This window comes from Amphiura filiformis, chromosome 19, assembly GCF_039555335.1.
Source record: "Amphiura filiformis chromosome 19, Afil_fr2py, whole genome shotgun sequence".
NCBI lineage: Eukaryota > Metazoa > Echinodermata > Ophiuroidea > Amphilepidida > Amphiuridae > Amphiura > Amphiura filiformis.
In genome coordinates, this window is record NC_092646.1 from 54,887,191 (window position 1) to 54,948,260 (window position 61,070).

General features: G+C 36.3%; 2 protein-coding genes across 3 annotated transcripts in view; one reads left to right on the forward strand and one right to left on the reverse strand.

Annotated features, from left to right (window-relative positions):
* The first annotated feature begins 20,741 nt into the window (after positions 1-20,741).
* Positions 20,742-51,968, forward strand: LOC140141509 (amine sulfotransferase-like). Of its 2 annotated transcripts, none has more exons than XM_072163393.1 (7): positions 20,742-20,903; positions 32,843-33,048; positions 34,942-35,198; positions 43,958-44,087; positions 44,638-44,735; positions 45,637-45,841; positions 46,233-51,968. In XM_072163393.1, exons 1-7 carry the CDS (start codon positions 20,779-20,781, stop codon positions 46,343-46,345), a joined length of 1,134 nt encoding a protein of 377 aa, XP_072019494.1. In that variant the 5' UTR covers positions 20,742-20,778; the 3' UTR covers positions 46,346-51,968. The 2 variants fall into 2 exon arrangements, with proteins under 2 accessions (XP_072019494.1, XP_072019495.1); XM_072163394.1 differs by lacking the exon at positions 20,742-20,903 and adding an exon at positions 25,710-25,816.
* A 4,819-nt stretch (positions 51,969-56,787) lies between these two features.
* The window catches only part of LOC140140657 (organic cation transporter protein-like), a 10,886-nt gene continuing 6,603 nt past the window's right edge, over positions 56,788-61,070 (reverse strand). The window contains exons 9-11 of the mRNA XM_072162413.1: positions 58,414-58,522; positions 57,560-57,769; positions 56,788-56,899 (exon numbers count right to left, since the gene is read on the reverse strand). Of these exons, the coding sequence (XP_072018514.1) occupies positions 56,788-56,899; positions 57,560-57,769; positions 58,414-58,522 (431 nt within the window). The remainder of the gene's footprint in view (positions 56,900-57,559; positions 57,770-58,413; positions 58,523-61,070) is intronic.

Sequence of the window (61,070 nt, forward strand, 5' to 3'; positions counted from 1 at the left end):
GCTACAAAGCACCATTAACCGCGAAATATGGATATCCAACTAGTTCACCTCGCATGGCTACAAAGAACCACTCAGCGCGCAATATTTTTTACCTCAAAAAAGAATTAATATCTACCAAAAACGTTTCAAAACGTAAAAGCGGCCAAAGTTTAAAAATCTTTCCTGTGTGGCTTTTCACCCTTTTTTAAACTTGGTCCCATTTATGAAAGTTTCTAAAGACCCATACGAAGTCATCTATAGGCTACTTGTTGGTTTTCTTAGTTGTCAGTGTTTATTTTGTAGAGCAAATGAATTAATGTTCGTGCGTAATTGAAGTTTTTTTCCGTATAGACGTTATAATGTATTTTGTAGCAAATACTCACTTTGCTTAATTCTTCATCGTCATGTGCGATTCTGCGCCTTATGTACAGATGTAGGGCCTATATGTAGCAGGTTGACACACAGTCAATTTGCTAAGTATATATAATACTCTACTACTCTTTATGATCACGCAATATAATAAAACATAAACCTTGAAATGTTTTTGATAATAGTTGCATGTAAAAATGAGGACTCATTCTTCATGTTATTACTACTTTACTAAATGGGACCAAGTTTAAAAAAGGGTGAAAAGCCACACAGGAAAGATTTTTTAAACTTTGGCCGCTTTTTACGTTTTGAAACGTTTTTTGGTAGATAATTTATACAGTTAATAATATAGTGAGAACTTGTCCATGCACGAATGGCTTTAATAGGTTCATTTCACCAATTTTGGCTTTTTCAAACTCAAATTATACACAATAATAGTACAAAAATAGTCCATAAAATGGTTTCAATTGGGCCTTCATTTTGCAAAAGTTTCTCACTTCTGAGGGGGGCACATCTACACTCAGACAGACACCCCCTGTGTCGCGCAAGCCATTATTTACATTTTTTACCCTGACTCCCCCCCCCCAATCGTTCCGATTGGTTACACGATTAAGACCAAAAAGTAGGACTCGATCAACATTGATCGGGGGAGGGGGAGACTCAATATTGATTGGGAAATGGGGGGGCTTATCTTGGCACTCACATAAAATGATTTGATTTTCCACCACATGATATAAGGGTACGGCCACTTCATGTATTCTACAGTGCGTTATGTGCATTCCTTAAAATCATGATGCAGTCATGTCTACAGTAGAATTCATCTCGACCTTTGCAGGACTTAAACCCCATTAAAAGCTATTAAACCAAGATAACACTCATTGAAGCAGCTCAACTGATTAAATCAGATCTTCTCTGGTTGTGTACAAGTGTCTGTTTTCAATGTGCGACATCGCAATAAAGCTGGTATTACAGCTTCAGTTAGGTAACCGATTATAAAGGAAACGAAAGGAAACAATGGTATGTGTACCATTGTTCACGAAATGAGACAAAGACCTGCTTTTTGTTAACCAGCATTCTTCAAAATGAGCAACATAATGATTGTTGACTTAACACGGTTTGGAAATAATTTCTTCATATTTTTGGTGTTATCTGTCGTTTACATATCCTTCCTAAAACACAAAAGTGCGACCCTCTCCAAACATCTAAATTAGCTAAAAATTTAGGACATGTTACAAAACTTTATTTTCTTGAACCTATTTAGAATAATTTAAATGTAGCTTTTGCCGTTTTTTGTGGCATCCTTCAGAAGTGAGCGGTCCGATACCAATATTTTCGGTCAAATCTCCATTCAATTAACACGGGGAGTTGGCTAGCTATGCCTTGCCCTCACTCATATTTTACAAAAGTGCGACCATTTCTAAACATCTAACCTAGCTGTAATTTTATGTCATGTTAGAGAAATATATTTGCTAGAAGTTTTGGAGAATAAATAAAATATTGGCTGGTTATTTTTCACACAGTGATGTTAACTAGGCAAGTGTCCATTCTCCCAACATATATCATTTGTTGAGGTCACACGTCAATGGTGAGAGCACTGTGTATTGTGTATAGGAAAACGGACAGTAACTGCAGTATGTGACGCTGTATTTCCATAGTGATTTAGTCGTCAGAAGTAGGCCTACATGACAGTTGTTTGAAATGATTTGTTTGAACATATTTACAGCACTAATCCCAAACCTTAACCATAACACGTATACCCTATTTTGTAACCCCAAATCAAATTCTTAATTAGGCCTATACACCGTCAGACTTCTCCTAACGTACCCCCTTTCATCGGCTGCCGAATTTGGCACCTTTCTAGGTCCGGAGACTAAGTCCAGACCCCAGGCTGCTTGGGTAGCAATGTTAACGCTTGCTCTACTAAGTTCCTGCAGAACTGACACCTTAATAGTACAGGTTTGACGATCACGTGACAAATCGAATCTGTGACGTCAATATTAATATCGATATCAATTTAAGGCTGTTCTAGTTAAATTACATACCCATTGGCATTTTGGCTGTTCCATTAATTTACATACTCAACATTTCCCTGTGACGGTACTTATTCCATGAATTGATCCTGATTTGCATTGTCGTATAGAGTTATATTTTTGTACACAACAGGGGTGTTACTATTGTTTTAACTAAATGAAGCATACTTTTGCTTTTATCTTTCTTTGTCCTTTATTAATTATAAATTAGGTGATTTAATTAATATAGTTCTTTGTTTCAGCGACCCAGGGGTAAACAGACAAACAAAAACATAGGTCAAAATCCTTCAATTTCTGTGAAAATTGAACAAAAGGTACCCAAATCCCTACATTTTATATCTCCCTGCATGTTATAGACAAATTTTATACGTCACATTTAAAATCATTTAAAATGACTTATAAATTGCCTTATGTTATGATGGGGGTCTTATACATTTGTATGTGAACTTTGTTTTTAAATGCCTTTGGCTTCCAGGTTAGTTTCTCGGAGCTGGTGAGGTGTATCTGGGTGTAACTTGGTAGGGTGGTGGTAAGTGGCTGCCCTAAGACTTGATGCATTTTTTGGTGCAAAATATGCAAATTAGGTAGCTAATTTGCATATTTAACTTTAAAATTGTTTTTGGGTGTTTTTTTGCCATTTCGAAGATCTGGTGAGGCGTATAGGGATGTAACTTGATGAGGTTGTGGTAAGCGGCAGTCGTAAGATCCGATGCGATTGTTGTTTGCAAGATATGCAAATTAGTCACCACATTTGCCTATTTTTTATTTGTCGAATTGCTTTAGGCCATTTTTCGGAACTGGTGAGGCATATAGAAATGTAATTTGGTGGGGTGATGGTTAAGAGCAGTCTTAAGATCAGATGCTATTTTTGTCACAAAATATGCAAATCAGCCACCTCATTTCCCTTTTTTTCTATTTTTAAAAACGCTTTTTGCCATTATTCGGAACTGGTAGGGGGTATATAGATGTAACTTGGTATGGTGGTGGTAAAGGGGCAGTCTTAAGATCCCACGTGATTTTTGTCGCAAAATATTCAAATTAGCCACCTCATTTGCATATTTGTTTATTTTTAAAATGATTTTTGCCATTTTTTGGAACTGGTGAGGCGTATAGAGATTTAACTTGGTGGGATGGTGGTAAGGGGCAGTCTTAAAATCCCATGTGATTTTTGTCGCAAAATTTGCAAATTAGCTAGGCCTACCTCATTTGCATATCTTTTATTTTAAAAAACGTTTTTAGCTAGAATAGAAGGCTGACGCTGCGCCAAAACACGTGTGTAAGTGTATAATTATTTAATGATAAATGAACTACCACTAAATGTAAGTTCCTGTCAGTGTTGCAGTGCAAAACTTCTAATGCAATTCCATCTTTAAGATTACATTCAAATAATAATTACATTGTAAATTGGAACTGACACCAATTTTTTTCAGGAATATCTTGTTTAAACCATGGAAGAAAGAGATGAGAAGGAACCACAACGACTTCGATCGGCCAAGTTTTAATCCGCTTATCTATTGACGCATGAAAAGAAAAGCTATCAATGGTACTTCCTTTCATGTATAATCCATTTACCGCGATCGATGCTTGGCGAAATCATTACTGTAAAAAATGTATAACAAACCCATCCACGAACAAACAAACGCTACCCAGAAGTAAGATTCTGGAATTTCACTGATGCTCTGAACATGTATAGTAGCTTTGTTTTGGGGTCTACAGTCAAACTGTTTTATTGATCGTGTTGTGTAGAAATTGTCCTATAAAACATCGAAAAGGTAATCAAAATCGGCCGTTTTTTTGCTGAGTTTCATCTTTAGCAAATAAGGTAAGATTTTGGTGACTTTGGATGAAAAATAGATGTAAAATGTTCTTAAATAATGCACAATGTTCCGGTTGAGTCCGGTACATAAAACCTGTTTAATTTAATAGTTTATATGTGTATAATCGTAACTAGCTAACTCGTTTCAGTGCCAAAGACTGCCAACTCTGAGAAAAAAGTCATCAAAGTTCGGAAAAATTGGGCAAAATGGAAGAAAAAGATGTAGGCCATCAATGACCGATGATCACGTCACCAGAGAAAATCCTATAGGGTGCTTGCACGGAAGGTCATTAGTTCAAATCATCCTTCACACACGCTCCAGAAGACATGCAAATACATGGAATACAATACCAATCACCTATTTAACGCGGGGTATTGATCAAAGTAAATCCTCATGAATAACAATGTCAACTAAATGTCGGTAAAGGGAGTGGACAAAGTGAATGCGTTCGTTGTGGTTCCTTCTCATCTCTTTCTTCCATGTTTAAACTAACCATGAGCCACTGGGGGAAGCTTATAATCACAATCGATTTCAGTGTATTTAATGCTCTGTCCATGCTACTGTATTGTGTTAAAACCTATGTTTTTTTCGTATTTTGCTGCATTTATCTCACTTTTTTTTAAATATGCACGGTTTACATTACACATCTTTGTGTCTACGATATGTATATAGGTAATTATTTCTCCATTTAAGCCAAATTAGTACGGTCTACCACGGGTGTAAAATAAATAGATATTACCTTTTGAAGTTATATTATGTTGGTAGACCGTTATTGCGTCATTAATTATTGTTATCCTTATTATAAATAAATTCGCACGACTACAACAGTTCTGCTACAGTGTAGCGGTTAGGTTACTGACTTGCCGATTTTTTTGGGCTTTTAAATTCTACTCTGTATCCCTTTTTTAAATTTCAGATAACACCTAAGACTGCGGAATTTATGGATTCGTATTTTTTTTTTCAGTTATGATCAATCGGTGGGATTAGAAATTACTTTAATGGGCGTTCTCGATAGAATTTCATTTATAAATATACTTAGACTCTGTAGAGCAAGGGTTAACATGGCTACCCACACGTTTTGAGAGGTCTTTAGGTGTATAATTTAGAATTTCTATATGGGGTTACAAAATAGGGTAGGCCTATACGTATTAGGGTTTGGATTTTAGTTAGAAATATGTTTTGGGGTTAGGATTTGAAATAAGAGTTAGACCTACCATGGTTACAGTTCCAAAACGGAGGGATCGTAAGGCCTCCTATAGATATATCTTTACAAGCTGTTGCGGCGACTGAGGGCTATATCACAATTTCATGTATCACCAGAACCGGGGATCAGAAGTGTATCAGAAGATAGGAAAAAATGCTAAGTAGGCCTACGCAAAGACTGAAAAGTTATCGAGATCAACCTGTAATGGAAGGACTTAACGAACATCACCTTACACGAAACGCATTTGGCGGATGATACCAGGACATATAACGAACATTGACGAACAACAACGGATTTACTGCACCCGTTTCTTGTACGGAAGACCGATCCGGTGTAGTGTGACAGGCGCTTTAAGCAACTCGCACTCTTTTAATATGTATCGGACATCATTAACTATGTACTCCAAAACTCATTTTAATTTCCACCATATTGAATAACCATCAACCACGACCATCTGCTGAATAGACAAGTGACTTTTGACTTACTTTTGACTTGATTTGTGATTTTATGACTTGTGACTTGACTTGCAACTTTTTCCAAATGACTTGACTTACTTGTGACTTGGACAAAAGGACTTGTGACTTGGACTTGACTTGCACATAATGACTTGTTACAATCTCTGGACTTGCTGATCAGGGAGAGAAGAACAAGATACGCAGGACATTGTGAAGAGCCAGCATCCAAACTAGTCAGCTGGGTACCAAAGCATTGGAGAAAGAAGCCTGGCGACCAGCTCTTACCTGATTGACATCCTGAAGAAAGACACAGGATTGGAGGTAGAAGATTCCAAGACAGTGATGAAGGACAGAAACCTATAATGGAGAGCAATTGTGATTCAGGAAAGCGACCCGCCAAAAAGAAGAGGAAACACGACATGATTGAAACATTTACTGCAAAACGTATTGGGGGTGGGGGGGTGGGGGTATTGTGTTTGCTTGAATTATGTGACGACGTGACTTGAGGCCCGGATGGAGGGTTGCAATTCGAGTTTTCAACTTCCGTTGATGTTCGTCGCGTACGGTATATAAGTTATGCTAATTATGTTAGGCCTACTAATTTGCATAACTCACTAATGCAGCTACCCAATTTATAGGAACTGGTAAGGCACGTGGTATTGAAACCTGGTGGAACGAAGCACGGCCGGTCACCTCCTAGGTTCCTCACCTGGTGAATTTTTCTAAGGGACACTGTAGGTACCCCAGGGGGACATTCACGGTCCACATTGGGACTCTTTAAAACCGTCACTTTTTCTCCAAGTGAAATCGCCTCGGTAAAATGACACGCGTCAAGGTAGAGGCATTGCTGCCGACACTTTTGGGTTTATCCGAGTGCAGAGGAATAAAGACATCCCCATAACCCAATGGGGTTTCTGACCTTGGTATGTCTGGCTTTTGTACACATGTGGCACAGTTGTCAGTTGACCATACCTTGCATTGGGATTGTGTGCAAATATCTGGTGTTTTCATCCTTTTATTCAACATTCAAAACATTGAGACTTTATGAATAAAATTAATGCAGTGTGACAATATGAATGTTTCCTGTAAGAAAGTCAAATTTAAGTTATATAGTCTCAACTATTAGCTCGTTGGCTGCAGTTTTAAAATTACCATTTTGTGTGTGTGGCAATGAGGACTTTGCCTTTAAAATTAGGTTATATTGATCAAATTTCCCAATTATAGTGCATTGTAGGAAGCATCCTCTGATCTTAAGCGCTCCACAGACTCCGAGTATTGTACGTACAATATTGTATGCAACATAGCTACGTTATTTAATCTATTGCCATTCTATTTCCAGTAATGTTTAAGTTCTAACGAATGTTTGATGACGAAAAATCGATAATATGTTTCATACAATATCTAGTAGAAATATATTATCGATTTTACGTCATCAAACATTCGTTAGAATTTAAACATTACTGGAAATAGAATGGCAATAGATTAAATAACGTACATATTGTACATACAATATTTCACGTACAATAAAAAGTCTGAATACTGCTTTAGTGTATTGAGCACGAAATACTAATCGGATTAGACTTAAGGTTAGGATTAGGGTTAGGATTAGGATAAAGGTTTAGGGTTAGGATTAGAGTTGTGATTTGTTTGGTATTCTCTTACACGAAGGATACACCCGCTTTTGCGTCGAGAATCGCGAAAATTTGCTATTTGTAGTCTGTATCTTGCAAGCCAATTACTTATCTTCCTTTCTCAAACAGCGCGGCGTGACTTGACAGGGTCTTGGGAATACGAATAAGATAAAAGATAATTCAAACTTTCTTCCGAAACTATCTTATCTCTAGCGCAACTACTAGTATTTACATGATACATCAGCCTATATCTTGTAATTGTGTAGCCTATATACAAACGTTATTATGTGCAATCTTACGTACAAATTGCCGAGTCACCATGACTCAAAAAGAAGAGTCTAATAATTATTAGTAGGCCTATAGCTGTAAATGAGCCATTTCAAATTAAACATATTATAAATAATTTATGATTAGTTCAGGCGCTAGCAGCTTCTAAATTTTCGTGACGTTAGATGACGCAGAATCGGGACAGGAAATTTTAGACATAAAGGGTGAAATTATTTTTACTCCTGGCTATGAAAGATGTGTTACAATAACTTTTTCTACAATATACAATAAATAATTTGTAATTCCAGGTGTTTTTTACTATGCTGAAGTTGTCCATTAAAAGATATCAGAATCAAAAGTGTTGATGACCAATCGCAACATAGGGTTTAGGGGGTTGTGGCACCCTGTACAAACAAGTTTCTCAAAAATAAGAACTTCTTTTATATTTTGATGTTTTAAGATATAAAAGGAACGTCAATACTATCTGCTAAAAACAATTCGAAATCCTGTTTCGCATTATAGTTATGACTCCCGAAAGTGGCGGGACTGCAATTAGGCACCTTACCGAAGAATGACCCTAGCCGCGAGGTATATATATGGCCATCAGGCTTTCTCCATCGCTGCCCCAACACTCTGGAATCAAGACAAACTACTCAAATTTGATAAGTTGGGTTATTTCGGACAAGAATCTATTCATTTTATTTTAATGACAAGGTATAATCTTATCAGTGACGTGTTTGGGGCTCGAGCAAACTGACATATGAAAATACTGAGAATTCAGTTATAACTTTATAGTTTCTTGTCATTTTGATGACTGTGATGAAAATAAACACAATTTTTCACCAGGTAGAAAAAGTGATCCTGCCCGGGAATCGAGCCCACGACCTCGGGTTTACAAGATATGCCTTAACCACTCGGCCACGGGAGCTTTTTAAGCGGTCACTTAAACTTATCTCCTCCGCCCGCAAATAGCCCATACGACCGTAAATGTGAAAATAATAATAAACATGGAAAAACAGTGGCATGATCAACAGGAAAAAAAAGTAGACATAATTTGTCACCATCAGGTACGCCGATAAGTTTAAGTGGCCGCTTATGGGTTCGAATTTCAGCCAGCCTAACCATGAAGCTCGTGCGGCCAAGTGGTTAAGGCACATCTCATAAACGTGAGGACCTGGGTTCGATTCCCACACGGGATCACATTTTTTTCCCATCTCATCCGATTCATTTTAAAGAAAAACCTGTGATATCCTCCTCGGAATAGTTTCCCTTGTCAAATTTGACATGTTTCTATTACAAAAATGAGTAGACCACGTGTTAAGGGTATACGAAGTATTGTTGGTCGAAGCAGCCAAAAAAAATAGATTTTCATTATCTGAATCAATATATTATTAAAAAATAACACTTTGGTGTTTTGCAAAAGTTCATTCTACAAATCATATACTTTGAAAACTTCCTTAATTTATTGTTGTTAATGAGTTATGTATACGTACAAAAGTGTTGTTGTTTCAACCCTCTTTAACTCAAGAACCACATTATAAAAAAATACGGGGTCTTTGGGTGACAAAGATGTTGAATAATGTAGTAACAGCCCATCCAACTAAGCTGAACGAGTTTCGTTCATCGGACCCTGGTCCTATCAGGCTCTGCCAATGTAAAAGTAGGCCCTACAGGATCGCACTCGGAACTTGATTTCTAGCTATAACCCTAACCCTAAACCTAACACTAACCCTAACCCTCGTCAATATAGGCAAAAATGGGACCAGGGTCCTTGAACGAGTTTCGTGTCTCTTATATATATACCTGGCCCATCATCATGATCATCTGAAATGAGTGACCCCCGCGGGTTAAAACCGTGAGTTTAACGGGGTTTAACGCGAACCATTCTGTTTAATAGGTCAGCCGTTTAATATAGTTCATACGACATGCAGTGTGCAGCTTTCAAAATGGGTAATGAACCACACAAAACATTATTTCAGCACACTGGAATATTTAATATATTTAATGATTCTCAATAGCATGCTGTTATGCATGATAGAAACGTGATCGATGTCGGGGTACAAAATAAGCCCGAGAAATGAAGCGAAATACGAGGCAATTATATTTCGACTGATCTATTTTCAAAACAAAAAAAATAATAATACTGAACCTTTCTTTTGTGCAAATTTTAGTATGTGTATGGTTTGAAGAGTGGCTGGATCATGACAAAGATCTTTTATATCACATTCACAGCCATGTCAAACATTAATTAAATGTATTTGGGACCAAGAAACATTTCGTGGCTATAAAATAGTCATCATCAAGGCCAAGGGGGTGTATTTAGCCGAGTGTTGCTAATCTTCGAGTATCGAGTTTCGAGTTGCAATTTCGAGTTTCGAGTTGCAATTTTCGAGTATCGAGTTGAAATTTTCGAGTTTCGAGTTGAAATTTTCGAGTATCGAGTTGCAATTTTCGAGTATCGAGTTGAAATTTTCGAGTATCGAGTTGGAATTTTCGAGTATCGAGTTGAAATTTTCGAGTTTCGAGTTGAAATTTTCGAGTATCGAGTTGAAATTTTCGAGTTTCGAGTTGAAATTTTCGAGTATCGAGTTGAAATTTTCGAGTTTCGAGTTGAAATTTTCGAGTATCGAGTTGAAATTTTCGAGTTTCGAGTTGAAATTTTCGAGTATCGAGTTGAAATTTTCGAGTTTCGAGTTGAAATTTTCGAGTTTCGAGTTGAAATTTTCGAGTATCGAGTTGCAATTTTCGAGTATCGAGTTGAAATTTTCGAGTATCGAGTTGGAATTTTCGAGTATCGAGTTGAAATTTTCGAGTTTCGAGTTGAAATTTTCGAGTATCGAGTTGAAATTTTCGAGTTTCGAGTTGAAATTTTCGAGTATCGAGTTGAAATTTTCGAGTTTCGAGTTGAAATTTTCGAGTATCGAGTTGAAATTTTCGAGTTTCGAGTTGAAATTTTCGAGTATCGAGTTGAAATTTTCGAGTTTCGAGTTGAAATTTTCGAGTATCGAGTTGAAATTTTCGAGTATCGAGTTGAAATTTTCGAGTATCGAGTTGAAATTTTCGAGTTTCGAGTTGAAATTTTCGAGTATCGAGTTGAAATTTTCGAGTATCGAGTTGAAATTTTCGAGTATCGAGTTGAAATTTTCGAGTTTCGAGTTGAAATTTTCGAGTATCGAGTTGAAATTTTCGAGTATCGAGTTGAAATTTTCGAGTATCGAGTTGCAATTTTCGAGTATCGAGTTGAAATTTTCGAGTATCGAGTTGAAATTTTCGAGTTTCGAGTTGAAATCGAGTTCGAGTTGAAATTTTCGAGTATCGAGTTGAAATTTTCGAGTATCGAGTTGCAATTTTCGAGTATCGAGTTGAAATTTTCGAGTATCGAGTTGAAATTTTCGAGTATCGAGTTGAAATCTTCGAGTATCGAGTTGAAATTTTCGAGTATCGAGTTGAAATTTTCGAGTATCGAGTTGAAATTTTCGAGTATCGAGTTGAAACTTTCGAGTATCGAGTTGAAATTTTCGAGTATCGAGTTGAAATCTTCGAGTATCGAGTTCAATTTTCGAGTATCGAGTTGCAATTTTAATTTTCAATCTGCTTTTGAAGTAGGCTATAGGATGTCCCTCTCCGACATGAAGAGAAAGCACAAATGTTTAACCCTTCTCTATCCAATTTGTTATTACGTTCTCCACGGAATTCGTAAAAGCCCCGGTAAAAGCACACTAGTTGTTCATAAAAAGGGTAGGCCTACTAGTGGATAGGTATTAACCTCGGGGTATATTTACTATATATGAAAGGCAAAATACTTCAGATCAATTTAGATTAACCTTTGGCCTAATAATATGTGTTTACCACTTTGATTAAGGGCCGCATGTGCGACAAATGCATCATTTGCAACAGAAAAGTTTAACTCGAACTTCGTTCATTTGAGCGCATTTCGAGTAACAAACTCGAAAACTTGCAAAATGAGCGTACTTCGAGTAACAAACTCGAAAACCTGCAAAATGATCAATATTCGAGTGAAATCCATATTTACTATATATGAAAGGCAAAATACTTCAGATCAATCTAGATTAACCTTTGGCCTAATAATATGTGTTTACCACTTTGATTAAGGGCCGCATGTGCGACAAATGCATCATTTGCAACAGAAAAGTTTAACTCGAACTTCGTTCATTTGAGCGCATTTCGAGTAACAAACTCGAAAACCTGCAAAATGAGCGTACTTCGAGTAACAAACTCGAAAACCTGCAAAATGATCAATATTCGAGTGAAATCCATATTTACTATATATGAAAGGCAAAATACTTCAGATCAATCTAGATCAACCTTTGGCCTAATAAAATGTGTTTACCACTTTGATTAAGGGCCGCATGTGCGACAAATGCATCATTTGCAACAGAAAAGTTTAACTCGAACTTCGTTCATTTGAGCGCATTTCGAGTAACAAACTCGAAAACTTGCAAAATGAGCGTACTTCGAGTAACAAACTCGAAAACCTGCAAAATGATCAATATTCGAGTGAAATCCATATTTACTATATATGAAAGGCAAAATACTTCAGATCAATCTAGATTAACCTTTGGCCTAATAATATGTGTTTACCACTTTGATTAAGGGCCGCATGTGCGACAAATGCATCATTTGCAACAGAAAAGTTTAACTCGAACTTCGTTCATTTGAGCGCATTTCGAGTAACAAACTCGAAAACCTGCAAAAGAGCGTAGTTCGAGTTAGAAACTCGAAAACCTACAAAATGATCAATATTCGAGTGAAATCCATATTTACTATATATGAAAGGCAAAATACTTCAGATCAATTTAACTTAACCTTTGGCCTAAATAATATGTGTTTACCACTTTGATTAAGGGCCGCATGTTGCGACAATTGCATCATTTGCAACAGAAACGTTTAACTCGAACTTCGTTCATTTGAGCGCATTTCGAGTAACAAACTCGAAAACCTACGAAATAAGCGCTGATATGAGCCTACTCGAGTTTCAAACTGAAACATGCAAAATGATTAATATTCGAGTCTCATCCATATTTACTATATATGAAAGGCAACATAGGCCTACTTCAGACCAATTTAGATTAATTTGCCTAAATATGCGCGACAAATGTACTATTCCGAAAACATATATAGGCCTACTTAGACACTAACAACACAACCATGATCATATCATCGTATTCTAAATTTAGTACTTGTATACAGTTCCTATATTTTGGAGTCATTTGTCGAATTTTTTTTCTCGTCAAGCATTTTTATTTTGATATCGTCAAGCAGGCGGCTGCCGCAATCTTTTTACTTTTTTCGACGACTGGGATTTAGACTACAGTACTTCGCGATCTGATCGTTGAAAACGTATAGTCTGGTGCGAAAATGGAAAAATCGTTCAGCTAGACGCAAATTTGCGTAAAGGCTGGCAACCACCTTTATTTTGTCCTTTTGGGTATAGAGATTCCGAATCTATTGTCTGCCAAAATGTTTCTTTCCCACATGACCTTGATATAAGGGGTAAAGTTTGTACACGGGTAAATAGGGTGAAAAATTAAAAGAGTCAAAATGTCAGTATGCAGCATATCAAATTACTTCGGTACTCCAAGGTTTTCAGAAATGCATTTCTTTTCTCAATGCGACCTATGGTTCTCAAGATAGGGTCCTTTAAAGGTCAGAGGTCTTGTACAGGGGTCAGAAATTAAAGTTGCTCGGATTTTCTTCAAAATGGTCGCAAAATGTTCCTCTTGTCATTTGGTATAAGAAAAAGAATAGTTTAGGACACCTTGGATGCCTCCTTCATGGTGTATCGATCACGATTCCACTTGTCACCATCATAACAACTGAGGCTAATAGCAATGGTGGTGGGACTCGATCGTGCCTAAACACATCGTCATAAAATCCCTCAGAATTTCCGCATTGACTTCCGCATTGGGTCGACTGAAAAACGGGCTGAAAAAACCTACTTAGACTGGAGTCCAAAGTTGAACTCCTGCAGATTATGAATCGCAATATTTTTTGGGGGTTGGATACCACGATACCACCCCCTGCTTTGGACTAGGGTTAATCTAAAAATGATCTGAAGTAGTTTGCCTTACATTATGATGGGTATAATGATACTCGAACATTGAACATTTTGCAGGTTTTCGAGTTTGAAACTCAAAATGCGCTCAAATGAACGAAGTTCGAGTTTAACTTTCCTTTTGCAAATGATACATTTTTCGCACATGCCGTCCTTAATCAAAGTGGTAAACACATATTATTAGGCCAAAGGTTAATCTAGATTGATCTGAAGTATTTTGCCTTTCATATACTGTATACAGTAAATATGGATTTCACTCGAATATTGATCATTTTGCAGGTTTTCGAGTTTTTAACTCGATGTACGCTCATTTTGCAGGTTTTCGAGTTTGTTACTCGAAATGCGTTCAAATGAACGAAGTTCGAGTTTAACTTTCCTGTTGCAAATGATACATTTTTCGCACACGCGGCCCTTAATCAAAGTGGTAAACACATATTATTAGGCCAAAGGTTAATCTAGATTGATCTGAAGTATTTTGCCTTTCATATATAGTAAATATGGATTTCACTCGAATATTGATCATTTTGTAGGTTTTCGAGTTTCTAACTCGAACTACGCTCTTTTTGCAGGTTTTCGAGTTTGTTACTCGAAATGCGCTCAAATGAACGAAGTTCGAGTTAAACTTTTCTGTTGCAAATGATGCATTTGTCGCACATGCGGCCCTTAATCAAAGTGGTAAACACATATTATTAGGCCAAAGGTTAATCTAGATTGATCTGAAGTATTTTGCCTTTCATATAGTAAATATGGATTTCACTCGAATATTGATCATTTTGCAGGTTTTCGAGTTTGTTACTCGAACTACGCTCATTTTGCAAGTTTTCGAGTTTGTTACTCGAAATGCGCTCAAATGAACGAAGTTCGAGTTAAACTTTTCTGTTGCAAATGATGCATTTGTCGCACATGCGGCCCTTAATCAAAGTGGTAAACACATATTATTAGGCCAAAGGTTAATCTAAATTGATCTGAAGTATTTTGCCTTTCATATACTGTATACAGTAAATATGGATTTCACTCGAATATTGATCATTTTGCAGGTTTTCGAGTTTTTAACTCGATGTACGCTCATTTTGCAGGTTTTCGAGTTTGTTACTCGAAATGCGTTCAAATGAACGAAGTTCGAGTTTAACTTTCCTGTTGCAAATGATGCATTTGTCGCACATGCGACCCTTAATCAAAGTGGTAAACACATATTATTAGGCCAAAGGTTAATCTAGATTGATCTGAAGTATTTTGCCTTTCATATATAGTAAATATGGATTTCACTCGAATATTGATCATTTTGTAGGTTTTCGAGTTTCTAACTCGAACTACGCTCTTTTGCAGGTTTTCGAGTTTGTTACTCGAAATGCGCTCAAATGAACGAAGTTCGAGTTAAACTTTTCTGTTGCAAATGATGCATTTGTCGCACATGCGGCCCTTAATCAAAGTGGTAAACACATATTATTAGGCCAAAGGTTAATCTAGATTGATCTGAAGTATTTTGCCTTTCATATATAGTAAATATGGATTTCACTCGAATATTGATCATTTTGCAGGTTTTCGAGTTTGTTACTCGAAGTACGCTCATTTTGCAAGTTTTCGAGTTTGTTACTCGAAATGCGCTCAAATGAACGAAGTTCGAGTTAAACTTTTCTGTTGCAAATGATGCATTTGTCGCACATGCGACCCTTAATCAAAGTGGTAAACACATTTTATTAGGCCAAAGGTTGATCTAGATTGATGTGAAGTATTTTGCCTTTCATATATAGTAAATATGGATTTCACTCGAATATTGATCATTTTGCAGGTTTTCGAGTTTGTTACTCGAACTACGCTCATTTTGCAAGTTTTCGAGTTTGTTACTCGAAATGCGCTCAAATGAACGAAGTTCGAGTTAAACTTTTCTGTTGCAAATGATGCATTTGTCGCACATGCGGCCCTTAATCAAAGTGGTAAACACATATTATTAGGCCAAAGGTTAATCTAAATTGATCTGAAGTATTTTGCCTTTAATATATAGTAAATATACCCCCGAGGTTAATACCTATCCACTAGTAGGCCTACCCTTTTTATGAACAACTAGTGTGCTTTTACCGGGGCTTTTACGAATTCCGTGGAGAACGTAATAACAAATTGGATAGAGAAGGGTTAAACATTTGTGCTTTCTCTTCATGTCGGAGAGGGGACATCCTATAGCCTACTTCAAAAGCAGATTGAAAATTAAAATTGCAACTCGATTTCACTCGAACTCGAATTTCAACTCGATACTCGAAAATTGCAACTCGATACTCGAAAATTGCAACTCGAAACTCGAAAATTTCAACTCGATACTCGAAAATTTCAACTCGATACTCGAAAATTTCAACTCGATACTCGAAAATTTCAACTCGATACTCGAAAATTTCAACTCGATATTCGAAAATTTCAACTCGATACTCGAAAATTTCAACTCGAAACTCGAAAATTTCAACTCGATACTCGCAAATTTCAACTCGATACTCGAAAATTTCAACTCGATACTCGAAAATTTCAACTCGAAACTCGAAAATTTCAACTCGATACTCGAAAATTTCAACTCGATACTCGAAAATTTCAACTCGAAACTCGAAAATTTCAACTCGATACTCGAAAATTTCAACTCGATACTCGAAAATTTCAACTCGATACTCGAAAATTGCAACTCGATACTCGAAAATTGCAACTCGAAACTCGAAAATTTCAACTCGATACTCGAAAATTTCAACTCGATACTCGAAAATTTCAACTCGATACTCGAAAATTTCAACTCGATACTCGAAAATTTCAACTCGATACTCGAAAATTTCAACTCGAAACTCGAAAATTTCAACTCGATACTCGAAAATTTCAACTCGATACTCGAAAATTTCAACTCGATACTCGAAAATTGCAACTCGATACTCGAAAATTTCAACTCGAAACTCGAAAATTTCAACTCGATACTCGAAAATTTCAACTCGATACTCGAAAATTGCAACTCGATACTCGAAAATTGCAACTCGATACTCGAAAATTTCAACTCGAAACTCGAAAATTTCAACTCGATACTCGAAAATTTCAACTCGATACTCGAAAATTTCAACTCGATACTCGAAAATTTCAACTCGATACTCGAAAATTTCAACTCGAAACTCGAAAATTTCAACTCGATACTCGAAAATTGCAACTCGAAACTCGATACTCGAACTCGAAACTCGATACTCGAAGATTAGCAACACTCTATTTAGCCGGGGTGCAATCGACTTTGGAAGTGACGGGGATGAGCCCGGGGGATGTGCAGACAGCAGTTCGAAACTAGGGGTCTTTCGGTGATTGAGAGCCTAGCCTCCAAAAAAAGGTGAGAGGGCCCTCAAAAAGGTGGTCTTCCAGCGAGACTGGGGAAAATCTCACCAAAAAAGGGGGGTATTTCTGTGAGACTGGGAAAAATGTTGGGTCAAAATATAAAAGTTGATACAAAATTTTCAGAAAGTCATCAAAATTTGATGACAATTTTTGAAAAATACGCAGAAAAATGATTAAAAACGGGGGCATTCAGTGAGAGATTATTAGAAATCTCAGTGTCAAAAATTCTTGAAAGTGAACAGGAAAACCAAAAAGGGGGTCATTGGGTGAGAGCAGGTGAGAGGGAGTTCAGTCAAAAAAAAAAAAAAAAGGGGGCATGATTGGGTGAGAGGGAGTTGAATGGGAGTCAATGTCACGGTGGCCGCACATCCCCGTCACCCATTTTTAGTGAGTGCCCTCCCCGGGGTATTTCGGTTTATGTTTTACCATTTCTTGAATTTAATCTGTTGATTTATATCTATCTAATTATCAATTAAAAAACAGGTCATTCAGTGAGAGATTATCAGAAATCTGTCAAAAATTCTTGAAGAAAGGGAGTCTTTTGGTGACAGGAAAACAAAAAAAGGAGGTCATTGGGTGGGAGTTCAGTCAAACAAAAAAGGGGGTCATTAGGTATAAAGAGGGAGTTGAAAAATGGGGGACATCCCCGTCTCCCATTTTTAGTGAGTGCCCTCCCCGAGGTATTTAGGTTTATGTTTACCATTTCTCGTATTTATCAGTTGATTATCATTTATCAATCTATTTTGATCAATTAACTACATATTATAGTTTAAGTGGGACTTAAAGGGCAGGGGCCAGGGACGTAGACATGATTTATGGGCAGTAAACAAGTAGTGGCTGCGTAGGTTTGAAAAATGATCAATAATAAAGTCCAAGAGAAATCTTCTTCTTCTTCCTTATTTTAGTGCCTCCCTCATATGTAGGCCTATGAGTATTGTCGCGCTGCGTACAGACAAGCTGTACTTATTTTGTTACTCTGGAACCTAGAGTAGATGAGTGTATTTTTGAAGTACAGTCAACAGTACCGGGATGATCCTCTGCTCTTTTCGAATAGCCTGTGACGTTCGTTAACGTGCATACTACATTAATGAGAGAAAATGTGCATGTGTACACGGGACCGACAGCTTAAAGTGCCCTCCGAAGCAAGTAGAGTAAAGTGCCTTGCTCAAGGACACAAAGAGCCAGCCGAGCTCAGGCGGACCTGGGATTCGAACCCTTGACCCTTGGATTCACAGTCCAACGCCTTAACCGCTAGGCCATTATTTGCTAAAAATAAAACACGAATTTTCGGTCATAGACCTTTGTGTCAAGTGTCACTTGACAAAAGTCTAGACTATGACCGAAAATTCGTGTTTTATTTTTGCTATGCAAATAAATTAATATTATATGATTTGATACCAACTATTTCTCTTGGACTTTATTATTATTCAGAATTTATGGGGGTGGATTTTGAAAAAGTTTCCCCCAAAGTGGACCTTTTCCCAGGGTTTTTTTTTGACAAAGAAAGCATCTAAAACCTTTTTTTTTTTATTAATGGGCAAATGTGATCCTTTTGGGCGTGCCAGGGCAATCGAGCCGGGTGGCAAAATTTCCAAACTGTTCCGCTGATCCGGTTCTTTTTAAGCGCGCGTAAATTTACAATTTGAATGCAACTTGGACCAAATGTACCCTAATACAGTGGCGTAGCCAGTGGGGACCAGCCCCGTTCGTCATGGCCGTCGGTTCATGTAAGGCTGAAGACGGAAGGCGTTGGTGAAAAAACAAATGGGTTAACTTAACAATAGACTATTTTTTACTCACGGTTACAGAAAAAAGGGGAGAATTGTAAGAAAATGATGAAAAATTGTGAATTAAATTGAATTATACAGTCATAATATTTTTGCTATAAGTATATTATTGATATTTTTATAAGATATTTTACAAGATATTCAGATTTTGCAATTTGATATATAGGGCCTACCAAATGAATAATTGCTTGATTATTTTTAGAAATTAAATCGACAAAGCAAAGAAATAGTCGGCATTAAACGAACGTCTGATGGGATTGAAATTGCAATACGGTACCGGTATTGCCGTGCTAAAATTTTCAATAACAGTGTTCAGGTGTTATTGTAAATTACTTGATAATATCATCGTTTGACACGTTTTACTATCATCCTTTTCTTAAAAATAGCAATTCTTAAGTTAAATTATAAAGTAGGAAGTGTTTAGAAGCTTTTAGAGCACATTTGTCCAAATTTCAAGAACAACCAAACCACTGAATCCGAATAAGCTACCGGGAACTATTACAACTCATTTAATTTTATTCTCTGTTATTTTTATTTGCAAATTTTTAGGAGTCAAATCCCGGTCACCCAATGGAAAAACCCAATGAAATTCGTTAAAGGCGAACCAGCGAACAACGGCACATTCATTTCAAATTCAATAGTTTGAGTCTCGTTCATGTGTGATGTTCACCATAGCCGGCTCACGCTTGTGCTCACCATGCTCTCAGCTGATTGTGCCGGGTGTGGAGAGATAATTATGTCCCACAATGCATTGGTTTACAGTCTCTTAAACAGACTTGCATTTTTAATTTTTTTAATTTTTTTATTTATTTATTTTTTAAATTTAGTTCTTTTAGTTTTCATCAGGCCCGTAGCCCCTCCCCTATAAAATCTTCGCTTTGGGGAGAGGCGGTCGCGGATTCGCCAAAATGTGACATTTCAAATTTCCCAAAACAAATTTATTATACAAAAATTGGACTTTATATACAAAAAATATTTTGAGATAATGATATGATATGCTACCAATATCTTTTGAGAATACAATGTAACAGCAAAAGTTCTTCAGATATTTGTGTCGACTGCTTTTGAGGGAAAGACTCTTTACCGGAAAAGTTACTCTCTTAATCATGTTAATGTAAAAGAGAAACGGTGAAAATCTCAGGCTCCAAGAGTGAAAATATCTACGACTACAAATCAGTAAAAATAACTCCTAAAAGTAAAAACCACTGACTCCTAAAAGAGTGAAAACCACTCAGTCTTTCATGGTATTATTAATTATACTGCCGCCGAAAAAAGTAATGTCCCTTATGCCATATCTTGGCAGAGTATAGCATTGAATAAAAACAAGTAATAAGTTCGTAAATTCCTCAAAAGCTTTCTGTTTTAGTTTTGGTTTTGAAGTTGTTGTTGGTCAAATTGTTTTAATAATATTTAGTTGTTGTGTTATTTAAAGGTTATATTAACGTTTTTGAAAATTAAAAAACACTATACAACAACAATTAAAATATGTTATTGCTAAACGTTTTGCTCAATATTCTATCGACACTTAAATATTAAACATATATGTTACTAGTAGATGTTTTGAAGCAAATTTTCAACAACAAAATTGAATGTTAGTAAAACGTTTTATTATACCCTTGATGTAATTCGACAATTAATCGTTTTCTGTAACTGTATTGTGTTTGCTGGGCTCTTTGTTTGAACTATTTTCCATCGTATAACAATCATTGCTGGAATTTGCTGCGTTTTGTAACTTTATTTGCATTCGTCAAATACAAATACATCAAGCGTCAAAATGAGGAGTTTGTGTAAGAGGCGACCATCGACCCGTCCCTTCCGTCCATGACTGCAGTGATAAGCACAAAGACTCTGCTGAGGAAATTTAGTGCACCAAACTCATCAATGAAGACTCCAGCTACCACAGTGATATATGCAGAAGGAGATATCAAAAGGCTGAAAAGGGAAAGGTAAAAATTATCTAAATTTATTTTTATTTAAAGATAAAAATAATGATTTAAAAATTGCGTGATAGCATTTTTACGAAGAAGATATTTTTCGCATAATTTATACCTTTTTAAAATTTATCAGCCCGATTAAAGCCAGACATCATGCTCCTCTCACGTGCACGGTGGCATAGACTTCATCTGAACGATTTAGCGATTTTCGTTTAAATAAGATTTTTTTTCATTGTAATGTTTTCAATAATATCAGCGAGAATAACAATTTTTAAAACTATTTGTACAAAGTAGATGTGTAAATTTGCAAACATTATTGTGGTTTTGATGCAAAGATAAAAAGCCTTTTCCTCTGGAATTTTACTCGGTTGATGCAGACGGTCAATGACACAAAAAGGTTTTTTTAGATTTACTTTTATTAGCACATACAACGTAACAGCGACACACGCATGGTGCGATCATTAACATTCATTCAAGTCCACTCGCTAATTATATATACATAGTAATTAATAATATTAAGACGTAGACGTAAAATCTGGAAGATATTTGTCTTTAATGCATGCTATAAAATCACATAAGCTTAATTTTCTGTTACTATATTTTTTGTTTTTGTTTCGGTGGAACGTATTATTTACAGATTACATTGAGTCATATTTAATTTGATTTTTTTTGTTATGTGAATGTATTATTTTGTTAATGTATGATATCGTGTCATCGATCTAAAGAACAAAAATGTCGATCTTTAGCTTTTCTTTATACATTCTGTAAACTTTATTAGTAGTGACATCGTAAATGAAAATTGATAAGTATCGGATATAATTCGTCCTAAACATGCTATTAAAACGAGTCAGGTTTTTTTTTCATTTATATTAATTATTCATAAATATTTCGCATACGCGCGTTAATGAACCGGTCCTCTAATTGTTTATGCAAGTGGTTGTATTTTCAGCTGCAGTGTTTTTTGAATGTATGGTTTCCTGCAGTATTTTCTTTCTTTGGTTTGGCACCACAGGACTATCCCTTGTCAATGCAATATAGCTTTAAAAGGTCACATGAAATTAAAATTTCGTTTCACGTCCCCACGTTTTTGGAAAAGTGAGAAGGGAGAAGGTGTTTTTTTTTGTGTGTGTGTTTTGTTGTTGTTGATACCCGTTTGTTACAGTAGTTTTCACATAAAATTGACATTGCTATATGTAGTTTTCTTCGAGGAAAATCTGAACACACTCATATATAAATAAATAAATATCTACCATACTCAACTCGTAGATATTTCGTAAACAGGGTGTTTACTCTCACAGCAAATGTGTATATATTTTTAATATCTAAATAGTGTTCGGAACTTCGGAGGATTATTTATGTGTTTAAATGAGTGTTTGCCTCCTATAACTTAACTGTGGTAAACACTTAGATATGTTTAAAAAGTGTTACAAAGTTCATTCATTGTAGTGTTTAAAGTACTTAGGGAACAACCCAAAAGTTCGATGAAGCCCTATAAACGAAAGTCCTTTCGTTAGAAGGCTAACCCCCCCCCCTCCCTTCTAACGTAAGTTTTCAAATATCGAAAATTCCAACCCGGATTCACAGGATACAGGACCGTCGCTATGATGGATGGGGATGTGGAGGAGTACAACAATGCAATGATATTGATCACGTTTATGGAAGAAACCAATATTATATTTTATTTTAAAATATTTTTCTTCATACCTTTTTATGGGCACGAAAAAATTATGACTTGCTGGATTTTCAAATAAAAAAGAATCAAGGTGCGGTACAGCTGATTAAAAATTAACTTACAAATTGCAGGTTGCGAGTACTGCACTCTATATTGATTTGAAATTATTTCAAGTAACCACTGTAAAATGTCAATATCGTACTTCAGAAAATACTAAAATTTATATATTAAATCCTTAAAAAAGATCAACTTTGACCGATGTTTTAACTACTTTTTTACAAACGTAATCGGACTTTTTGACCCCTTTCCTCCCTAACAAAAGGACTTTCGTTTATAGGGCTTCATCGCACTTTTGGGTTGTTCCCTTAGGCATGTAGCATTTTGGCACTGGTTGGTAATGTCTGTGGTTATAATTAAGATATAACACATTAAGACATTTAAAGTCCTGCATGTGGGGGTGGTGGTGTATGTTTATTTGAATGCGTTATATTACAGACAATTGACTTCCAATAGGTGAGATAAAGGGTTCACAAAAATAACTCCCCCCCTAAAATTACAAGACATTTCTTTGCATAACTTGACATAGATTTCGTTGTTTTGAAAAATCTAAAAACCTGTGAATAAAGGAATCATTTTCCTACCCTCCCAAAGTTCTTTCATTAAAAAATCTTTTTGTTTTGGCCAAAAATAATCACATTTTCCAAAAATGATGCTTTCAGAAAAATTTGCACTTTTCCACATCCTATACATTTAATGTACAAAAACATTCTCGATATCAATGTTTAGATTTATTTAATGGTGTTTTTGTTTTCTTTAATTTTTATGTATACGATTACCCAGTCACCCATGCAATCATCTTGCAGTATAAAACAATGACTAATTAACATCTACGGGGTTTTTCTAGAAGATTTTATTGAGCCAGTGTTTCAAAAATGGTAAAATCAATTTAGGAGTTACAAAACATTTCTTTGCATAACTTAACATTCATTTTGTTGATTTGAAAAATTTAAAAACCTGTGAATGGCCTAGAGGCATCTTTTTGCTACTCTACCAAAGTTATCCCTTCTCAAAATCGTTTTTGTTTTGGTCAAAAATAATCACATTTTTCCAAAATGATGCTTTAAAAAAAAATTGCGCTTTTCAACATTTTGTAACGTACAAAACTTTCTGGGTATCAATGTTACGATTGATTTAATAGGTTTTTTTCCTTCACCTTTTTGTCTCTGAACCCTTAGTCACCCATACAACCATCACGTAGTGCAAAATAATGATTTGTTGAAGCTAATTTTGACATAAATGAGGATGTTGAAAAGTGCAACTTTTTCTGAAAGCATCATTTTTAGAAAACGTGATTATTTTTGGCCTAAACAAAAAGATTTTCAGACGAAAGAACGTTGGGAGGGTAGAAAAACAATTCTTTTATTCACAGGTTTTTAAATTTTTCAAATCCACGAAATGTATGTCAAGTTATGCAAAAAAATGTTTTGTAATTTTAGGGGGAGTTATTTTTTGTGAACCCTTTAGTGGGGAAGGGGTGGCAATTGACTTGCAAAAGTGAGATACATGTAGTGGGGAAGGGGTGGTAATTGACTTCTAATAGGTGAGATAGTGAGGAAGGGGTGGTAAATGACTTGCTGAGATAGTGGGGAAGGGATGACTATTACCTTCCAAAATTGAGATAGTGGGGAAGGGGTGGCAATTGACTGGCAAAAGTGAGATAGTGGGGAAGGGGCCTATAGTGGAGAAGGGGTGGTAGTTGACTTCAAAAGTGAAATGAAGGGTGGTAAATGACTTCCAAAAGTGAGATAGTGGGGAAGGGGTGGCAAATAACTTGCAAAAGTGAGATAGTGGGGAAGGGCTGGCAATTGACTTGCAAAAGTGAGATAGTGGGTAAGAGGCCTATAGTGGGGAAGGGGTGGTAGGCCTAGTTGACTTCCAAAAGTGAGATGAAGGGTGGTAAATGACTTCCAAAAGTGAGATAGTGGGGAAGGTGGTAAATGACTTCCAAAAGTGAGATAATGGGGAAGGGGTGGTAATTGACTCAAAATTGAGATAGTGGGGAAGGGGTGGCAATTGACATCAAAAAGTGAGATAGTGGGGAATGGGTGGTAAATGACTTCCAAAAGTGAGATAGTGAGAAGGGGTGGTAAATGACTTCCAAAGTGGCAATTGACATCAAAAAGTGAGATAGTGGGGAAGGGGTGGTAAATGACTTCCAAAATTGAGATAGTGGGGGGAGGGGTGGCAATTGACATCAAAAAGTGAGATAGCGGGAAGGGGTGGCAATTGACATCAAAAAGTGAGATAGTGGGGAAGGGGTGGTAAATGACTTCCAAAAGTGAGATGGCAATTGACATCAAAAAGTAAGATAGTGAGGGAGGGGTGGCAATTAACATCAAAAAGTGAGATAGCGGGGAAGGGATGTTAAATGACTTCCAAAAGTGAGATAGTGGGGAAGGGGTGGTAAATGACTTGCAAAAATGAGATAGTAGGGAAGGGGTGGCAATTGACATCAAAAAGTGAGATAATGGGGAAGGGGTGTTAAATGACTTCCAAAAGTGAGATAGTGGGGAAGGGGTTGCAATTGACATCCAAAAGTGAGATAGTGGGGAAGGGGTGGCAAATGACTTTTAAAAGTGAGATAGTGGGGAAGAGGTGGCAAATGACTTCCAATAGGTGAGATAGTGGGAAAAGGGTAGTAAATGACTACCAAAAGTAGTCATTTACTACCCCTTCCCGTAGTGAGATAGTGGGGAAAGGATGACAATTGAGTCAATTGTCATGACTTCCAAATTTGAGATAGTGGAGTGGGGGAAGGGGTGGTAATTGACTTCCAAAAGTGAGATATTGGGGAAGGGGTGGTAATATACACAGGTGATGGGTGCAACCTGCTTGTAGTGCAGCACGATATATTAAAAATTGTGTGTGACTTTGGACACAAAAGTTTTTTGTTATTCTCCAGCTGCATTAAATATTTTGCAACTCCTGTGACACCATATGCATTCACTGGGGCATGAAAACTATTAGTGCAGCTCTGTTGATTTTTCTAAGTAAATGCTAATGCTATTACCATGATTACTTCAATACATGGAAATACCATGGAAGAAAGAGATAAATACCGTCAAGTGGTGTAGAGGGTATTCAGTCCCGGTTCAATACGACGTCACTCTGATGAGGTGTCACTGGAGTTCAGCTGCTGATGAAGAGAACATCCAACTAAAACTTGCTTTGCTTTTGTTTCACTGTTACACAGGTGGGCCTATATGTAAATTTATTTAGCTTCTATGTTATAGTTAAAGGAGTATTTCGTGATCCTAGTATCCTCTTTTTATGACATTTTTCAGTGGATATATCCACGAAAAAGCTTATTCCAAAAAATTATATAGTTGATTCCAATTTTGCGTTTGCGAGTTATGCATGATTATTATGTATTTTACGCTGCTCCATAGATAATGTGTTGTAATTTCGTTACAGGGCACTACAAATATTACTGTATCCAAATGCTTGTTAAATTACTCGCGCATGCTCCAGCCGCTTGACCAATCACAGTCGACTCAGCGAGTTTCTGCCGATGTTTGCCGAATGCCCAGCCGAAATTTTAATCTTCGTGTGTTCGGCACGGGGATTTTAGAAAGGTCTTTGGGGGTTGAATAATGTTTTGAATCTGACAACTTTCTACTCCCATTTAGACAAAATGGCAATCTACACGAAGTTTTTTAAACCTTGAAAATCGGTGAAGAGATAAGGAAAATAATGACATTTTCAGGGCACATGTTTTTGATCAACGGAATTTTTAGGCAAGTTGACAATTCTGAAACATTTTGATGTATAAATTTCATCGCAAGATTCACAATTTCTTGGATTTTTTCGATGAATACTTTGATTTTTTGCATCATCGGAAAACTACACAGTATAACACTGTGCTAGTTTTAACGTGTTACATTTTCGATTTTTGTGTTACATTTAGGCCAAAGTTGGACCAAATTTGAGTAATATTTCGGATTTTCCTGTTTCTACTGCACGGAAGATCATAAGGCCGAATAAAAATAAAACATGTTTCTCGTCCCCTTCCGCTTCCTTTTTGAGGCCGCTTCAAATTTATTTTCAGTTTTTTAAATTCAGTCAAAACTTTTGAAGAAAGATGTCTTGGAAGTTGAGATGTTTTCTATAGCCTTGCTAATATGCAAGAAACAATTCTGGATGGTTCTGTGATCACTAGCGGGGCGTACCTACCAGAACAATAAAATAAAAAAAGGGCCTCAAGCCCCTCTTCCTCCTTTTTTAAACCCGGACGAGAAACATGTTTTTATTTTACTCGGCCAAATCATCCTCGTCACCCGTGTTCACTCATGCTGCCCTGCACTTCCCGCCGTGAATCAAATCATCCTCCAGACACGCTCCATAAGATAATATGCAAATGCATGGAGTACAATACCAATCACCTGTTTAACTGGTATTGATCAAAGTAATTCTTTGTACTCCATGCATTAGCATATCTTATGGTGCGTGCAGGGCTATGACACTCACCTCATTTGCATGGCAAAATTACCCGTCTCCTCTGCAGCCAATTTGGTTTCGCTCCATCGAAATCAAGCTGGTCACGGAGGAGACTACCCTCCTTTGTGTTTGTTCATTTGTGTATGGAGAGCCCTTTTTGGAGTCTATAATGACTTAGGCTACGCTCTCAGCTAGAATCCGACGCTGCATTGTACTAGAAATACCTTTTTTGTGAAATCGCTATAGAGCCAATCGGGAACATGTAAGTTCGTTTTGAAAATATAGCATTAAAATTAGTATCACCCTTGTGGCCCCCGTGCAGTAGAAAACCTTAATTCTTTCATTAAAAGGAAATGAAAATTAAAAAAACACGGATCTACCTGTGCACCTATCAAATGGGCACAGCAATTTGTCTCAAATATGAATGAATTTTAAGAAACATACGGGATATGATGAACATTGACCTGACGCCATGATAGTAGGATCTATTAGTCGTTTTATATACAATGTATATACCCTATTGTCATAATACCAATATTTGTCATTATGTATGATGAGTAATATTTAGCAACGTAAATGTGCAGTTCATATGCACAAACAAAATACTGATCTTTATGATATTCAGGTTTTTGTACATCACATATAACATGTCACATAGGAGGTCATTCATGTTGACCTTCATCTATTGTATTTGTTCATCTGTGTATGGAGAGGATTAACGCCATTAAAACTCCATCAGTATTAGGGCGTAGTTCAGTGAACTCACCGGATTGCTGTTCCAAGTACTTTGATAATACAGATAATATGTATTAATGGGTCGAGGCGATTGCATTGAAAACCTAATAAATTATTCATAACAGTTACGTAATCAATCGATAGTGCGGACACTTTTCATTTGCAAACCACCAAAATTCGTGATCTTTTAGCGTTGGAAAAGAAACCACGTGAATAGAGTGCCCTCTCAAGAATATCAACTCTCTGGTGCGTGTCTGGAGGATGATTTGATTCACGGCGGGAAGTGCAGGGCAGCATGAGTGAACACGTTTTTAGAGTTGTCCTTCATTTAACTCCTTGAAAGAGTTGAAATTCACTCTTAAAGAGTGGTTTTCACTCTTTTTTGAGTGGTTCTAAAGTAAAAAAAACACATTTCACTCCTTTTTGAGTGGTCTTATAAGTGAATCACTCTTTTTGGGAGTGTGTTTTTCACTCTTTTACATTTAGAGAGTAGGCCTATAAGAAAGCCACACTTTGGGCTCAATAAGCATGATAAGTGTTATGTAAGCAATATGAAAAACACCAAAGTATGCGCGTGAACATGGTGATGAGACCTTCACTTTTAACTATTCAAACTCATTTCTTGGAAAGAGCATGAAGGGTATAGATAATCTATAAATATCTGCTATTTCCATGCTCATTTGGCCATGCTTAATTCAATAAGATTTGCATTTTTTTAAACATCTCTTTATCAGTGTTTGTGGCAGGGAAATAAGCATCTCAAAAAAAAGTAATTAGCCCCCTTAAATAATGACCATTATAGAGGGTATGCAATACGACGTCACTCATGACAGAGTCATCCTCATTTAAATAAAATTCTGTCCTCCATAAGGTGCCACGGGGCAAATCGCATGATAATACATTAAAACAGGTGATAGGTATGAATGGATGTGGAATCGATCTAGAGACCTGTCCCTCTGTCATCTTAAGCTATTTTAGAACTGTCCTCCAACATGGCTGCCATCTCAATTGTTATACCGTTCCGGTTGGTTTATTGCATACACTCTATTGAAATACGGGCGATTGTATTACAAATCTGTAACATGCATCGGAAGCAGAATTTATTTCCGCACATTTTGACACCTCATTTGTAGCAATTGACTAAAATATTGACGTCACAGCCCCGCGGATCACAGCGTGCAACTTTCAAATCTGGACCTCACTACATTAAATTGACCGGTGTTTTATTGATTTCTGGGCTATCGTATCAAATGAGGTGTCAAAATGCGCATTTTACAGGTTTGTAATACAATAGCCCATTTTTGAAATAATGGCCATTATTTAAGGGGGTTAGTTACTTTTTTTTAGATGTTTATATAAGAAATGTTGTAAATAAGAAATCCAATGATAGAATATTATTTTGATATTAAAATATCATAGTAACAGAGGTCAGCCTGCTACGCTAATTGCCTAAAGTCATTTCTTCACCAATCTTTGCACAAGAAAAAATGATAATGATACTAATAAAAGGGAATAATCCTAAATAATTAGGGTGATTATATAATTGATGTATGCTTGAACCATATTTTGTTCTTTGTTCTCCAATTAAATTACTAGGCAATTAGCGTAGCAGGCTGACTATATTATTCAGATACGGTACAATTAAGTCCCTAGTTTATGCTGGATTAAATATTATGTCTAGATAGAATTATAACTTTATATCTTAGTAATAAGAATCATTATATAAGCAAATAAGAAGCATAACTATTTAGTAGTTATATTTCAAAGATTAAGATACTTAAATTTACCAATTCTTTAGATAAATGATCAATCATGAATAAGATTTCGTTTAGCTTTATAATTATGTTTGGATTATAGCATCATTGTCATTAATTAATGGCAATTTCATGTTGAAGTTTATTGTTTGGCTATGGACCACAATCATGACAATGGCCTCATCCCAATGGCATAGTTCAATAACCTCAATTAAACAATCATAGTGCAAAATTTGACCTCACGTTGCAGGGTATGAGTTTTTGTACCCAAATTTTCAAAGGTCATTCAATGAATGTACAAATGTATTGGGGTTAAAGAACTGTTATCCTGATAGATGAGTATGTTGTTGATCCTAGTGTTTGATTTAGAAACTCTATTATCATAATTCGAAATTAGTTGACTTGGCATGCATATATGAACAATTAGTTGATGATCGATACTTTTGTCATATTTAATGATATAATTTGAAATTAATTACACTTCAGTGTGACTGATTTTTTTTATTAAAGAAAGTTGGATTTTTTTGGATTTAAATCGGATTGTTTTGATTTAAATCGATTAAATGAAATCCATGGACTACTACACCCCATGATAAAGTCAAAATTGACCAGTGGAATACTAGACATGCTAGACATAATGATAATGCGCGAACCTATCAGGTATTATTATTTACACACAAAAAATCAAAACATAGGCCTATAGTATTAATTTGTGTCGTTGTTTAACGTTTCTAAGAATATTTTACCCGATTGTCACACAATTATGAATATTGCAAATAATAAACATGTTAAGGTGGTACTACACCCCTTGATAAATTTGTGACTATTTTTGCATTTTTGTCAAAAACTAATAACACACTGGTAACAAAAGTTCAGTATATTATAGGGGCAAGGAATCCAGTTACTACACTGGAATTTCAGTGACTGAAGACAAGTAGTTATTGATTTATTGATCAAATATTCCCTCATTTTTGACTGTATCTCCGCAACTGTTGTCTGTGCTGAAATAAAGTTTCCAGTGCAGTAGTTGTAGTCCTTGCCCCTATAATATACATATCTTACTTGTCACCAATGCGCTATAATTTTCGAGAAAAATGCAAAAATAGGCACAAAATTGGCCAAGGGTGTAGTACCACCTTAAAAGAACCATCAAGCGGCTCGTTAGACCCCCATTCTCATTATTTTGTGATGTGACTTTTTCTGCCATAACCATGATAACTCTTACTGGTACATAAAGTACAGACTTGGAGACTTCGAAAGTGCATTTTAATGACTCGAATTTTGTTGTCATCTTTTAAACCTAGGTACTGAACTCTCGATCTCGTTTAACCCATATATTGGGTATGTTTATGCCTTTTTTATGCAAACACTGCCCTGCAAAAACAGCAGAGCAACACTTAATAAACACCTGAACATTTAATAAACACCTGTTTGTACAGTGTTAATTCATAAACACTAAAATAACACTAAAACACGTAAAAACATAAAGATGTTTATGTTTTTAACACAATAACACTCTTAGAAATATTTTACTGAACTTGAGTAATTAAAGGTCACAACTCAACAAAATGAGTAAAAAATCACTCAAATTGAGTAAATAATGCCCATCATTGAGCTCATTTTAATAGACATTACCCTCAATGTTGGGTAATATTTATCTATATGAGCTCAATGTTGAGTAATTTTTACTTTACTCATTTGTTGAGTTGTGACCTTTTTACTCAATGTTGAGTAAAATATTTTTGCAGTGTCGTGTTTAAAGTGTGCTTTTTAACAGTATCTTATGATAAAAAACAAACATCTTCATATATTTCACTGTACAAACCTTAGCCATTAAAGTTTTAAGTTTTGCTCTACTACTGAACTCTCGTTTAACCCATAGGTATTTTATGCTATTTTTTATGTAGTTGGTATTTTATTGTCACTCTTCTGTAAAACGCATCGAGGCGTTTGCAGTATCATGATATGTACTATTGCTTGTTATTTTTTTATTATTATTTTGCATTGTGATAAACAATTTATGATACCGTTTAATATATGATCCGTTTATATCAGTAAACCAGAGAAGATGATAATAATATTACTTGCATGATTGCATCATTTCTGAGTAACCACCTGTGTAGGCCTATACTCTCATCAAGCTTCAGCTCGGTGAACGAAATGACAATTCAGTTAAGGGATCTGGAATGAGCGTTTTGAGCGTTTCGACAGTATTTTTTGTGGGAAATGAGAGCACATCAGACATATCGAATTGCATTCTGAATACGGAGAATGTCTTTCTGATATCAAATAATTTCCATTTTTTGGATTGCTATTTTAAAATGAATCCTACCCTTCAAAATAAAGTCAAACATTTCCTTTGTGCAATTTATATTATGTAACTTTGCAGAGTTTGTATGCGTTATTAGCTATAGGTTGAAGAACTCGAGAAGGAACAACACACTCCTCGAGCTCCACCCTTCAAAGTGCTCACGCACAGCCTGCTTAAGGGATGGGGTATGAGGGTTTGAACAGTATTTTTTGTGGGAGATGAGAGCACACCAGAGATATCGAATTGCATTCTGAATACGAAGAATGTCTTTCTGATATCAAATAATTTTTATTTTTTGAAATTTGTAATGTAATATAAATTATACATTTTATGGTAAATAATCAAAAATTGATATTTTTGATATTTAACAGTCCTCGAAGTAAATTTTATAAATCTGATGATATGTACTTAAAGTGTATGTAGCTGGGATGAAAAGCCGACGATCAATTGAAAATTTTGACCTTTTGTATCATTTGAAGATATGGATTTTTCCCCAAAAACACCAAACAAAGATTAGGTCTTTTTGGGAAAAAATGTATATCTGAGTGAAAGGTCAAAATTTTCAATTGATCGTCGGCGTTTCCTCCCAGCTACATACGCTTTAAGTACATATCATTAGATTTTTAAAGTTTACTTCGAGAACTGTTATATATCAAAAATTTTAAAAATATCAAATTTTAATAATTTGTCATAAAATTATCGCGAATTTAAAAAAGAAGAAAATTATTTGATATCATCAGGACTTTCTTCGTATTCAGAATGCGGTTCGATATGTCTGATATGCTCTCATGTCCCACAAAAAAAAACCTGTCGAAACGCTCATTCCACATCCCTTAACCATTGAGGCAAAGTAACTAAAAATCATCCATTTTCCAGCGTACAGTGTACCCCCCTTAAAATAGCATCCCCTTTCCATTTTTTTATCTGAATATATTAATGATGTTATTATTCTTTCTTCTCGTATAAAACCTTGTTCTTTCAGATTCAAGATGCCTCACTCATTCGGCCAAGTTAAATTTAATTTCAAAGGAAAACCAACAGAAGTAAAATGTTTAGATATGTCAGGTGGTCATACAGCAGTTGGTGATATACAACTACCATGGATGGTATCACAAAGAGCCTTGGTAGCACTCAAAGACTATGACATCAGGCAAGACGATATATGGGTCACAACATACCCCAAAGCAGGTGAGTCTTTCGCCCGGGAAGGGGAACTTAACACAAATGACCATACGGGTATGTTCCCCGAAAGACCTCCCTTTTGGATTTCGCAGCTCAAAAGACTGGCGCCATAAATCTTACCAAAATAGTGCTTCGAAAGACCATTGATTTTGATCATTTCAGCTCTAATAAAAATTCCCTTTAAAAGGGAAAGCCAGCCTCAATGTAGAAGAGGTCTTGTAATTAGTTTTGGTCAATGTGAAAGGCATTTTTAGGATCACGCTTACATCTACATGACAGTCCACCAAACCATCAACGATGAGAACATGCACACTGAAACAGCAGAAAACATTAATTCCTAATCTCATGTCAACTCTTTTAATTCATTACATGTACTCCAAATTGTTCTGGTCTGTTTGTTTTGTTGTTGTTGTTGTTGTTGTTGTTGTTGTCGTTGGTTTTTTGTCTTTTCAGCTTTTTACCCACGATATCTCAATTTCCAATTTTGTAATACCAGAACTTACGAACTCAATATCTTCGCTTAGGAATGTCCGATTTCACTGCTTTCGATATATACACTGCCGGTTTGAGTTAACTTACATGTACATTTTATTTTAAAATAACTTAATTAATTCGCAATGTATAGTTTAAGCCTACTATATTATAATAGATAGTGGCCAGCACATTTATAAAGGACTGGTTACTCACTACAATCTTCACTCTTAAACTGTGTTTTTCTGAATGTGCTGATCATGTTGATTGCTAGTCGGAAACTCCTGCGAAGCTATGGACATGGCATCTTACATACTCCATTCTATAACAGTCTGCCTAGTGCCTTGTGTGTTTTCTCTTCAATCATTTTGTTGAATGTAATTTTATGAATCAAATAGTTATGTGTCATTTTATTTATAATAAAGAAGTTATTAAATTAATAAAGTAAGACAATTTATTTATCTATAAGTGCATGTCAAATGGGGTACATTGTTCAATACTATATGCATAAATTATGCCCATATTATAGCTAGGCCCTAAAAACTTTATTTTGCATCGGATTTTTCCCGTTGAAAAGACAAAACTGATGTTTATGATAGCAACCATTTCATCAATAACATTTTGAGTCATTTTTATCCATAAAACGACACAGGATATGATAGATAACTACTTTCACATCAATATGGTCCATATGATCACAGATTGTTGAGAATCTGTGATATGATCCGGGATATGATGAAGATTTTGATTCTATAGATCTGTTATCAACATGATATCACGCTGTTCAGTGGTCAAGGAGTAAGGACCCCGGTCAAGGACACTGATATGACATCATAGGTGATGTCAGATTTTCTTCTGCTGACCATATGATGCTATATATATTAACTATTATTGTTACATTTAGGCCTTTAAACTTTTAAAGTCATAATTAATTAGTTCAAACATAACTTTGGTAATACTCACTCGTTTTCGTTCGTTGAAACGGCAAAACATACTTACTTTTCCTAACAAATCGAATTAAAATATCTAAAAAAAAATTTAACCACAAAAAGTAAAAAAAAAAATCATTCCAATACCACTAAAATATAATCTCTTGAGTAAACTGACCCCAAACCTGAAACAGGTACCAGCCCCGAATGGGCTGGCGAAAAGACAGTGCATTTGGCGTAGCTAGGGGTTATGGCGCCCATGCAGGGCTCATGATACATAATGCCCCCCCCCCATTCTTGAAACAACTGCGCGAACATTTGGACAAATAGGACCTACCACTATTATAATACTTAATTTTGGTTATAATGAAGTTGAATCGGTTTCCTCTTGTGTGTCAGCTTTATTTGTCTCAATGTGTGCAAACACCGCTAGGTCACGTTCCCCTCCTCATCTTCATAAACTATCATGAAGCTCATTTTGTTGTGTTTTCCCCGTCAGGAACTCACTGGACATCTGAAATTGTACAACTTATCCTATCAGAAGGCCATGTGGACAGAATAGACCGCACAAGACAACCACACCCTGTCGAATTCGACATCTACAGACCAGGGGGAGTGACTCCACCCAAAGATATGCCTATAGAAAAGCTGGTCCCTATGTACGAGCGATGCAAGAATTGGCCATCTCCGAGGGTGTTTATGACTCATCTTGCGGAGCATCTAATGCCTAAACAAATTTATGAGGGAAAAGGAAAGGTAGGTTCAAAATGGCCGATGGTGTTCTCTCTTTGTTGTTTCCTTGGTTTTGAGTTGCTTAGTTGCACGATTTTGTAGAAAGCCCAAATATTTTAGATAGGCCCATGAGACGGTCATTGAGATAGGTCTTATGTAGGCTACTCTTTATTATCAGTCGGTGCAGAGGATAACAATGTAATAATTTCATTTTTGTTACGATTCCTGATAGGTTTAATCTATGTTCCATTAAGATCCAACTTGTTATACAAATTATAAATGCAATTAAGGGTGATTAGATTTTTTGAAGTATGGCGTACACACAAAAGGAGGACAGTCTTCAATCTGGGTAAAACCCGGCAAATTCAAATGACTTTACCCACTTCGTGTATACATGGTGTAGCGCCATCCTATTTTGTCCGTCATATCTCGAAAAGGCTAATTGGGCTCAGACGACGGTGAGTTCTGAAAAGCGGAAAACTAGCAGCCCTGGAAGATATCCGGGTGAGAAACTAGCTAATTTCTGTATTGTTATAGCTTGTTACCACATTGTGAATTTATGACGATTCTTATATCATGCAGTACGAGACCACGTCCAGATTTGCGGCTTTGATTCATCATTCAACTATACCATTGAAATAAATGAAGAATGTTGTCCCGAGGAAACTGGCAGATAAGGGGAATGGCCCCAAAATGATACTGCTTCACGTATGCTTCGATGTTTTGAAATGTTGTATAATTTTTCTTTTAGTTGCAGACCACGTTGCTTTGCCCTTTCCCATGTCTGTAAACCTCTGATCACATGCACCCAGACTCTCCCAAACTTATTGCTTTTTTAGCCGCCGATCTCATCCACATAAGGCCCGGGGCCCAAGTCGACAATTTTGAATTTCAATAGGCAAAATATGCAAAGAAATAGAAAACAGTAATTCCGGATTATCATAACCAATTTGATTTGTTTGGCCAAAATGGGTGATCCACTTTTTCTTTATTTTGGTATTTCGAAACGTAAATTTGCAAGTCAAATGCTGATGATTATAAAGACCACGTTATCACATATATATCAAGTTAAACCTTTATCTCCTCTTTCTTTATCGTGCAAATGAATGACTCGACATTTTGATTCGGTTCCGAGTAAAATTAAAACTTACACGGTTGCGAGTTAATTAAACATTTGATCTGTTTTGCGTCATAATCTTATTTCTCAATGAACACTTTTTGGCACGGAAGGTATTACACTTTGATAAAGAAGCTTAAAGGATCGTATAATCGTGTATCTTATTTGCTTTGGAACCGGGTCAAAGAGTACCATACATTTGCAAATTTTCTTTCTCATCATCCAGTTTCCTTTAGCCATTAATTTCAATTTCAATTATAGCCTACCTTGCCATGATTGTGTGTTATCCTGTTTTGTTTTAAGAAAGTCATTAGGCGGAGGCGCCCTATTTAGCGTTAGCTTTGGATATTTAATTACTTTCTTTATTTTCCACATGTCTTACTAGAGGTGAAAATCAATCAAACAATTAAATTTCCAAAGCTAACGTTAAATAGGGCGTCTCCGCCTAATGATTCCAGTAATCCCGTATATTTTTGTTTTCCAAGTCTTTATTTATGTTTATTGGTATTTTCATAATGCTTTTTTTTTTCGGCTACAAGAAATACTGTGATACCAGTCAGTGCTATCGAGTCATTTGCTCCATATAATCATGATAATTGCATGTCCGTCAGTAGCCTCAACATTTTGTACCCCCGGATGCCAAATATTTAATTTTGTTACTTTCAAAGAACGATGCATACAACGCCTATGTATTGGATATCAAAATGATATGAGCAATTTATTTCTTTGCCATAAAGCAATATTTGCATTTTAATATTTCATTTTTGAATTTTCTAATTAGTTTTTGTTTAGACACTTGCTGTTCAGCTAATTACATAAAATAATGAGGTATGCGTGATATAAATTAAAATACTATACCCCTGTCAGCCTCAGCAAACACAAAAATGTTCTTAAAACGTTTATTCAAAACATTAATGACATTTAAATGTCGGCGTTATTGTAAAATATTTTGGGCAAACATTTTTGCAAAATATTTAGTCAACAGTTAAATAACATTTTGTTACCATGTTTTGCATCACGTTTAAAAAAAATGTTTATGAATGTTATTAAAACGTGTTTATACCCTTTATATAACTCGGCATTTAAACCTTTTCTGTGAAACGTTGTTAGTTTGCTGGGTCAGCCAATGACAAGCCTTGATTGTGTCCCGGGATTGTGTCCCTTTTTGTATGCAATGCGCATGCGTCACGTCGCTCAGCGACAAGTGGTATGACCATGATGACGGTATAAAAACGGCATTACGATTTGCAGTCGAGTGACTCGGTAGCACCAAACAAAACTATTGTTTGAAACTATAGGCTAACTGCATGTGTACAAGTTTGATAAGGGTTATGCCATTTATCCAAAGCTTAATTACTGAAACGAACAATTCTGTTTGTAATTTGACTAACTTATTTTTATTGTTCTTTAAAATGATTGTTTCGTGAATATTGAGCATTGATATAGTGTTTTGAAACATAATCATTGATAATCATGATATTTCAGAGATGAAATTATATGTTGCATGACCATCATGGTCAAAGGCTGTTTTAGGACCGAAATGTACACTTGGAAATGTTTGCCAAGGTCTCCTCTATCAGCAACATTTGTTAAAGTTATATAATATAATTTAGTGAACATAGTGAAGGGATTTTATAAATGCAAAAAAAAAAAATCAAATATTTGTGAATATCACAAACGTTTTATGATTCTGTTTCAAAAAACTCACAAATCTGTTTGTTTGTTCGTTTTTATTTTAAACTAACTATAATCAGATATAGGAAACATAATACTAAAGTATGTGGTATACAAAACAACGGATTTATAAAAGCTGAAAAATAGTGATGACAGGACCAATTGTACTTATTGCATTTGTTTGTTTGTTTTTCACATGCGACCAATGTTTTTTTTAATGAATGGGTGCCAAATGATCTGCAATCAATAAGTAGTTAACAATAACATTTTGATGGTCATTCGGAACAACGTCACCATTTCTTCTACCGACAACTGTTAAAATCTTTGAAATTTTGAATGTAGATGCCGGTGTATGAAGATGAAATAACGACATTATATACTTTGTAATTCAGCAAAATGCTAACAATATATTATACTGTGTAACAGTCATCATTTTCAGATGGTTATTTTGAGACAAAACTGGTATAACTTTATCTCTAGCAGCCAGTTGCATCGTGTTTTATCATTACCAGGTCGCTAACCCTTTATGTTAATTCTATTTTAATTGTGTCTTGGAAGTAGGCCTATATACTTCATCTGCAGCTTTAAGACCAAAGTGGACGGACATATTTGTATTAACTCCATTTAGAACAATATTTACTTTTCATCCCAAAATAATTATAAAATTTACATCATAGGGATTGCATGGAAATGCTATTCAGATGCACACACGTGATCTATTTCATCATATGTTGCATGATCATCATGGTCAAAGGCTGTTTTAGGACCGAAATGTACACTTGGAAATAATTGCCAAGATCTGTCTATCAGCAACAATAATTATTGTTAAAGTTATATGATATCATTTAGTGAACACAGTGATGGAGATTTGTTGTGAGGAGCTTTATAAATCTGTTTTATCATTATTATTCATCTAATTTCTTTAATTCATCACCCTTTAATTGCATGATACTTCTTTTTCAATTTCCACAGCACGAAGATGTGGATGCAGCTTTGTTTCCCATGCAGCTTGATAATATTGGTCGTAATTATTACTAACATGCAGTGAAATTATTATTAGTAGTCAACATTTTGTCGTTGTAATCTAACAACATACATTTGTACTAACTGATTGATTTGAAACCAGCAGGTACTATGATTTAAACATGAAGGCAACCTGTTATTAAGGATTTATAGATTCCAAGATTTCGTTTTACATAGAACTCCTTACTTACCACATTTACTCCATAAACTTATACCGTACAATCCAGAGAAAAAGAAACACGATTTTGGCCTTTGCAGTTTGAAAAACAAACTTTGTCCTATCAGTGTTTAGCAACCATTAGACAACGCTTTTGCCTCAATGTATTGATGATTTAGAATACATATAGCTGAATTTTACATGATATATTGAATAATATTAAGAACTAACTGTATTCATACATGGAGCATTTGAAAAGTATACTGCGAGTTTTACACAGGATTTTGAGCAGAGAAGAAGCTGAATGTTAAAGTTGTCAAACTTATCAAAATCGACCAAAGCTTAAAATTTGAGCATGTATGCAGTTACTAACTTCGTATAACCTTATATATAGCTAGGATTCAAATTTATTCCTTTTTTGCTTAACATTTTTCTCTCTATTGGCCCATTTTAGCACTGTCTCTTTCATATATAGAAAATATATTAATATATTTGTTAATGAAGCCATTATAGTGTAACCAAATCACCACCATATATACTTATGTAATAAATAAATCACATTTTGTGACGTTATAATCATAACAATCCAAAATTGTGACACTTTTCATCACTATAATATATGGCCATGTGTTTTAACCTCGCCGACTTTTCGTCACACACTGATTTTTGAAATTCGCGACAATCTTTCACCTTCAAATGCCCATATTTTTCAAACCATACCCCCCTAGCATGATAAAAGTATACATTTTCTGAAAGAAAATTGAACAAGGAATCCAACAAGAGACCCAGAAATAGAGTCAAATGTAAGGTTCTAATCCTACATTTATGTGAATGAGACAAAACATCAACTGAGAGTGGTACAGGGGTATAATGTCACTAACATTTCTCTGTGTTACCCCTGCATCTTATTTTATGTCATTTTCTAATAGACCAGAGTAAGGGCTTTCCTGCAATATATAAATGTATGGGGGTTATCACTTCCGTAAAATGATACAACCTTTCAAAAAGTGCCCGAAATAGAATTATTTTTTCTTATTGTCCTGGAGAACATTGGCGTGATTGGCCTATCATATACCCTAAAGCAGCTAACTATTTTAACTTCAAAAGTGTAGCTAATAATGTCAGCTTTCTTTTGAAACCAAATGTATTGATAAACACTCATTTTTAAGGAAAATAGCAACACATTTGCACACAGACTACGAGGCTCGCAAAATGAAAACTTGGCTTACAGTTTTGTGCAGAGTGCCCCGCTACTTCCACCACCCCTGCCTTGGCCAATTGGATTGAGCCCCATTCTATATCTATGTTCAAGATATCTTATTGACACCTTTCTATAATTAATAATTGGTGTTTTAGCTGTCATTTGATACCAAATTTACTATCAAATCTTTTTTATTCCAATTTACGAATACATTAAAAAAAACTAATGACCACAATGAAAAAATCGTGACGCCACTCACCCATTTTATATGTCGAGTTCAAAGCACATGCCCCTATCATTAGCTCAAATTTATTGATATACACTAGTTTTTAAAGAAAATTTTTGCACTGCGAGGCACCAAATATGAAATTTCCCATTGAGTTTATACATAGTGAGCCGCTGCCACATGAGACGCTGCCGCCACCACCCCTGACTTGGGTCATTGGATTGAATGCCATTCTGCTTCTGTTCAAGATATCTTCATGTAACTTTCCATAGTTCATAATTAATAAATTATTGCCATAGCTTCTTTACTTTCAAAGATATGCTCAAAAACAAAACGATCATGGTGAAAAGTGTGACACCACCACCCTTTTTGGGTGTTCAGTTCAAAACGCATGGCCATTTTGAACACTTTCAAATCTTTAGTTTACACTATAATATAGTTTCAAAGTTATAAACTCATTCAAGTAATTATTGCATGAAGTGACAATCAATATCGTTATGATTCGTTTGAATTCTTTTGTATTATCATTATTATCATTTCATTATTATTGCACGTGTTTTTGTGTTTTCCGCCATTTTTCTTCTGCACTAGTCTAACTTAACATGTCACATTTTCGTACATTAAAAGTTATCAATTCGGTTTATATAACAATGATCAATAATGAACTTTAATATTTGACTTTAAGCCAAATACATTTCGACCATACACTAAATTCTTTAGTATCTATTTTATTTTCCTTTAGACCTATTTTTCTTTTAAACCTACTTATCAAACATTCCATTCGTCCATACTCTTTTTTAGTTATCGCGAGAATTTATTTCTTAAGACCAGACTCTTAAACAGACTAGTCCCGGAGAATTCTAATTCTGGGTGTATTTGATTTTAGGTATGAGTGAATTGTGTTGGGTTGTTAATGAGATTCTTACGTACTGGTTTTTCTACACATTGTTCCCTTCAGGTGGATATGTGATGTGTTTGCTGTGCCATTCAAGAGTATACCTCCCTATGCATCAATATCATGCATCCATCATCATGATCATCATCGACGATACGGAGGCCCAGTTGAGATGAAATCAGCAGGAGTGACGGAACTTGATGGAAAAGCGAGGCACAGTCAATAACTGTGATTTGCACAATATGATTGAGAAACAGTCGAAAAGTGAATATTTCTACTTTCATTCATGCCCATGTTCGATATATTCATATAGACAAAAACACTAATATCAATTGTTTCCGCAATTAACAAAGGTGGCAGGGTTTTCGCGAGAGAAAATTGGGACAAAAACATCATTTAACTTTAGTCAGCTACCGTTTAGATAATACAATAAATTAAACATAATTATTTTGTTTTTAACACTGAATACAAAGAATTAACATAAACTAAGATCACTTTCACATTGACATATAATTGTATCATTAAAAAACACATCTAACATTGGTTTATGGTTTTCAAATATAAGAAGGTAGCATTAGATTTAATTAGACTTATACCATTTAATGTTAGCTTTGGGAATAGGGTTGGTTAATTTTTAATTTTCATAATTTTTAAAGAACATATCGCGTTAGATCGAGAGTGCGTTATGAGCCATCTTCATTTCAGTCTGTTATACACAATGTCTTTGTATTTTACCTGTTTCCTTTAATATTCTGGAACACTTAACAAATATTTTAATGACTAAAAATTTTCTTTTAGAGTTTAATTTTTATAGTGTTGGCCAGAAATGAAGATGTGTTTCATGACCTGCACTTTCGTGGGGAGTGGGCGCAATTAGGAGAACAGCAATATGGGCATGTTTGATTTTTTTCTACGTTGTTTGACCTGAACTAATCAATGTAAGCTGTGTTTCAGCCATGGCGATTCCAATTATAACAGTGATTTCGAATCGGCAATCGATGTTGACGCGTTGTATAGCCTATATACGGTGGTGCGGTCCAAATCCTGAAGATTACGGTATAAGTTGTGTTACATATTGCGTTTGCGTCAGAGCTGGCCTTTTCGTAGTCCTATCTTTTCGTCTTATGCCTTTCCGAAGGCATACTCATAAAAGTACTATTTTGAGCGTATTTAGGCCTACTAATTATTGATTTTTATAGCAATATTTAATTGTTTCGTTCATTGCAATGTTTATTTTGTTGTGATATTGTCTTGCACTGCTTTGAGAGTAATATTGCAAATAAAAGTACAATAAAACAATGTTTTTGGTCATTGTTGTTTCTTGATATTTTATTACCAATAATCGAGAATGCATATTAAGTTCGATTTGTATTATTATGTTATATATGGTTTATAATACCACTTTACAATACCACTTTTATAATATCACTTTGAAATTATGTAAGGAATGTTTAAATAAAATTTAAAATGTAAAATCAGCACTTGTAGTAGCGTAGTTACATTAAAGTATTCTTAAGATTTTAGGTCTTTCTATTGTTTTATTACACGAACGTTAATATTTTAAAGTGTGATGTATGTTATACGATTGTAGAAAAGCGTTATCGTTACAAAAGTCAGAAGAGTTCGTCCAAACGTGTTGTACGTGTGTTGTGACGATATCACTGATCAGAAGTGGGTACTTATGGAACTCTTCCATTTGCTGTCGAATTTCAAGCATCTGATCCTCTGATAAACTGGTCATGCTGGTAGGGAGTGGTTTCTTCCAGGTATGGACTTCTTCAATCTCCAATAACAAATGGGTTATTAATTGTACCCATAAAGTCGCTTAATATCGTTAGGGAGTGGTTTCTTACAAGTCGCTCTAATATCGTTAGGGAATGGTCTTCTTCCAGGTAACAGCCAAGTTCGCCAACTCCAATCCTGGGACTCCGGTCTGAAGACTTGAAGCGCGCTGCAGCTTCTTCAAAAACATAACAGACTTGTTATGTAGATAGGGAATGGTTTCTTCCTGATACAGCTTGTTGAGATTATCCTAGAAGCAGCTATAACCACGACTATTTTGTTCTGATCATGCATGCATGCTGTCGGTATATATGGTGTCTTTGACTCTACTTCGATCCAACGGATCCGAACGTATATTCGGGCGCAATTCTCACTTCATCTATAGTCGGGTAGCAATGGTTCAAATGTTCATAGAAATCACTTTATGTATTGGAATCCTAAATAGCCATGGCTTGATTCTACGCATACATAGTTTACTTCAGGTTGTATTTGAAGATCACCTGAGACTAACATACTCTATATAGTCTCAGAAAAACCGACTGTGTAATGCAAGGATGGATGGTGTGCGTGGAGCTGAGGCCGGGAAGAGACTCTTTCTACCTCAGTGTTATAGCGTTCCAAAGTGTTTATACGTATTCGTACCGTCACGTTGATAATATCATCATTATTTTGTTTTCTAATGCCTGATACTGGTTTGCTTACTTATAGGTAATATTCGTCATGAGAAATCCAAAAGATTTGGCTGTGTCGTTCTTCCATTTCTTGCATATGGGAGAAAGACCAGACCCAAGATTTGAGAATTGGGATAATTTCTTCGAGATCTACTGTACGGATGATAGTAAGTATCACTACAAAATTCTTATTGTGGCAGCCTGCACAGTGCACACGTACACCCCTGCCCAGGTACCTGACTGGTACACACACGAGTACCTAATTCTTATTGTGGCAGCCTGCACAGTGCACACGTACACCCCTGCCCAGGTACCTGACTGGTACACACACGAGTACCTAGACAGTACCAATGCTGTTGCTGCACAGGACCCACCAGCAGTGATACTGCACTGGTTATACACTGGTACTGCACAGTACCAGACAAGTACCTTTGGCGAGTGGCGACGGTGTACCTGTGCAGGCGGCCACAAATAGGAATCTGGTACTGTAACTCATAGCCCATAGATATTTTATTTGTTTAAGGGTTATCTAACAGTGTTTTGAAACACTCTATCTTGAAAAAAAAAAAGAAGAGATTCATCACTCACAAATAATTATGCTCGCAAGTATTAGGCCCTATTATATTGTAGCAAATGCGGTATTAGTGTAGGTGACTGGTGACGCATGCAAAAATCACGGCTTGTACAAAACTGATCTAATTTTTATCTCTTTTACAGTCCCATACAGCTCCTGGTTCACATACGTTCTCAGCTTCTGGAAGAAACATCGTTATGACGAGAATTTCCTGTTTCTAAAATTTGAAGAAATGAAAAAGGTTTGTATTATTTAAAAAAGCTCTTCGTGGCAGAAAAAAAAACCTAAAATGTGCTTAATTTGTTAGATCTTAAAGCCATAATGTACGATCTTGTAATAGTCTTTTTTCAAATCGGACTTTTTGGCATATATGCAATCACTGGTAAGGGGCTGTGCAATGATTATGAGCCCTGGGGGAGGGTAAAATGGGGGGGGGGGGGAAGAAATTTTTGGGGGGCCGAAAGGGGGGGGGGCAAGAAATTTTGGCAAGCCGAGAGGGGGGCAAGCGATTTTTGGCACGCATTCACGGGGCGCCTTTTTAATAAAACGCTCTAAAAAGGCTTAGGAAAACAGTATACCTACTAACATATAGTTTAGTTCAGTCCAGCCGTATTAGTTACAGGTTAGTCGTACTTGACATTGTTTTAACTAACTTTTCCTTAGTTAGTCACCCCAAGTTTCGTTTTCAGTGTACGGAAACGCTTAAATATGCAAATTTTCCTGCTCGCTACGCTCGCAACATACATATAGACCATTTAAAGTTTGGAATTTGGGATCCCAAAATTTGGCATGTTCAAGGGGGGCAAAGAATTTTTGGCGGGCCGAGAGGGGGGGCAAGCGATTTTTGGCGGGCCGAGAGGGGGGCAAGCGATTTTGGCGAGCCGTTCAGAAATTTTACCCCCCCGGGGGGGCTGATAATTATTGCACAGCCCCTAATGTATACACATGTCATAAATTACACCTAATTGGAATCGGCCAAAATTGTTGTGTTTGTAGGTCAACAGAACAATTTTGACATAAAGTCATTAATATGACTTTATGTCCGCCTTCATATATAGTGGAACTCCAAAATACAGTTGGGGTTCTTTCACTTTCCCTTGTTATTTAAGATTAAAATTGACATTTGCATTGTTTTCTCTTAGGATCCACGTAACGCTGTACTTCAAGTGGCCCACTTCCTTGGCAAGGATCTTGATGACGAGACCATTGACAGGGTTGTACGGTACTCATCAGTAGACAGTATGAAGGAGAGGTTTAAAACATCAGAGAAGCATTCAGATAAACCTAGTGAAGATCATCATGAAGCGGAGAAATCCAAACTTGGAGCTCCGGGAATCATCAGGAAAGGTAGGTATACATCAGGGAACCAAGCCATTAATAGCTCGGTCATAGACCATTCTTGTGTGTCAACTTTATTTGTCTCAACAATGACACTGCTACAGTGATTAAGGTAGTTGTGGATATTGTTCATTTCAACCATTCCTATATGTAACTAAAATGATGATGTTGTACTCACATTTTAGTGACGTTTCACCACTAACGCTATGGTTTCATCAGATTGGCAACTCATCACATCTGACTGTTTCCTTTTATGGGCAACAGCAAGCAATGTATGTGATGAGTTGGTCAAAGATGTTTGAGTGCATAGGCCCCATCGTCAGAGTTTCATGTCCTTTTCTGCGGATCCAAACGAAGGTAGTGTTTTCAATCTTTGTTTCTAATTTATTTTACTCTATAGGTATTGTTGGCGATTGGAAACAACATTTTACAGAAGAACAAAGTAAAAAATTCGATGAGTTGTTCCGTGAGAAAATGGAAGGTTCTGGATTGGATATCGATTTCGAGATCTAGTTAACAGGGTTACACCGACATTGGCCTATCATTGTAAAGTTAGTGTATACGGTAATAGATTGATTTTGGAAAAGTCGTAGCCTATGAAACAATTCCTATTAACCTCCAATATTCAATTATTGTATTAGCTTTAAAAGTTCACATGTCTTGTAATTCAAGTGGTAACAGTGCAATGACAAAGTTAGTAGAAAATTTATGCAGAATCCGTGAGGTAATAGCGGACATGAATAAATTATCTAATATCACCGACGTGTTTGGGCTATAGAGGACCTATATAGTGCTTTTCGCTTTCGATGTGACAGAAGTTCATTTGTCATGGGATTCCCGCGTGAAATTGAACTTGTTGAGCTTTATCATGTTTAGCATGTTTTTGTACACGCGCGCACGGAGACGGCACATTGTTATATGTGTCACTACATGGTAGAAACAACTCAAACAAGAATTATAATCAGAGAAAGAATTAAAAAGGCTAGTTTGCGTCTGACTTCACTGTCAGTCAAACTCCTCGTGGCCCTTGATTGGTTAGTATAGCGCATAGGAAGGTTGATTCATCCGGTGCCGATCGAAAAATAGGAATCGCAGAAAATGTCGACAAATTACGGTACTGTTACAAAGCAAACAGCAAATTTTCCAGGCATTGTGGACATTGCGCCTTCAGGAAAAAAGGAATAAGAAAGTGTCCTATTGCTAATAATACCTAACTTTCGAGATGGTTTGTATATTTGAACGTGCAAAATGAACCATAAAGTATACACAGTTTAATGCCGCGTTCAGAAACCAAATTAACCTTTTCGGTAAATCCCTTAAGCCTTTGATGCGCACATCGTTCAGCGAACGTCGTTACTGCGCATTGCAAGCTCGGCGTGACGTCAAATGACGACATCTCAGGTGTACTCGCAAATGCTTATGGGATTTACCGAAAAAGTCAACCAACACGACATTCGTAAACAAATTGCGCCCGAGTTTGATTGACAGATGACGTCAGACGCAAACTTATATATTACTGTGATTTTCATGTGTACGTATACCAATGGCACCTGAAATTGGGTATTAATCGATGTAGGCCTACATTTATGAATCATTGTACCCATCTTACAGTACTAAATAAATTGAATTAATACGTGTTTGGCGTTCCTGATTAATTGGCATTGAGTAAATCATGAAATAGCGCGTAATTTAAATGCATTGCTTATAGATGAGGTGGTATTACACATGGTGTTAAATTGCCGGCAACTTGTGCGACTCGCGTCATAATGAAAAGGCGATTGAACAGGGACGTGGTGCTGCACTGTTATACGGTAGCTTAATAACCGTAGACAGAAGCCTATGTGTACCAGGCAAACGCAAACTGCTTTTGAAAACATTCGCAAAACGTGGCTAGAAAGCGGTTAAATGTCAGGTTATGTAAAGGGTATGTTCCCGGGTATAGCCTACCGTAAAATCTCGTCTACAAGCATATAGAGTGCTTCTGATGAAAGCTAAATTACAGATCCAAGCATAGGCCTATGCAAACAAGTATTATTGTAATACCAATCTATTGTATTGGCATATTCACGCTTGTTTCATATTAATTGAGCTTTCATCAAAAACGCTATATATGCTTGTAGACGAGGTATTACGGTACTATGTTGCGTATGTATTAACATTACAATAACATTCGAAAACATTTGTGAAAAGTTGCTGCAAATCATTAAGTGTTGAAAAAATGTATGCAGCAAATATTTTACGATAACATTTTGAGAAAAATGTTAAAATGTTGTTCTAGTGTTTTTCTTTTAAAACGTTTTCATAACCCGACAGCTAATGTTATTAAAACAAAAACATTTCTAAAGACGTTTTTGTGTTTGCTGGGTATATGAATACAGCGATCGCCTCATCCATACGAGCTATCAGATATATTATGCTGCAGTAAATTAGTGGGGAGGCAATTTCTTTTAAAAATATGTACCTATTGAAAATGATGTGCATTGTTTAATATGTAGGCCCTATTTGGTACGGATACAGTGTATTGGGTAGCTAGGCCATACCGTATTATTACAAAATTACAATGCATTATAATGTATAAATTGAAATATAATGTAATCGATTCAATGCATTCTTTAAAAAAGCATGCATTGCGATTTTTATCTTTATAAGTGTATAAATTGTTTCGTTTAGATTGTTATTTTTAGATATGATTTATAGTAACTATAGTATAGTACGCAAACATGTTATGTTAAAAACATTTCTCATAAAGTTATAGATAGTTAAAATATTAGTTACATCATTATTGACCAAATAGGCCGAAATGAGAAAACAGTATTGTTGTAAGACTTTTTTGCCAAATATTGCACATACCAAAGAGTAAACGCAATTTAGGGCAACGTTTTATGTCTATGTTAAAAACAGCAGCTTTGAGAAGTAATTTTTTAATCCAAAGAGTAAAATATTGTAAGTTATGATGTCATCACAGGTGACACCTATCCATCCATTGATTAGCCTGATCTTGCTTATTTCATGACAATCAACATGATATTGGACGAATATTCAACTTATAGTTTGCTGAATTCTTCTTTTTCAGCAATGTTGCAATACTTCTGACCAGTGTGTGCATGTAGTATAGGCATAATGTAAGGCACAACATCCATTTTGGTCCTATAGCACTATCGGAGCCCGACGAAGTACCGATGGCACTTTTTATCGTACCCTGAACAGTGCATTCGTTTTTTATTTAAATGAAAAACAATAACAATATGCAACTATTAATTATTATGCTTGATACAATTTATTACATCTCCAGGGAGTGATTTTCAGAGTCATCGGTGCCTAACCGGGCACCAATAGTACTATATAGGACCAAATTCGGTGTGGTGCATAGACAGGTCAAATTTCTTTACACATACCAAAGACCAAACGTATTTTAGACTAAAGGGCCAGTATTGTACTTTTTAAAGATACACTGCTTATTTATGTTCATTTTTTTATGTATTATTATTACCCGGTAGGTCGACCGGAGGAAAAGACCTTATGGCATCACGAGTCGTGTGGGTGGGGTGTCCGTCAACAATTAGGCCCTATGTAAGCTTGGTTTAAAAAAATTGGGTCTTGTAATGAACAATTCAAATGCTATTAAAACCCAACTTGGGCCATAGCTGTGCTATGAGTCTTTACTTCGTGTATTCGCCAGCGAAGTGGTTACATACATAACTCCTTGCCTTGGTAACTGGATCACGCACCTTTTGGAATTGGTAGTACATGCCATAGACTTTGTGTTGCGATCATTTCGATCATGGTCCAGAACTCGAAAGCGTGAACCAGTTGACATAGTGATAATCCGAATACACGTACCGGTAACACTTCGCTGGCGAATGATATCCCAGGTCACATACTGAGTTCAATGGTCATTTGAGGTCAACTTGTAAAATAGCATGAAAATTAAAAAAATTATTGTCTCATATCTTCGAACGACTTATCTGGGACCGCCGTCCCAATATTTTTATTATTATGTTTAATATACTTAATCAAATCAAATTTGAACCAGAATGGTATGAGGGTCCTATATATAACAGTGAGAAACACTCTATCTGCATTAATTTTGACGAAGTTAGGCAATCACGAAGAGTTTTCAAAAATGCCTTCGCGTTTTTGTGTATTCCAAAACACTTTGTTCTCTCAAGAATATTTCAAAGTAGTAGCGTATTACGTTGGCAAGGTCTTAAACAATTTTGCTATTTTTATACTTAACCATTTTAACAGTAACGTTTTTAATTGGTAAAAAGTGAAAAATTGTAGCATTTTTAATGACTTGTCAAAAGCACAAATTTTATTGCAGCATTGCATTAACAGTTAACTTGTCGAAAGCACAAATTATTCAAACATGTGTGCCTCCAAATATACAACGCTGTATTTCATATGTTGTTTACTTGCATATGCATTTGTCTTTGTAAAAAGACACCTGGCTTTGTAAAAAGACTGAATGCGATGTTGTCTACTCACATACTGTGTCTTTATAAGTACAAATTACGATGAAAAGGAATATTATGAACATTTGGAGATGACAGAGTGTACGGATACTTTTGTGCGCAATATAATACTTAATAGAATTTTTCCGATTGATAAGGCTGAAATATTAATAACCACTCATGTGTGATACTATCGTATCGACATTTGCCAAAAACTATAGTTAAACAGTATATGACGTTAAACATTATTATAGATATAAGGAATTAATCCGTAGGTTTGTATAATGTTGTGTGTGATATATACCATTTAGTCCCGGCCATTAGTGTTATTATAACATATCCCCACCCATTCATATTATTATTAGGTATACGGCTGGTCAAGGAACACGCGTATCAGGAAACTTACCGGTACCACAAATTTGGGCAGTAATCCATGAGCAAGTCCCGGAGTAAGTGGCTTATGTGCTATGCCATTGTTTTAAACACGATCATGGACACACCACACATTTGGGCTGTAAACCTGGATAATAATGTGGCATGTGTGCTATTAAATCAGTTGCTAAAAAGCCTGTATATTACACCGCCGTAATTTTCGGATGTTTTGGAGAAAGTTTTTCACGTAAAATGAGAGAAAATTGATGGACTTCGTCGTCCATATTGTAGTGGTCCTTATTGTGAAGTTAAGATCGAGTGCTAAATTGTGGCATGTTCCTTGTTCTCATTTTGTGTGCAAATTTATTCCAGTCCTTTAACCTGCCTAACAGGGGTGAAAATAAGGAGTGATCAGTGATGGACCAGGGGCTACTTTTACATACAAATGGCACCTGGTTCAACAACTTTAACTATATAGGAACCAGAGACAATTTCCAATCACGAAAGGGCCAATAAAGTTGTGCCGAATGAGTTACATTATAGTTGCTTTGAATTTGATATTTTGGTTCAATATCCAGGGGGTCAGTTTCGTGAGAAAAGTGTCCCCTGGTCAACTAAAATTGAGATGGAACCAGGGGCCACTTCAGAGTTTCTGGGGGCCAAACGGCTCCCGTCTCCACTTATTTTCACCCTTGCTGCCTAACAATTATGTAGATATTATTATTGTTAAATGTACAGTAAGATATAGCGCTGTATTATAATGCAAATCTAAATGTGATCAAAATATATGTGTGATTTTAGGGTAAGGAATATGAAATGACTTAAATATTTCACGGAAAATTAAAAGTGACAAAAGTCGCACATATGTGGTAGTTATTGTACATAATAACATTTTTATTATTTGTTTTTTACACCTTGAAATACCATAATAACAATGATAATTGCACATATTTGTTATTAGTAAACAGACAAAAACAATATGATATTAAGTCCTTCAGTATATAACAGAAAATATCTTTATCCAAATAAAGTGAGAAAAGGTTACTCACTAAAAATTATGAAAGTATTGAAATAATCTAAGTCATTTTGGATATTTTAAGATTGGTATTTGGACAAATTTTAATCGTATAGGTTTTGATTTTAAATATTTTCAAAAAGTCACACATGTTGTGCTATTAACGTATAATTATAAACGACAAGTTGGAAGCTGTATAATTGTTAATGTGTTGAAACTGTTGATACAAATTCTGTTCTTGCCGCTATGCAGCTGGCGTACATTATTAAGTAAATAAACTTTCTGTTGTCTAAAATGTTTACGAGTATCGCCATTTTTTGTAACAATGTGGGTTTGTGGTAAGGGTGAAGATGTTGGCAGGCGAAAATCTAACTTTGCTTTGTTAGGATATTCAGAGACATGAAAGTATATACCTTGATTTCATTATTATATTAAAAGTATAGTATAGTCTAGCCAAGTTATCATTGGTTATGGGAAAACTTGGGTTAATAACACTCCCTCCCATTTCAACCATTCCATTTTACGTGCTAAAGCTCACACAAAAACATCAAAATTCTATAATGAAACAGTACCAACTTTTCATGCATATAAAATCCAAAATGGCCAGTAATGCAGGGATGGAATTTTCGAAGTTGGTCAAATTTATATTTAGTTTAAAAGAAAAACAATGTATTCCTCTTACCTTAACTATAGATGTATCCGTTTCACAACATAAGGATAGGCGGGGATGTTTGTGGCAGGGTATGAGTGGGGTACGTGTGTGCATGCGTGGTGAAGTAAAATAAAGTGAATTTTATTTTGTGTGGACATCCAGCGACAGGAAAGTCAACGCTGATGCCATCCTTGTTAACAGTCGAGTACAATAGCAAGAGCACAATCAGCATTATTGCTTACTTTGTCCCCCGGCTTTGTCCAGCTGTGCAGTGATGTAGCATGAGCCATTCGGGGGGTGCACCAGGCCTGATGGGTGGATTGTCTACATCATAACTGGAATTTTAGGACAAACTAAAAGTGTCCACCCGTAAAAATCCCATCAGCAAATAAGGAGGGAGCTCTATTTGTATCTAGGCCAATACATTTACACTTTATAAGGCAAAGGAGCCCATTTCTGCGCCAATCTATACGCAACGTTATATAATATCCAGTGTGTGTAAACAGAAGTGGGCGCCACAACCATGACAACCAAGTATTACTCACTAATTAATAATTGCCCCTTAGGCCAAAAAAAATTGTTTGTTTGTCCACGTCCGACCGACCGTGTACCCTGGTCCCGACCGTGTCTTTTTTTTTTTTTTTTTTTTTTTTTTTTTAATTTTTTTTGATTTTATTTTTGTATGGCATCGATGGGACACCGTATAAAACAGTGGTTAGTATAAATTAAAGAAAGAAAATGCAAAGAAAATGAACAGTATAACATGCAGAACCATCTCAAGAGTTAAACCAGTAAAGTCCTGTGTGTTTTGACTTATTTACCAGTCTTCAAATTGTCAGTTTCAAGTGCAATGTCTAAAAAATAAAATTTAAAAAAATCCGACCTACCGACCCAACTGTTTCATAAGCCTCTATGGACAAACAAACAATTTTTTTTTTGCCTTATGGCCAGATTCACTGCTCGAGTAGGGCCTACTTTACGTAACTTAGTGATAAATTAAATATTTTGCAAAGCTATATTGCTGTGTAGGGGCTGTCATCGGATTTATGTTTGGGCATTTGAAGATGGAAAATAATGGCTGTCTATAATAATGCGATCAAGCAAAATGAGTCTGATGTCGATCAAAATTCAGTTTTCAATTTCATTATGATTATGATTATGATCCATACTCAGAGCTTTATTTTGCTGAAAATCCCATCATAATTAGACTTCTGGTTCCAGAGATATGGCCATTTTAGTTTTGCTCAGAACAATAAAATATAAAAGGAAGTTGAATACTATTATTGATTATATCTCAAAATCAATATTCCCGACATCCGACTCATTTTGCTTCGTTGCATCACTTAATTATAGCCGACCAGGCCTACATGTGCATGTGTGCGTGATGATAACGTAATTAGTTTGTTAGGACATCCAGAGACAGGAAAATCAACGTTGATGCCATGCTTGTTAACAGTTGGTTAGAGTATATATACAATGGCAAGAGCACACTCAGCAATTCAGCATGTTTTAAATGTTTATTTTGTCCATCTCAGTGCTATATACGAGCACCCAACCAAATTATTTCGATCTAATTGACTTTGGATCGACAGTCGATGCTGCTTCGATATGATTGTTAATAAATGAACTAACAACTATTAATTAATGGCACACACATTCAGCTCAACCACATTCCCGGCAATCAGTAAGGTCATTATACTCTATTGTCTTCATATGCGGGATTATCAGTTCCTTCAAGGGAAGATGACCGGTCCTTGTCGTTCTCATTATACTCTATTGTCTTCATATGCGGGATTATCAGTTCCTTCAAGGGAAGATGACCGGTCCTTGTCGTTCTCATTATACTCTATTGTCTTCATATGCGGGATTATCAGTTCCTTCAAGGAAGATGACCGGTCCTTGTCGTTCTCATTATACTCTATTGTCTTCATATGCGGGATTATCAGTTCCTTCAAGGGAAGATGACCGATCCTTGTCGTTCTCATTATACTCTATTGTCTTCATATGCGGGATTATCAGTTCCTTCAAGGGAAGATGACCGGTCCTTGTCGTTCTCATTATACTCTATTGTCTTCATATGCGGGATTATCAGTTCCTTCAAGGGAAGATGACCGGTCCTTGTCGTTCTCATTATACTCTATTGTCTTCATATGCGGGATTATCAGTTCCTTCAAGGGAAGATGACCGGTCCTTGTCGTTCTCATTATACTATTGTCTTCATATGCGGGATTATCAGTTCCTTCAAGGGAAGATGACCAGTCCTTGTCGTTCTCATTATACTCTATTGTCTTCATATGCGGGATTATCAGTTCCTTCAAGGGAAGATGACCGGTCCTTGTCGTTCTCATTATACTCTATTGTCTTCATATGCGGGATTATCAGTTCCTTCAAGGGAAGATGACCGGTCCTTGTCGTTCTCATTATACTCTATTGTCTTCATATGCGGGATTATCAGTTCCTTCAAGGGAAGATGACCGGTCCTTGTCGTTCTCATTATATACTCTATTGTCTTCATATGCGGGATTATCAGTTCCTTCAAGGAAGATGACCAGTCCTTGTCGTTCTCATTATACTCTATTGTCTTCATATGCGGGATTATCAGTTCCTTCAAGGAAGATGACCGGTCCTTGTCGTTCTCATTATACTCTATTGTCTTCATATGCGGGATTATCAGTTCCTTCAACGGAAGATGACCGGTCCTTGTCGTTCTCATTATACTCTATTGTCTTCATATGCGGGATTATCAGTTCCTTCAAGGGAAGATGACCGGTCCTTGTCGTTCTCATTATACTCTATTGTCTTCATATGCGGGATTATCAGTTCCTTCAAGGGAAGATGACCGGTCCTTGTCGTTCTCATTATACTCTATTGTCTTCATATGCGGGATTATCAGTTCCTTCAAGGGAAGATGACCGGTCCTTGTCGTTCTCATTATACTCTATTGTCTTCATATGCGGGATTATCAGTTCCTTCAAGGGAAGATGACCGGTCCTTGTCGTTCTCATTATACTCTATTGTCTTCATATGCGGGATTATCAGATCCTTCAAGGGAAGATGACCGATCCTTGTCGTTCTCATTATACTCTATTGTCTTCATATGCGGGATTATCAGTTCCTTCAAGGGAAGATGACCGGTCCTTGTCGTTCTCATTATACTCTATTGTCTTCATATGCGGGATTATCAGTTCCTTCAAGGAAGATGACCGGTCCTTGTCGTTCTCATTATACTCTATTGTCTTCATATGCGGGATTATCAGTTCCTTCAAGGGAAGATGACCGGTCCTTGTCGTTCTCATTATACTCTATTGTCTTCATATGCGGGATTATCAGTTCCTTCAAGGGAAGATGACCAGTCCTTGTCGTTCTCATTATACTCTATTGTCTTCATATGCGGGATTATCAGTTCCTTCAAGGGAAGATGACCGGTCCTTGTCGTTCTCATTATACTCTATTGTCTTCATATGCGGGATTATCAGTTCCTTCAAGGGAAGATGACCGGTCCTTGTCGTTCTCATTATACTCTATTGTCTTCATATGCGGGATTATCAGTTCCTTCAAGGGAAGATGACCGGTCCTTGTCGTTCTCATTATACTCTATTGTCTTCATATGCGGGATTATCAGTTCCTTCAAGGGAAGATGACCAGTCCTTGTCGTTCTCATTATACTCTATTGTCTTCATATGCGGGATTATCAGTTCCTTCAAGGGAAGATGACCGGTCCTTGTCGTTCTCATTATACTCTATTGTCTTCATATGCGGGATTATCAGTTCCTTCAAGGGAAGATGACCGGTCCTTGTCGTTCTCATTATACTCTATTGTCTTCATATGCGGGATTATCAGTTCCTTCGAGGAAGATGACCGGTCCTTGTCGTTCTCATTATACTCTATTGTCTTCATATGCGGGATTATCAGTTCCTTCAAGGGAAGATGACCGGTCCTTGTCGTTCTCATTATACTCTATTGTCTTCATATGCGGGATTATCAGTTCCTTCAAGGGAAGATGACCGGCCCTTGGCGTTCTCATTATACTCTATTGTCTTCATATGCGGGATTATCAGTTCCTTCAAGGGAAGATGACCGGCCCTTGGCGTTCTCATTATACTCTATTGTCTTCATATGCGGGATTATCAGTTCCTTCAAGGGAAGATGACCAGTCCTTGTCGTTCTCATTATACTCTATTGTCTTCATATGCGGGATTATCGGTTCCTTCAAGGGAAGATGACCGGTCCTTGTCGTTCTCATTATACTCTATTGTCTTCATATGCGGGATTATCAGTTCCTTCAAGGGAAGATGACCGGTCCTTGTCGTTCTCATTATACTCTATTGTCTTCATATGCGGGATTATCGGTTCCTTCAAGGGAAGATGACCGGCCCTTGGCGTTCTCATTATACTCTATTGTCTTCATATGCGGGGTTATCAGTTCCTTCAAGGGAAGATGACCGGCCCTTGGCGTTCTCATTATACTCTATTGTCTTCATATGCGGGGTTATCAGTTCCTTCAAGGGAAGATGACCGGTCCTTGTCGTTCTCCTCTGAGTTGTCGTAATTAATATCGTAACTTTGGCTCTTCCTGAAAGGTGATCAATAGTGAATATGATTAACCCCATGAGAACTACCTGCCAATATAAATCTAATGATATGTACTTAAAGTGTATATGTAACTGGGATGAAAAGCCGTTCATCATAAACATTTTGAACTTTCGTATATTGAAGATAGATTCCCCACCCGCCCCCCAAAAAAAAAAAAACACACCTAAAAATGTAGGTCCTTTTGAAAAAAAAATGTATATCTTCAATATGAAAGGTCAAATTTTTCAATTGATGGTTGGCTTTTCATCCCAGCTACATATAGGCATATACACTATAAGTACATATCATTAGATTTATAAAGTTTACTTCGAGGACTGCTAAATATAAAAAATATCAGTTTTAATAATCTGCCATAAAATTTGTACTACAATGTATATCGCGAATTTTAAAAAAAATCACAATTATTTGATATCAGGACATGACATTCCTCGTATTCAAAATGCAATTCGATGCGTCTGACGTGCTCTCAGTTCCCACAAAAATAGGCTCTACGTGCATTTACGAATAACATATGGGGGGGGGGGCAGGGGATCACGATAATGAGCTTATGGGTTAATTAGGGAGTGAGTAATTATTTTGTGTAATATGAGCGAAAATAATCAGTGCGGACTAAAGTGAGTTCATCAGCCCTAATACTCACTTCCCAAACGTCTCCCCCTCTTCGATGGTTTCAGGCAGATTCTGTCCTTTTGTCTCAGGTAATAATAATGCCAAAAGTCCTGCTGATATCGAACACGTACCAAAGAAGACCAAAGGTAGCGGTTCCCAGTAATCGCCTAACACTAAAATAAGTGGGGCTACAATTCCTCCAATACGGGCTGACATGGATGAAATTCCCATCCCAACACTCCTGTAGATGATTTACACACACAAAAAGCGTAAATGAAAGAAAGTTGTTCTATTTACACATTTCTCTCTTGTCTCTCTACAAGTCTACATGTATCCTTGTGAGTGTGTGTGATGGGGTATGTATATAGGGGTAGGGTATGTGGTGCGAGTGTGCCGCCTTTGTATTTGTGTCAAAACTGAAATAGGATTAATAGGAATGTTTTGCTGGGATGCATGTCTTTGAAAGTCTTCATATAACAACAAGTATACCACTATTGAAATAACTGTAGTAAAGATTTCATTGTGACATTTGACATTGGGGATGGGGTTGGAAAAATGTCATTTTGAAGCTAAAATGTTGAAATATAGTACAAAAGTGGAATAAATTCGCGCGTAAAATGGCCAAATATGAGGTTAATTTGGTCAGAAACCCACATACAGGCGTCAACGCGGGGGATGATTGTATGGACCATCCCTCGGCTAAATATGGGCGGGGTATTTAACCCCCCCCCCCCATCCCCAGGATCTACGCCTATATGTATAGGGCTGTAAATTAAAGTGACAAAAATGGCATATGTGGGGAATCGTGTAGTTTGGGATTGACGGGATATCTGAATGTCCCTCTAAAATGTAGAATTAGAATATAGTAAAATTTTCAAAATTTACCTGACAGGCGTTGGGTAGATTTCGGCGGCATAAATATACACAATAGCAAATGAGGCTGCGATGAAAAATTTGCCTATCATTGCTACGGTTATGCGCCATGGACCAAGTGCTGAAAAAAATGAGAAATTGAATGCGATTAGGACTATATCTCATCACTTTTATTATTGTGAGGTCAGTGTTAATGTTAAGATTAAAGGTGCGTGACCCAATTGACAGCCTCATCCCCCCCACTTTACCCCCCTTCAAAATGCAGATTATGGTATGAGGCGAAAGAGCTTGGTGGTTACCACTGTGATGTGCCCTGAGTAATTTAATTTGATTATTGATATTTGTTTACAACTTAAATCTATGTCATGAAAAATAAGAGAAAGGGGAAAACCAAGAGTTTGTGTGTTATGACATGTTTTAGGCGAGACCCATTTGGTTACAGTAAACAAACTCAATCAGAATTTATTTGAACTTGGATTATTGAATAATCTTGGAAAATCGGCACTATTCCAGAATGTTCAGTGTTGCCTAATGTTAACTGGAAAATCCCATTTGCTAAAATAAGCTGAATGTGACAGAATGGTTTATTTATAGACTCTGGGTTTTTGCGAGTATAAAAAGGTAAAAGCAACGGAGTTTGTTCTTTGCAGAATATGAAGAGAGTTGGTAGGCTCTCTATGCGTTGGTCGTCGTGCTTCAACAAGAGGTAGGCCTACATTGGAACCAGTTTGTATAATAATATGCTATTTTAATACAGCAACGAAGGAGATTTTAAGACTTGTTGGAGTCTGGTTTATAAAACACATCTGTCAATAAAGTGGAACAGTGCAGAAAGAAGCCTGTTTCCTGGAGAAAGAGAGTGATTGGTGTAAGAAGCATCATTTTTGGATATCGTCCTCTGTGCAAAAAGTATTTGGAGAAAGCAACACCATTTCTGTGCGAGGATTTTTTACGTAAAGGATATATAAATGCATGTGTACAGTGGATTTCACTGAACAGTGATTTATCGCATAACAAGTAAACAAGGATATACATCAGCTGTCCAGAACATTACAACAGAACTCTATAACCATCAAGAAGAAGACTACCGGTTAAGTAGTGATAATTTAAAACTGTGATAATATTGTGTGTGCAATTGTTGTTCATGTATCAATCATATCTTACTTTTAATTAATGACCAGATATTGTTAACTTAATCAAACAGTGTATTATTGGTGTGCATTCGTGTGAATTTGGGTAAAAGGTAATTTTGGCGTTGAGTCATTACGGCTCGTAACACCACCCGAAAGTCGTTTTATTTCTAGAATCCAAACCGCATGAGAAACTGAACTCAAAACTTGTTTTGAGAATGTTTAGGTGATAATGATGGTCCTCAATGTGACGTGGAAACCACCACATGTTACAATTTGACCACCAAGCTTTAATAAAATACAGTTCCAATTTTGTGTCAGCAAGAGCAAAGCGTCCTGTGCTCCAGGTTAAACTTGTCTAATGGAATATGTAAGACGAGTGAGTCAGTGGCGTAACTAGGGTTGATAGCGCCCGGGGCAAGAAAAAATAATTGGCGCCCCTACACCCCCCCCGGGAATATCTTAGATGCGGGCAATTCTTGAAACAATTGCGCGCGGCGCGAAATTTTGGACAAAATAAGGCCTACTAATTAATTTTGATTACTAGAAGTTAAATATCAGTCTTAAAATGTTCTTTCAACAACTCTTCCTATACCTTTGTACAGGAGCCAACCGTTGTTAAGGGTTTACCGTCGTAACTAAACCTATCGATCAAATTTTTTTTAATTGACATATTTTGTACATTAATATGTGCAGATCAGTAAAAAAAACAGGGGGTGCCGGACCTCACTTTTGAGCTACAGCCGTTTTAAAAGAGGTGTACATTTCCAAAAATCTCTGTACACTTCAATGGCAAAATCAGCAATTTTCTTAAAATAGACAACCTTTTGCGTTGTAGCAAAAAATTGTATCGATCAAATTTTTTAAATTTTATATATGTTATGAAAAAGAAAAAGCTCTGTAAATCGCGCAAAAAAAATTGGGGGTACCGGACCTTGTTTTCGCGTAAATTGACCAAAATAGGTCAAAAATGCATTTTTTTCTGCGACACCATGCGTAGTTAGTTGCGTACATGGATATTTTGGTGCGTACCAACGCGGTGGTATACACGCGCGATCTGATGCCAGATAGCGTTCATTTACGCATATGGCCACAAAAAAGGAATTGTCTGTTTACGCAGGAAAGTTTTCACTGTAAAAAAAGTTACCTAAGAAGTTACCATAATAGGAACAATTATTATTCTAATGATGTCGATTATTAAGACTTCATGCCTTATTCTTACTAATTTGGTGTATTTTGGTCATAAACGGGTGTAAGAAAGACTCTCATTCTGCAATCTGCAAAGATATTGGACCAAAGAGTTATCAACTTACACAAAGTGAGGAATTTTCAGCTTTCACCAGGTTCACCTGACTCGATCGACCAAAAAGAGGATTTATTAAACATGTTAAAGTGAAGCGTTTGACACCATGGCCGGAAGTGTTTGACTATAATAGGCCTACAATTATTATAGGTATAGGCCTACTTAGCATGCTTAATGCCGTTCACCGAGAGGAAAACTTTTTTGGTCACAAAAACTATATAATACGGAATTATCTC

Excerpts from the sequence above, each read along its gene's own strand:
- LOC140141509 (XM_072163393.1), top strand. The coding sequence starts at position 20,779 with ATGACTGCAGTGATAAGCACAAAGACTCTGCTGAGGAAATTTAGTGCA. Across the intron at positions 33,049-34,941 it reads CACAACATACCCCAAAGCAG|GAACTCACTGGACATCTGAA; the intron begins GTGAGTCTTTCG and ends TTTCCCCGTCAG. Across the intron at positions 45,842-46,232 it reads TCCGGGAATCATCAGGAAAG|GTATTGTTGGCGATTGGAAA; the intron begins GTAGGTATACAT and ends TTTACTCTATAG.